At 38.1% G+C, this 72,089-nt stretch overlaps 1 non-coding gene across 1 annotated transcript; it reads left to right on the top strand.

Moving 5' to 3' along the window:
* The first annotated feature begins 61,798 nt into the window (after positions 1 to 61,798).
* Positions 61,799 to 61,904, top strand: LOC142547866 (small nucleolar RNA R71). Its single transcript, XR_012820757.1, has one exon. It is a non-coding gene; the product is annotated as a small nucleolar RNA R71 (small nucleolar RNA).
* The last annotated feature ends 10,185 nt before the right edge of the window (positions 61,905 to 72,089 follow it).

The raw sequence follows: 72,089 nt of genomic DNA, 5'->3' as shown, positions 1-72,089 counted from the left end.
GACGCTAGTTTCCGCATATATGTTATGATTTATGTTAAAAGATTTTATGACTTTTATCATGAGTATGAGTGATTTTTGAGAGGTTATAGTATGGGCTATACTTTTCAAATGTTATTTTTAGATTTAGAAAAATGTTAGTTGGTTGTTTATTTTAAAATGATGTTAAAAATATTTTATGAAATTTTATGGTTCGGCCGAATGCTATGTGAGGTTTTAAAAAAAAAACTACTAGTACTTTTAAAGCAATTAAAAGGGCAGACGTTTCAGTTGGTATCAGAGCAATGGTTCTGTAAAGGGTTGTGCCACCATCAGCGCCGGGAAGATCAGTCGTCAAGCCTCAAATCTGTAAGTTAAAACTGTAAGTTTACATGATTTATATGATTTTATGATGTTATCTGCATAAGTACATGAATTATATGTTCACGTCACATGTTTAATAGCTTCATGATAATGTATGACTTACATGCTTTAGAATTTTTATACGTGATACGATATGAAATAAGAAATTATTTGATTTTAACGCATGTTTGCTTTGTCGTGGAATTGGACTTTGTTGATTTTTGGGTTTTAGTATTGACGTTTTACTTTTTGGGCTATAAGTTAATCACGAATATTATGAATGTTTTGGGACACGTAGATTTGCTAAGAAAATATTTATGATTCATGGTTACTAGTCGAATTAGTTTTTGGGAATTAGACATAAGTAATAATTATTCAAGGACTGCGATTATCTTGGGAAGTACTAAAATGTATAAATTGGGATTTTAAGTTTGATGAAAGGTAAGATTGACTATAAGAATTGATTTTGGGTAAATAAGTTTAAAATTATCAAAATTTATGTTATGGGAAACCAATAGAAAGAAATTGAGAATGCCAAAAATTTATGGGTTAATTGTAGGAATTTTCGAAATTAAGGATCAATTAGGATAATTTTTGAGGAAATTAAGAATTTATTTTTGCAATTGCTAAGGAAATTTGGGGACTAGTCAGCAATAAGAACAAATTGAATGGGTTAAATAGTAAGAATTTTGAGGATTTAGACTTTTTAAGAATATATGAAACCTTGGGATATCATGATTATAGTGTTATAAGGAATGTTAATCAAGGATTTTTAAGATTGATCAAATATTAAGCTTGAAAATTTAACCGTTAGTAGATGCATTTGGGATTTTAAGATCGAAATTTGATAGGTTGATGAACATTTTGGGTATAAAATAAGGAAAGTAATACATGATAAGCATGATTATCCATCTTTTAATATTGGGAATTGTAAGCAAAAATTGAAATTCGAGGTATAATAGTAATAGCACTAAGTCATTTGGGTCTTTTAAGTTGCGAGTTGAAAATAAGGATTTAGAAGGAAAATTTAATTGGGATCAAGAAGACGCAAGGACATTCTAGAACTTAAGTTTGATCAGAGTAGCGCAGCGGAAGCGTGTATTTTTGGGATATTAGAATTAAGCCTAAACTTCGGGTTATCTAGGATAAGCGAATTTCGAGGACGAAATTCAATTTAAGGGGGAAAGATTGTAACGCCCCAAAATTTTTAAAGTCCACGCAAACCACGTGCATGCAATTATTAAATTCTTTTGTATTTTAATTGCATGAATTAATTATGTTTTGCATACTTGCATATTTAAAATATATTTTTCTACATGATTGCATAAAAATTGTATTTTTTAAGGAATATTCAAGTGACGATTGAGGAACGGGGACCGAGGGCTGAAGAATAGAAAATATTTTTATTAAATAATTATTTTTAATTATTTAAAATAAGGTTGATGGTTTTTAATATTTTTGAGAATAAGGGGTTTTGAGGTGATTTTATACGCCGAGACGTAAATTTTATCGGTGTTGGTTTTCCAACTAAAATAAGAGCTTTTTGGCAAACCCGGCTAGTAAATTCACAAATTTATTTAACAAAAAACTTTGTAAATATTTTATTTAAATCCTAATTAAACACTAATGGGCCTAATTATATGCTTAATGGGCCTAAGCCTAATTAGTGATTAATTAGCTATTATTTAAATTTAAACCCCCACCCCATAATCCCTAGAAACACACGCTCACCTCCCCCAATTATACAATCAAAACTCTCCCCTTCCCCACAAACCACACCACACGTTAATTTTCTAGGGAAGCCACTAAAATATTGAGGAAAATTCAGCAAGCCTCTCCGTCGTCGTCCCTCGAATCGTCGTCAACGTTTATTCGTGCGTTTAAAACGCAAAGGCACGCCATATTCTCCTTTTACTCATCCATCTCACCATAGTATTTGTTTAAATGTGTTTTGCAAGAAAAACAAGTGACATGTTATTTATTTTCGTTTTTTCATGATCATGGAATTTTTGAAGCTTGGGTTTGTTCCAAATTCATGTTTTTATTTTGTTTAAGGGGCTGCCATGGATAGGGTATTAATATAGAATGGTTTATAGCCAAAAAAAAAACATGATAAATAATAAGGAGATATCAAGCTGGAACCGAAGGGGAAAAGCTAGAGCAAGAGCCGTGAGTTTGTGGAGTCTTGTGTGCATGTGGTGCTTGAGGGGGCTTGATTGTTTGCATGGGGCTGCGGCTCGGTAGGGGCTGGGCTAGGTGGTCTGGACGGTGGCCAAGGATGGTCCAGTGAGGGTTAGGAAGGGCTGGGCTCAGTGGTTGCCTGGGTAGAAGCCTCCACGCGATGATTGACAGCAGCCGCATACGAGGAGGGGGCGCGCAGCTTGTTCCTGATTCAAGGAGTTCGCTGCTTGAGTTAAGGGGCTGGGCTAGGCTTGGGCTGGGTCTGGGCATGGTCCAGGGTCGGTGAGGGTCCAAGGTGATCACTGGTTCAGGGGCTAGAGGAGTCCTAAGGGGGCTGGGAGTCTTGTAGCGTGAGTGATAACATGAGTGCGTGTAGCTAGCTTCTGTGTACTTCAGGTGGGTTGTGCGTGAGTTCAAGTGGCAGGGCTGGTCTGGGCAAGGTCTGGGCTTGGTCCAGGGAAGGTTAGGGTCGTGTGGGCTCGGTGGTGGCTCGGCTGGGAGAGTCCTAGTTGGGTTAGGAGTCCTATTGCATCAAGGAACACACACACACAGCATGCAGAATTTTGGGTCTTGGTTCCAGGGAGTTTGAGCGAGCTAGGGGCTTGTTTTTTTGGGCTGGACTTGGTCAGTATGGTCCCTAGGTGAGTTGGCTAGGTTTTGGTTCAAGGCGGCTCGGGCGTGGCTCGAGAAAATTAGGAGATGGCTCGGGGTGTTCGATAAGGTGTCAAAAACAAAAATAATAAATCTAAAATTAAAACCAAGGGTCCACGGGGGTGGCTCACGACTTGGAAGGGTAGAATAAATCTTAAAAATGCTATGTTTAAAATTTGGGATCAAAATATTGAGTTTTGGATTTACTCGGAATTTAATCGTCGCACTAAACGCTAATTAACGGGTTAATTGAAACGCCTAGTTTAAATCTTAATAAAATTATGAAAAATTAGGTTTAAGCTTAAATAATTATTATAAGTCTAATTTTTTAATTTTGAAATTTTATATTAAGGTTTGGTTTAATTCAGGATTAAAACGCATTAATACGTCACATTTAAAGATTAATTGAAAAAGTCTAACATTTAAGCCAAATAAAATTATGACAAAATTCACGTAAGCTTAAATAATTATTTGGGACATGTTAGAGTCATGAAATCAAGAAAAAAGTCGAAAACGTAAAATGTCGAGTCCAGGGGTAAAACGATCTTTTTACACCGGGAAATTAGTAAAGGTCATGGCAGTGCCCTAAATGCTGTTTTTATGATATTATGATTATTTTTAAATGTTTATGAAATGTTTATGATTAAATTATGATTTTAAAATGTCTATTTGATTTTTATGATTTAAGGGAGACATTTAAAAGACATGTTGCATGCTTGGTTTCAAAAATGAAAAATGTAAATATTACTCATGATTTTTCTAAGTGATGTGAATGTAAAATGTTGAAGGAAGTGAAGTGGTTGTGATTAATTCGTTAATGATGGCGACGTCGTGAGGGTGATGGTCCCAGTGGGAGCCCGACGATCGTGTTTCCATTATTGCGAATATGAGGTTATGATGATATGAGGTTTGAGGTAAGAATGGGAATGTCGTGAGGAGAGAAGGCCCCAGAGGGAGCCCATTTATGGGAGAAGGCCCCAGAGGGACCCACGACGATCGTATTTCTATTCGATCATGATAGGCCAAGGCTCAGTTGATCGGTGAGAGTGTCGTTGATGTCCCCGCCGCCCAGTACTGTGGTTATATGTAGATGGATCCATCGATTTTCATGTCATGTTGAGGAAAGTCACAATTAACGATCTGAATTCAACAAAGGAAAAAAAGGAAATGTTCATGATTATGTTTAAGGTTTTATGTCATGTCATGTTGAGGAAAAGGAAATTCATGTTTGCATGTCATGAAAATGTTTATGTTTAAAGTTTTATGCATCATGAAAATGTTTACGAAAATGTTTATGTTTATGCATCTTCATGAAAACGATATTTTAAGTACAAATATTTTTCACTGTTATATGTTGACTGTATTACGTATTACTTGCTATAAAGATTATGGTGTTTTAAGTCTTTAGACTCACTAGGTGTGATGGATGCAGGTTATCATGATATGCTAATGGAGGTCTTGATGGTTGATCCGACTGGACTGAAGGTGCACATGACCCGAGGACCGACGCTAGTTTCCGCATATATGTTATGATTTATGTTAAAAGATTTTATGACTTTTATCATGAGTATGAGTGATTTTTGAGAGGTTATAGTATGGGCTATACTTTTCAAATGTTATTTTTAGATTTAGAAAAATGTTAGTTGGTTGTTTATTTTAAAATGATGTTAAAAATATTTTATGAAATTTTATGGTTCGGCCGAATGCTATGTGAGGTTTTAAAAAAAAAATTACCAGTACTTTTAAAGCAATTAAAAGGGCAGACGTTTCAGTTGGTATCATAGCAATGGTTCTGTAAAGGGTTGTGCCACCATCAGCGCCGGGAAGATCAGTCGTCAAGCCTCAAATCTGTAAGTTAAAACTGTAAGTTTACATGATTTATATGATTTTATGATGTTACCTGCATAAGTACATGAATTATATGTTCACGTCACATGTTTAATAGCTTCATGATAATGTATGACTTACATGCTTTAGAATTTTTATACGTGATACGATATGAAATAAGAAATTATTTGATTTTAACGCATGTTTGCTTTGTCGTGGAATTGGACTATGTTGATTTTTGGGTTTTAGTATTGACGTTTTACTTTTTGGGCTATAAGTTAATCACGAATATTATGAATGCTTTGGGACACGTAGATTTGCTAAGAAAATATTTATGATTCATGGTTACTAGTCGAATTACTTTTTGGGAATTAGACATAAGTAATAATTATTCAAGGACTGCGATTATCTTGGGAAGTACTAAAATGTATAAATTGAGATTTTAAGTTTGATGAAAGGTAAGATTGACTATAAGAATTGATTTTGGGTAAATAAGTTTAAAATTATCAAAATTTATGTTATGGGAAACCAATAGAAAGAAATTGAGAATGCCAAAAATTTATGGGTTAATTGTAGGAATTTTCGAAATTAAGGATCAATTAGGATAATTTTTGAGGAAATTAAGAATTTATTTTTGCAATTGCTAAGGAAATTTGGGGACTAGTTAGCAATAAGAACAAATTGAATGGGTTAAATAGTAAGAATTTTGAGGATTTAGACTTTTTAAGAATATATGAAACCTTGGGATACCATGATTATAGTGTTATAAGGAATGTTATTCAAGGATTTTTAAGATTGATCAAATATTAAGCTTGAAAATTTAACCGTTAGTAGATGCATTTGGGATTTTAAGATCGAAATTTGATAGGTTGATGAACATTTTGGGTATAAAATAAGGAAAGTAATACACGATAAGCATGATTATCCATCTTTTAATATTGGGAATTGTAAGCAAAAATTGAAATTCGAGGTATAATAGTAATAGCACTAAGTCATTTGGGTCTTTTAAGTTGCGAGTTGAAAATAAGGATTTAGAAGGAAAATTTAATTGGGATCAAGAAGACGCAAGGACATTCTAGAACTTAAGTTTGATCAGAGTAGCGCAGCGGAAGCGTGTATTTTTGGGATATTAGAATTAAGCCTAAACTTCGGGTTATCTAGGATAAGCGAATTTCGAGGACGAAATTCAATTTAAGGGGGAAAGATTGTAACGCCCCAAAATTTTTAAAGTCCACGCAAACCACGTGCATGCAATTATTAAATTCTTTTGTATTTTAATTAAATATTTTAATTGCATGAATTAATTATGTTTTGCATACTTGCATATTTAAAATATATTTTTCTACATGATTGCATAAAAATTGTATTTTTTAAGGAATATTCAAGTGACGATCGAGGAACGGGGACCGAGGGCTGAAGAATAGAAAATATTTTTATTAAATAATTATTTTTAATTATTTAAAATATGGTTGATGGTTTTTAATATTTTTGAAAATAAGGGGTTTTGAGGTGATTTTATACGCCGAGACGTAAATTTTATCGGTGTTGGTTTTCCAACTAAAATAAGAGCTTTTTGGCAAACCCGGCTAGTAAATTCACAAATTTATTTAACAAAAAACTTTGTAAATATTTTATTTAAATCCTAATTAAACACTAATGGGCCTAATTATATGCTTAATGGGCCTAAGCCTAATTAGTGATTAATTAGCTATTATTTAAATTTAAACCCCCACCCCATAATCCCTAGAAACACACGCTCACCTCCCCCAATTATACAATCAAAACTCTCCCCTTCCCCACAAACCACACCACACGTTAATTTTCTAGGGAAGCCACTAAAAATTGAGGAAAATTCAGCAAGCCTCTCCGTCGTCGTCCCTCGAATCGTCGTCATCGTTTATTCGTGCGTTTAAAACGCAAAGGCACGCCATATTCTCCTTTTACTCATCCATCTCACCATAGTATTTGTTTAAATGTGTTTTGCAAGAAAAACAAGTGACATGTTATTTATTTTCGTTTTTTCATGATCATGGAATTTTTGAAGCTTGGGTTTGTTCCAAATTCATGTTTTTATTTTGTTTAAGGGGCTGCCATGGATAGGGTATTAATATAGAATGGTTTATAGCCAAAAAAGAAACATGATAAATAATAAGGAGATATCAAGCTGGAACCGAAGGGGAAAAGCTAGAGCAAGAGCCGTGAGTTTGTGGAGTCTTGTGTGCATGTGGTGCTTGAGGGGGCTTGATTGTTTGCATGGGGCTGCGGCTCGGTAGGGGCTGGGCTAGGTGGTCTGGACGGTGGCCAAGGATGGTCCAGTGAGGGTTAGGAAGGGCTGGGCTCAGTGGTTGCCTGGGTAGAAGCCTCCACGCGATGATTGACAGCAGCCGCATACGAGGAGGGGGCGCGCAGCTTGTTCCTGATTCAAGGAGTTCGCTGCTTGAGTTAAGCGGCTGGGCTAGGCTTGGGCTGGGTCTGGGCATGGTCCAGGGTCGGTGAGGGTCCAAGGTGATCACTGGTTCAGGGGCTAGAGGAGTCCTAAGGGGGCTGGGAGTCTTGTAGCGTGAGTGATAACATGAGTGCGTGTAGCTAGCTTCTGTGTACTTCAGGTGGGTTGTGCGTGAGTTCAAGTGGCAGGGCTGGTCTGGGCAAGGTCTGGGCTTGGTCCAGGGAAGGTTAGGGTCGTGTGGGCTCGGTGGTGGCTCGGCTGGGAGAGTCCTAGTTGGGTTAGGAGTCCTATTGCATCAAGGAACACACACACACAGCATGCAGAATTTTGGGTCTTGGTTCCAGGGAGTTTGAGCGAGCTAGGGGCTTGTTTTTTTGGGCTGGACTTGGTCAGTATGGTCCCTAGGTGAGTTGGCTAGGTTTTGGTTCAAGGCGGCTCGGGCGTGGCTCGAGAAAATTAGGAGATGGCTCGGGGTGTTCGATAAGGTGTCAAAAACGAAAATAATAAATCTAAAATTAAAACCAAGGGTCCACGGGGGTGGCTCACGACTTGGAAGGGTAGAATAAATCTTAAAAATGCTATGTTTAAAATTTGGGATCAAAATATTGAGTTTTGGATTTACTCGGAATTTAATCGTCGCACTAAACGCTAATTAACGGGTTAATTGAAACGCCTAGTTTAAATCTTAATAAAATTATGAAAAATTAGGTTTAAGCTTAAATAATTATTATAAGTCTAATTTTTTAATTTTGAAATTTTATATTAAGGTTTGGTTTAATTCAGGATTAAAACGCATTAATACGTCACATTTAAAGATTAATTGAAAAAATCTAACATTTAAGCCAAATAAAATTATGACAAAATTCACGTAAGCTTAAATAATTATTTGGGACATGTTAGAGTCATGAAATCAAGAAAAAAGTCGAAAACGTAAAATGTCGAGTCCAGGGGTAAAACGATCTTTTTACACCGGGAAATTAGTAAAGGTCATGGCAGTGCCCTAAATGCTGTTTTTATGATATTATGATTATTTTTAAATGTTTATGAAATGTTTATGATTAAATTATGATTTTAAAATGTCTATTTGATTTTTATGATTTAAGGGAGACATTTAAAAGACATGTTGCATGCTTGGTTTCAAAAATGAAAAATGTAAATATTACTCATGATTTTTCTAAGTGATGTGAATGTAAAATGTTGAAGGAAGTGAAGTGGTTGTGATTAATTCGTTAATGATGGCGACGTCGTGAGGGTGATGGTCCCAGTGGGAGCCCGACGATCGTGTTTCCATTATTGCGAATATGAGGTTATGATGATATGAGGTTTGAGGTAAGAATGGGAATGTCGTGAGGAGAGAAGGCCCCAGAGGGAGCCCATTTATGGGAGAAGGCCCCAGAGGGACCCACGACGATCGTATTTCTATTCGATCATGATAGGCCAAGGCTCAGTTGATCGGTGAGAGTGTCGCTGATGTCCCCGCCGCCCAGTACTGTGGTTATATGTAGATGGATCCATCGATTTTCATGTCATGTTGAGGAAAGTCACAATTAACGATCTGAATTCAACAAAGGAAAAAAAGGAAATGTTCATGATTATGTTTAAGGTTTTATGTCATGTCATGTTGAGGAAAAGGAAATTCATGTTTGCATGTCATGAAAATGTTTATGTTTAAAGTTTTATGCATCATGAAAATGTTTACGAAAATGTTTATGTTTATGCATCTTCATGAAAACGATATTTTAAGTACAAATATTTTTCACTGTTATATGTTGACTGTATTACGTATTACTTGCTATAAAGATTATGGTGTTTTAAGTCTTTAGACTCACTAGGTGTGATGGATGCAGGTTATCATGATATGCTAATGGAGGTCTTGATGGTTGATCCGACTGGACTGAAGGTGCACATGACCCGAGGACCGACGCTAGTTTCCGCATATATGTTATGATTTATGTTAAAAGATTTTATGACTTTTATCATGAGTATGAGTGATTTTTGAGAGGTTATAGTATGGGCTATACTTTTCAAATGTTATTTTTAGATTTAGAAAAATGTTAGTTGGTTGTTTATTTTAAAATGATGTTAAAAATATTTTATGAAATTTTATGGTTCGGCCGAATGCTATGTGAGGTTTTAAAAAAAAAATTACCAGTACTTTTAAAGCAATTAAAAGGGCAGACGTTTCAGTTGGTATCATAGCAATGGTTCTGTAAAGGGTTGTGCCACCATCAGCGCCGGGAAGATCAGTCGTCAAGCCTCAAATCTGTAAGTTAAAACTGTAAGTTTACATGATTTATATGATTTTATGATGTTACCTGCATAAGTACATGAATTATATGTTCACGTCACATGTTTAATAGCTTCATGATAATGTATGACTTACATGCTTTAGAATTTTTATACGTGATACGATATGAAATAAGAAATTATTTGATTTTAACGCATGTTTGCTTTGTCGTGGAATTGGACTATGTTGATTTTTGGGTTTTAGTATTGACGTTTTACTTTTTGGGCTATAAGTTAATCACGAATATTATGAATGCTTTGGGACACGTAGATTTGCTAAGAAAATATTTATGATTCATGGTTACTAGTCGAATTACTTTTTGGGAATTAGACATAAGTAATAATTATTCAAGGACTGCGATTATCTTGGGAAGTACTAAAATGTATAAATTGGGATTTTAAGTTTGATGAAAGGTAAGATTGACTATAAGAATTGATTTTGGGTAAATAAGTTTAAAATTATCAAAATTTATGTTATGGGAAACCAATAGAAAGAAATTGAGAATGCCAAAAATTTATGGGTTAATTGTAGGAATTTTCGAAATTAAGGATCAATTAGGATAATTTTTGAGGAAATTAAGAATTTATTTTTGCAATTGCTAAGGAAATTTGGGGACTAGTTAGCAATAAGAACAAATTGAATGGGTTAAATAGTAAGAATTTTGAGGATTTAGACTTTTTAAGAATATATGAAACCTTGGGATACCATGATTATAGTGTTATAAGGAATGTTATTCAAGGATTTTTAAGATTGATCAAATATTAAGCTTGAAAATTTAACCGTTAGTAGATGCATTTGGGATTTTAAGATCGAAATTTGATAGGTTGATGAACATTTTGGGTATAAAATAAGGAAAGTAATACACGATAAGCATGATTATCCATCTTTTAATATTGGGAATTGTAAGCAAAAATTGAAATTCGAGGTATAATAGTAATAGCACTAAGTCATTTGGGTCTTTTAAGTTGCGAGTTGAAAATAAGGATTTAGAAGGAAAATTTAATTGGGATCAAGAAGACGCAAGGACATTCTAGAACTTAAGTTTGATCAGAGTAGCGCAGCGGAAGCGTGTATTTTTGGGATATTAGAATTAAGCCTAAACTTCGGGTTATCTAGGATAAGCGAATTTCGAGGACGAAATTCAATTTAAGGGGGAAAGATTGTAACGCCCCAAAATTTTTAAAGTCCACGCAAACCACGTGCATGCAATTATTAAATTCTTTTGTATTTTAATTAAATATTTTAATTGCATGAATTAATTATGTTTTGCATACTTGCATATTTAAAATATATTTTTCTACATGATTGCATAAAAATTGTATTTTTTAAGGAATATTCAAGTGACGATCGAGGAACGGGGACCGAGGGCTGAAGAATAGAAAATATTTTTATTAAATAATTATTTTTAATTATTTAAAATATGGTTGATGGTTTTTAATATTTTTGAAAATAAGGGGTTTTGAGGTGATTTTATACGCCGAGACGTAAATTTTATCGGTGTTGGTTTTCCAACTAAAATAAGAGCTTTTTGGCAAACCCGGCTAGTAAATTCAAAAATTTATTTAACAAAAAACTTTGTAAATATTTTATTTAAATCCTAATTAAACACTAATGGGCCTAATTATATGCTTAATGGGCCTAAGCCTAATTAGTGATTAATTAGCTATTATTTAAATTTAAACCCCCACCCCATAATCCCTAGAAACACACGCTCACCTCCCCCAATTATACAATCAAAACTCTCCCCTTCCCCACAAACCACACCACACGTTAATTTTCTAGGGAAGCCACTAAAAATTGAGGAAAATTCAGCAAGCCTCTCCGTCGTCGTCCCTCGAATCGTCGTCATCGTTTATTCGTGCGTTTAAAACGCAAAGGCACGCCATATTCTCCTTTTACTCATCCATCTCACCATAGTATTTGTTTAAATGTGTTTTGCAAGAAAAACAAGTGACATGTTATTTATTTTCGTTTTTTCATGATCATGGAATTTTTGAAGCTTGGGTTTGTTCCAAATTCATGTTTTTATTTTGTTTAAGGGGCTGCCATGGATAGGGTATTAATATAGAATGGTTTATAGCCAAAAAAGAAACATGATAAATAATAAGGAGATATCAAGCTGGAACCGAAGGGGAAAAGCTAGAGCAAGAGCCGTGAGTTTGTGGAGTCTTGTGTGCATGTGGTGCTTGAGGGGGCTTGATTGTTTGCATGGGGCTGCGGCTCGGTAGGGGCTGGGCTAGGTGGTCTGGACGGTGGCCAAGGATGGTCCAGTGAGGGTTAGGAAGGGCTGGGCTCAGTGGTTGCCTGGGTAGAAGCCTCCACGCGATGATTGACAGCAGCCGCATACGAGGAGGGGGCGCGCAGCTTGTTCCTGATTCAAGGAGTTCGCTGCTTGAGTTAAGCGGCTGGGCTAGGCTTGGGCTGGGTCTGGGCATGGTCCAGGGTCGGTGAGGGTCCAAGGTGATCACTGGTTCAGGGGCTAGAGGAGTCCTAAGGGGGCTGGGAGTCTTGTAGCGTGAGTGATAACATGAGTGCGTGTAGCTAGCTTCTGTGTACTTCAGGTGGGTTGTGCGTGAGTTCAAGTGGCAGGGCTGGTCTGGGCAAGGTCTGGGCTTGGTCCAGGGAAGGTTAGGGTCGTGTGGGCTCGGTGGTGGCTCGGCTGGGAGAGTCCTAGTTGGGTTAGGAGTCCTATTGCATCAAGGAACACACACACACAGCATGCAGAATTTTGGGTCTTGGTTCCAGGGAGTTTGAGCGAGCTAGGGGCTTGTTTTTTTGGGCTGGACTTGGTCAGTATGGTCCCTAGGTGAGTTGGCTAGGTTTTGGTTCAAGGCGGCTCGGGCGTGGCTCGAGAAAATTAGGAGATGGCTCGGGGTGTTCGATAAGGTGTCAAAAACGAAAATAATAAATCTAAAATTAAAACCAAGGGTCCACGGGGGTGGCTCACGACTTGGAAGGGTAGAATAAATCTTAAAAATGCTATGTTTAAAATTTGGGATCAAAATATTGAGTTTTGGATTTACTCGGAATTTAATCGTCGCACTAAACGCTAATTAACGGGTTAATTGAAACGCCTAGTTTAAATCTTAATAAAATTATGAAAAATTAGGTTTAAGCTTAAATAATTATTATAAGTCTAATTTTTTAATTTTGAAATTTTATATTAAGGTTTGGTTTAATTCAGGATTAAAACGCATTAATACGTCACATTTAAAGATTAATTGAAAAAATCTAACATTTAAGCCAAATAAAATTATGACAAAATTCACGTAAGCTTAAATAATTATTTGGGACATGTTAGAGTCATGAAATCAAGAAAAAAGTCGAAAACGTAAAATGTCGAGTCCAGGGGTAAAACGATCTTTTTACACCGGGAAATTAGTAAAGGTCATGGCAGTGCCCTAAATGCTGTTTTTATGATATTATGATTATTTTTAAATGTTTATGAAATGTTTATGATTAAATTATGATTTTAAAATGTCTATTTGATTTTTATGATTTAAGGGAGACATTTAAAAGACATGTTGCATGCTTGGTTTCAAAAATGAAAAATGTAAATATTACTCATGATTTTTCTAAGTGATGTGAATGTAAAATGTTGAAGGAAGTGAAGTGGTTGTGATTAATTCGTTAATGATGGCGACGTCGTGAGGGTGATGGTCCCAGTGGGAGCCCGACGATCGTGTTTCCATTATTGCGAATATGAGGTTATGATGATATGAGGTTTGAGGTAAGAATGGGAATGTCGTGAGGAGAGAAGGCCCCAGAGGGAGCCCATTTATGGGAGAAGGCCCCAGAGGGACCCACGACGATCGTATTTCTATTCGATCATGATAGGCCAAGGCTCAGTTGATCGGTGAGAGTGTCGCTGATGTCCCCGCCGCCCAGTACTGTGGTTATATGTAGATGGATCCATCGATTTTCATGTCATGTTGAGGAAAGTCACAATTAACGATCTGAATTCAACAAAGGAAAAAAAGGAAATGTTCATGATTATGTTTAAGGTTTTATGTCATGTCATGTTGAGGAAAAGGAAATTCATGTTTGCATGTCATGAAAATGTTTATGTTTAAAGTTTTATGCATCATGAAAATGTTTACGAAAATGTTTATGTTTATGCATCTTCATGAAAACGATATTTTAAGTACAAATATTTTTCACTGTTATATGTTGACTGTATTACGTATTACTTGCTATAAAGATTATGGTGTTTTAAGTCTTTAGACTCACTAGGTGTGATGGATGCAGGTTATCATGATATGCTAATGGAGGTCTTGATGGTTGATCCGACTGGACTGAAGGTGCACATGACCCGAGGACCGACGCTAGTTTCCGCATATATGTTATGATTTATGTTAAAAGATTTTATGACTTTTATCATGAGTATGAGTGATTTTTGAGAGGTTATAGTATGGGCTATACTTTTCAAATGTTATTTTTAGATTTAGAAAAATGTTAGTTGGTTGTTTATTTTAAAATGATGTTAAAAATATTTTATGAAATTTTATGGTTCGGCCGAATGCTATGTGAGGTTTTAAAAAAAAAATTACCAGTACTTTTAAAGCAATTAAAAGGGCAGACGTTTCAGTTGGTATCATAGCAATGGTTCTGTAAAGGGTTGTGCCACCATCAGCGCCGGGAAGATCAGTCGTCAAGCCTCAAATCTGTAAGTTAAAACTGTAAGTTTACATGATTTATATGATTTTATGATGTTACCTGCATAAGTACATGAATTATATGTTCACGTCACATGTTTAATAGCTTCATGATAATGTATGACTTACATGCTTTAGAATTTTTATACGTGATACGATATGAAATAAGAAATTATTTGATTTTAACGCATGTTTGCTTTGTCGTGGAATTGGACTATGTTGATTTTTGGGTTTTAGTATTGACGTTTTACTTTTTGGGCTATAAGTTAATCACGAATATTATGAATGCTTTGGGACACGTAGATTTGCTAAGAAAATATTTATGATTCATGGTTACTAGTCGAATTACTTTTTGGGAATTAGACATAAGTAATAATTATTCAAGGACTGCGATTATCTTGGGAAGTACTAAAATGTATAAATTGGGATTTTAAGTTTGATGAAAGGTAAGATTGACTATAAGAATTGATTTTGGGTAAATAAGTTTAAAATTATCAAAATTTATGTTATGGGAAACCAATAGAAAGAAATTGAGAATGCCAAAAATTTATGGGTTAATTGTAGGAATTTTCGAAATTAAGGATCAATTAGGATAATTTTTGAGGAAATTAAGAATTTATTTTTGCAATTGCTAAGGAAATTTGGGGACTAGTTAGCAATAAGAACAAATTGAATGGGTTAAATAGTAAGAATTTTGAGGATTTAGACTTTTTAAGAATATATGAAACCTTGGGATACCATGATTATAGTGTTATAAGGAATGTTATTCAAGGATTTTTAAGATTGATCAAATATTAAGCTTGAAAATTTAACCGTTAGTAGATGCATTTGGGATTTTAAGATCGAAATTTGATAGGTTGATGAACATTTTGGGTATAAAATAAGGAAAGTAATACACGATAAGCATGATTATCCATCTTTTAATATTGGGAATTGTAAGCAAAAATTGAAATTCGAGGTATAATAGTAATAGCACTAAGTCATTTGGGTCTTTTAAGTTGCGAGTTGAAAATAAGGATTTAGAAGGAAAATTTAATTGGGATCAAGAAGACGCAAGGACATTCTAGAACTTAAGTTTGATCAGAGTAGCGCAGCGGAAGCGTGTATTTTTGGGATATTAGAATTAAGCCTAAACTTCGGGTTATCTAGGATAAGCGAATTTCGAGGACGAAATTCAATTTAAGGGGGAAAGATTGTAACGCCCCAAAATTTTTAAAGTCCACGCAAACCACGTGCATGCAATTATTAAATTCTTTTGTATTTTAATTAAATATTTTAATTGCATGAATTAATTATGTTTTGCATACTTGCATATTTAAAATATATTTTTCTACATGATTGCATAAAAATTGTATTTTTTAAGGAATATTCAAGTGACGATCGAGGAACGGGGACCGAGGGCTGAAGAATAGAAAATATTTTTATTAAATAATTATTTTTAATTATTTAAAATATGGTTGATGGTTTTTAATATTTTTGAAAATAAGGGGTTTTGAGGTGATTTTATACGCCGAGACGTAAATTTTATCGGTGTTGGTTTTCCAACTAAAATAAGAGCTTTTTGGCAAACCCGGCTAGTAAATTCACAAATTTATTTAACAAAAAACTTTGTAAATATTTTATTTAAATCCTAATTAAACACTAATGGGCCTAATTATATGCTTAATGGGCCTAAGCCTAATTAGTGATTAATTAGCTATTATTTAAATTTAAACCCCCACCCCATAATCCCTAGAAACACACGCTCACCTCCCCCAATTATACAATCAAAACTCTCCCCTTCCCCACAAACCACACCACACGTTAATTTTCTAGGGAAGCCACTAAAAATTGAGGAAAATTCAGCAAGCCTCTCCGTCGTCGTCCCTCGAATCGTCGTCATCGTTTATTCGTGCGTTTAAAACGCAAAGGCACGCCATATTCTCCTTTTACTCATCCATCTCACCATAGTATTTGTTTAAATGTGTTTTGCAAGAAAAACAAGTGACATGTTATTTATTTTCGTTTTTTCATGATCATGGAATTTTTGAAGCTTGGGTTTGTTCCAAATTCATGTTTTTATTTTGTTTAAGGGGCTGCCATGGATAGGGTATTAATATAGAATGGTTTATAGCCAAAAAAGAAACATGATAAATAATAAGGAGATATCAAGCTGGAACCGAAGGGGAAAAGCTAGAGCAAGAGCCGTGAGTTTGTGGAGTCTTGTGTGCATGTGGTGCTTGAGGGGGCTTGATTGTTTGCATGGGGCTGCGGCTCGGTAGGGGCTGGGCTAGGTGGTCTGGACGGTGGCCAAGGATGGTCCAGTGAGGGTTAGGAAGGGCTGGGCTCAGTGGTTGCCTGGGTAGAAGCCTCCACGCGATGATTGACAGCAGCCGCATACGAGGAGGGGGCGCGCAGCTTGTTCCTGATTCAAGGAGTTCGCTGCTTGAGTTAAGCGGCTGGGCTAGGCTTGGGCTGGGTCTGGGCATGGTCCAGGGTCGGTGAGGGTCCAAGGTGATCACTGGTTCAGGGGCTAGAGGAGTCCTAAGGGGGCTGGGAGTCTTGTAGCGTGAGTGATAACATGAGTGCGTGTAGCTAGCTTCTGTGTACTTCAGGTGGGTTGTGCGTGAGTTCAAGTGGCAGGGCTGGTCTGGGCAAGGTCTGGGCTTGGTCCAGGGAAGGTTAGGGTCGTGTGGGCTCGGTGGTGGCTCGGCTGGGAGAGTCCTAGTTGGGTTAGGAGTCCTATTGCATCAAGGAACACACACACACAGCATGCAGAATTTTGGGTCTTGGTTCCAGGGAGTTTGAGCGAGCTAGGGGCTTGTTTTTTTGGGCTGGACTTGGTCAGTATGGTCCCTAGGTGAGTTGGCTAGGTTTTGGTTCAAGGCGGCTCGGGCGTGGCTCGAGAAAATTAGGAGATGGCTCGGGGTGTTCGATAAGGTGTCAAAAACGAAAATAATAAATCTAAAATTAAAACCAAGGGTCCACGGGGGTGGCTCACGACTTGGAAGGGTAGAATAAATCTTAAAAATGCTATGTTTAAAATTTGGGATCAAAATATTGAGTTTTGGATTTACTCGGAATTTAATCGTCGCACTAAACGCTAATTAACGGGTTAATTGAAACGCCTAGTTTAAATCTTAATAAAATTATGAAAAATTAGGTTTAAGCTTAAATAATTATTATAAGTCTAATTTTTTAATTTTGAAATTTTATATTAAGGTTTGGTTTAATTCAGGATTAAAACGCATTAATACGTCACATTTAAAGATTAATTGAAAAAGTCTAACATTTAAGCCAAATAAAATTATGACAAAATTCACGTAAGCTTAAATAATTATTTGGGACATGTTAGAGTCATGAAATCAAAAAAAAAGTCGAAAACGTAAAATGTCGAGTCCAGGGGTAAAACGATCTTTTTACACCGGGAAATTAGTAAAGGTCATGGCAGTGCCCTAAATTCTGTTTTTATGATATTATGATTATTTTTAAATGTTATGAAATGTTTATGATTAAATTATGATTTTAAAATGTCTATTTGATTTTTATGATTTAAGGGAGACATTTAAAAGACATGTTGCATGCTTGGTTTCAAAAATGAAAAATGTAAATATTACTCATGATTTTTCTAAGTGATGTGAATGTAAAATTTTGAAAAGTGGTTGTGATTAATTCGTTAATGATGGCGACGTCGTGAGGGTGATGGTCCCAGTGGGAGCCCGACGATCGTGTTTCCATTATTGCGAATATGAGGTTATGAGGATATGAGGTTTGAGGTAAGAATGGGAATGTCGTGAGGGGAGAACGCCCCAGAGGGAGCCCATTTATGGGAGAAGGCCCCAGAGGGAGCCACGACGATCGTATTTCTATTCGATCATGATAGGCCAAGGCTCAGTTGATCGGTGAGAGTGTCGCTGATGTCCCCGCCGCCCAGTACTGTGGTTATATGTAGATGGATCCATCGATTTTCATGTCATGTTGAGGAAAGTCACAATTAACGATCTGAATTCAACAAAGGAAAAAAAGGAAATGTTCATGATTATGTTTAAGGTTTTATGTCATGTCATGTTGAGGAAAAGGAAATTCATGTTTGTATGTCATGAAAATGTTTATGTTTAAAGTTTTATGCATCATGAAAATGTTTACGAAAATGTTTATGTTTATGCATCTTCATGAAAACGATATTTTAAGTACAAATATTTTTCACTGTTATATGTTGACTGTATTACGTATTACATGCTATAAAGATTATGGTGTGTTGAGTCTTTAGACTCACTAGGTGTGATGGATGCAGGTTATCATGATATGCTAATGGAGGTCTTGATGGTTGATCCGACTGGACTGAAGGTGCACATGACCCGAGGACCGACGCTAGTTTCCGCATATATGTTATGATTTATGTTAAAAGATTTTATGACTTTTATCATGAGTATGAGTGATTTTTGAGAGGTTATAGTATGGGCTATACTTTTCAAATGTTATTTTTAGATTTAGAAAAATGTTAGTTGGTTGTTTATTTTAAAATGATGTTAAAAATATTTTATGAAATTTTATGGTTCGGCCGAATGCTATGTGAGGTTTTAAAAAAAAATTACTAGTACTTTTAAAGCAATAAAAAGGGCAGACGTTTCACCTAGGGTTCTTAGAGGATAGAGTAGCCGCCCCCTTTCCCTACAATTCTCAGCAAATTTTCGTCACTTTCAGTCAAGGAAATCGCGTCACGTTCGTCTCGGATCTTCCCTCGCTTCTTCCCCGCGTCGGTGTCGTCGTTTCGGTAACGTTAAACATCATAAGGCACGTATATTCTTTTTTTCCTGCGTCGATCATGTCATAGTATGTGTTGCATTGTTTTAATGCGTAAAAATACATGTGTGATGTGTAAAGTTTGAGCGGAAATTGTTTAGATCGCTTTTTGAACGTTTCTGGATCTGAAAATCACATTTTTGTTGTTCTTTTAAAAACTGCGATTTTTCGGTCGTGATTTTGAGAAAATTTTCAACATGAAAATCGTAGAACTTTTTGATACCTTCGATTTGATATAAAATTGGAAATATTTGGATAAAAATGGAGTGAGTTATGACTTTTTTCGTGAGACTGCTCAAATTACGTTTTCTGAAAATATATGCTAGTGATGTGTTCTTGAAGTTTTATGGTTGCAGGCTTCGTTGGAGATTGACGGGTGATCGCTGCTGTGTTTAGGTATGTGGTTAATGATGTTGGGAAGGTCATTGACGTTTTGTTTTGCGTCGTTAGGCACTTGGGAGGACGAGTAGTCGTGAAAACTATTTTGGTGTTAAAATTTGAGTTTTTGGGTTTTATTGCGTTGCTTGTGGTGCGTCGTTTCTTTGGGAACATTTGGGACGTGTTATGGAGTCAAGTCAGTGTCATAGCGTCCTAGGATGAGTCTCGATGGATTGGTTCACGAATCGTATTTTTTGGTTAAGGGTATTAATAGGCAGATCACGGGTTAAATACACTCGGCTCCCGTGCGGTAATTTCTTACCGCCCGAGCGCCACTCATTCTGTCCGAGAGTAGAGCTTTAGAAAACTCGGCGCCCGAGAGGTAACATTTTACCTCCCGAGCGCAACCCTCAATGTCGAAGAAATTATTATTTTTTGCTCGGCGCCCGAGCGGTGATTTCTTACCGCCCGAGCGCCACTCCTACTGTCCGAATATTTGGTTTCCCCTTCTTTTCAAATTCAAATAGTGAGTTCATGTCTTTTATGGTTGGGAAATGTTCACATGTCATATTAGAGTAAGTTTCGGGATTTGATGTCATGGTTCGTACGATGATTTAACGAGGTCAAGTCCCGAGTGACCTAGAATGTCATAAGCTATCTATTTAATTCGGTGGTGAGCAAGAATACCTATGTCTAAGTTATGCAAGTTAAGTGTTGAAATTCATGTTAGTTTGTGCAGCAGCGGCCCCAAGCGAGATCCAACGAATCCCTCAACGCCAAGTAAGTATGTTTGACATGCAAAGAAAATATTTCAAGTTTTTGAGGTATGCTAAATGTCTTGTGACCAATTTATGTATGGAATTAGAAAGCGATAAAGCATGACCAGGGACCAATCCACCTCGTTAAAGCATGAACGGGTTTAGATCGGGATTGGAAAGCGTTAAAGCATGAACGGAGACCAATCCACCCATTAAAGCATGAACGGGGATCTCATGTATGTGGCAGTGGATGTTTCCCTCTCAGCCCAGTACTGTGGTTTAGTCTGATCAGGCGATTTATGTTATGGTTCACTTGCTTTGAAACATGCCTCTACGCAAAATGATGAAGTTATGTATGTACAATTATGCAAGCATGTTTATGAGAAGTTTTCATGCTATGGCACGTCTAAGTTATGTACGTATGTTCAAGTTTATTTGCAAGTTCAAGTTTCAGTATGTACGTTCTATTTTGAAGTTGCATGTGGTTTTATTACATATTACTCGTTACTTCCAGTTTATACGTGTTGAGTCTTTAGACTCACTAGATTTGATCGATGCAGGTGAGGATGCATGTGAGGAGACGAGGGGTGCGGACCAGTGAGCTGGCTTGGACTGAGCGGGAGGCTAAACCCGAGGACCGCCATGTTTTAAGTTTATATAAATGTCCAACATACTCTGATTTCATGTTACGGGTTATGAGATTTTAAACAAATATTTTTGGCAACTTTACTTTGTGAGCTTTTATGAAACTACGTTGGGATGAAAAGTTTGTTTCATCGAATTTTGAGAGTTTACTTCTTATTCAAGAAAATTTTAAATTTTTCCGCAAATTTTTAAGTAGTAAAAAGTACGGTACGTTACAGTTGATATCAGAGCGGTGTTCTTGTAAAGGGTTACGTCTACTGCCAGTTGCGAGAAGCTCACAAAGCCACACCTCAAGTCTGTAAGTTTTAAAGTTTTGAGTTATGTTGGTGCACTAAGCATTAAGTCATGATTTCAGCATGTCCATGTTTTAAGTTCAATTTACGTGCGTCTTATATTATTGATATCATGTTCTTGCATATGGACGTTTACGTGTTGGATAATTGTTGGAACAGTATGCCTCCTAGACGCATAATTAACCGGGAAGCAAGGGATGAGGATAGAGAGGCTCGAGAGGAGGGGAGAGACGCTCCTCCTCCTCCACTGCCAGATATGCAGGCACATATACTTGCAGGAATGACGCAGTTCTTCGCACAGTTTGCGGGGAACCACGCTGCGGAAAATACAGAAACGAGGCCCAGACCAGAAGCAGTATACAAGAGGTTCAGAATGATGAGCCCAAAGGAGTTCTCGGGGACCACTGACCCGATGTTAGCCGAGGGATGGATTAAATCCATCGAGGTGATTTTTGCCTTTATGGAGTTGCAAGATGCAGATAGGGTCAGGTGTGCCACATTTCTACTGACCGGGGACGCCAGACTGTGGTGGGAGAGCGCGTCAGTTGCAGCGAACTTGCAGACCCTTTATTGGGATGGCTTTAAGGAGATATTCTACTCCAAGTACTTCACTGAAGAAGTACGATCCAGACCGACCAGAGAATTTATTACCCTGCGACAGAGAGACGGTAGTGTTGCAGAGTTTGTCAGGAAGTTTGAGAGGGGGTGTCACTTTGTGCCCCTAATAGCTAATGATGCCCAAGAAAAGTTGAGGCATTTCATGGATGGGTTGCGGCCGATCTCGCGCCGAGATGTCCGAGTAGCTGGTCCTACTACTTACGCAGTTGCCGTGTCTAGAGCTTTGTCGGCAGAACAGGATCAAAGGGATATTGAGGCTGACAGGCAGGGCAAGAGGACCTATCAGGCTCCACAGCAGCAGCAGCAGCAGCAACAACAACCTCAGTTTAAGAGGCTGTTCCAGGGGCAGCCAGGGAAGAAGCCTTACTAAGGAACGCCAAAGGGCAAGGGTCCTATGCCACAGCAGAAGGCGCCACAGAGGCCGGGAGAGCACCCGGTGTGCCCGAAGCGCAACCGCCAGCATCCGGGACAGTGTTTGTATGGGTAAGGTAAATGTTTCAAGTGTGGAGCGAGTGACCACATGCTGAAGGAGTACCCACAGTGGAGGCAACCAACACAGGGTAGAGTGTTCGCCATGCATGCTCAGGAGGCGAACCCAGACACGACGTTATTGACTGGTAAACTATTTAATTAAGCATCGTATTACTTTGCCATGCCTGTGTTTGAATTTCATTTGGGTTTATTAGTGTGCTAGTAATATTTTTGGGTGTCACGCGATATAAATTTCTTCTATGCCTGAGATTTAGGTTAGAATTTTGAGGATATAAGTTTTGTGTTGTGCTAACGTCTCTCAGGAAATACATTCATAAAGAGAGTAGCCACGAAGGCCCTGATAGACTCAGGAGCCATCCACTCCTTCATTTTGAAGACGTTCGCTAGTCACCTGGATGTCAATTCTATTGGACTCGACGTGAGCTACTCAGTGACAGTCCCATCAGGGGAAGAATTGTCAGCTACTAGCGTGGTCAGAGACATCGATCTGGAACTGCAGTGCCACCTAGTGTACGTCGATTTGATTGTGTTGCCGATGCCAGAAATTGATATCATTCTGGGAATGGACTGGCTGACGAAGAACAGAGCTCTTATCGACTTCCAGAAAAGGTCAGTGTTAGTAAGACCTTTGGGTATGAAGCAGTTTCTCTTTGAACCAGCCAGATGGAGAAGTTTCCCTCGCATGATCTCTTGCATGCAGGCACGGAGACTTATTTCCAAGGGATGTCAGGCTTTCTTGGCCAGCATTATTTCAACACCTGACATACCCACTCCGTCATTATCAGATGTGCCAGTAGTCAGAGACTTCCCAGACGTCTTTCCTGACGACGTCACAGGTCTTCCACAAGAGAGAGAGGTGGAGTTTGCAATCGATCTTATGCCAGGCACTGTGCCAATCTCCAAGGCACCGTACCGTTTAGCTCCAGCTGAGATGCTAGAACTCAAACAGCAGATTCAGGAGCTCCTTGACAAGGAATTTATCCGCCCTATTTTCTCACTGTGGGGCGCACCAGTACTCTTCGTAAAGAAGAAAGACGGGAGCATGAGGATGTGTATCGATTACCGAGAAATGAACAAGGTAACGATCAAGAACAAATACCCACTTCAAAGGATCGAGGACTTGTTCGATCAGTTGCAGGAGCTACAATGTTCTCTAAGATTGATATTCGATCAGGATATCATCAGCTGAAAGTTAAAGATGAAGATGTGCACAAAACAGCCTTCAGGACCAGGTATGGGCATTACGAGTTCTTAGTGATGCCGTTTGGACTGACGAATGCTCCAGCAATTTTCATGGACCTCATGAACCGAGTATTTCAGCCTTACCTTGATCAATTTGTCATAGTATTCATTGACGATATTCTAATCTACTCGAAGAGCCATGAGGAGCAAAACCAGCATTTGAGGACAGTTTTGCAGGTTTTGCAGAGTCGCAAGTTGTTTGCGAAGTTCAGTAAGTGTGAATTCTGGTTGGAGAAGGTAGCGTTTTTGGGTCACATAGTGTCTAGCAGTGGAATTGAGGTGGACCCAGCTAAAGTGGCAGCTATTAAGGAATGAGTTGAGCCAAAGAATGCATCAGAGATCCGCAGATTTCTGGGCTTAGCAGGTTACGACCGTAAGTTTATTCAGGGGTTTTCGTCGATAGTAGTGCCACTCACTGACAAAGAAGAATGCTAAGTTCATGTGAAGTGGCGAGTGCCAGAAGAGCTTCGATACTTTGAAGCAAGCTCTTCAGCCCCAGTGTTAGCCATGCCATCCGGGCAAGGAGATTTTGTGTTATACACCGATGCATCTAAGCTCGGGTTAGGCGCAGTGTTGATGCAGCATGGTCGGGTGATAGCTTATGCTTCGAGGCAGTTGAAGGTGCATGAGAAGAACTACCTGACTCACGATCTTGAGTTAGCTGCCGTAGTCTTTGCGTTGAAGATATGGAGACACTACTTGTACGGCGAGAAATGCCAGATATTTACTAATAACAAGAGTCTCAAGTATTTCTTCACGCAGAAAGAGTTGAATATGAGACAGGGACGATGGTTGGAATTGGTAAAAAACTACGATTGTGAAATTAGCTACCATCCAGGGAAAGCTAATGTTGTGGCAGATGCCTTGAGCCGTAAAGTTGCAGTCGTAGCACAGTTGTCAATACATAGATCTCTTCAGTCATAGATTCAGAGATTTGAGTTAGAGGTTTATCCTAAGGGTAGGGCTCCTAAGATGTCTAATCTGACAGTCCATCTTCCTTACTAGACCGTATCCGTGCAGGTCAGTCTTCGGATGAGCAGTTACAGAAATGGAGACTGAAAGACGAAGCCAAGGGCAGGGTACTCTACACAGTGTCTGATGGTATTGTGAGATACAGAGGTAGAATGTGGGTGCCTAGTGTTGATTCGATCAGAGAGGATATTCTGACAGAGGCACACGCATCTCCGTATTCCATTCACCCAGGAGGTACCAAGATGTACAAGGATCTGCAGATGTTGTATTGGTGGCCAGGGATGAAGCGAGACATCCGCAGATTTGTGTCTGAATGCCTCACTTGTCAACAGGTGAAGGCAGAGCATCAGAGGACAGCAGGAATGCTTAAGCCACTCCCTATTCTTGAGTGGAAATGAGAGAATATTACCATGGACTTCGTTGTTGGTTTGCCGAAGTCAGTCAGAGGTTTTAGTGCCATTTGGGTCATAGTGGATCGACTCACTAAGTCAGCGCACTTTTTTCCAGTAAAGAAGAATTTCTCCATGACGCAGTATGCGGAGCTCTATATCAGGGAGATAGTTCGATTGCACGGGATCCCAGTTTCTATTGTGTCTGACAGGGACCCGAGGTTTACATCGTCCTTTTGGAAGAGTTTGGATGCAGCCATGGGGACGAAGTTGCTATTCAGTACAGCTTTTCACCCTCAGACAGATGGCCAGTCTGAGCGAGGGATTCATATTTTGGAGGATTTATTGCAAGCTTGTATGATCGATTTCCAAGGGACTTGGGAATCCAAGCTACCTCTAGTGGAGTTTACCTACAACAACAGTTTTCAAGCATCTATAGGTATGGCACCCTACGAGGCATTGTATGGGAGGAAGTGCAGATCAACAATTCATTGGGATGAGGTTGGTGAGAGAGCAGAACTTGGTCCAGAGATAGTTCGGCAGACTGCAGATGTGGTGGTCTAAATTAGAGACATAATGAAGACCGCCCAGAGTCGCCAAAAGAGTTATGCTGATAAGAGGAGGAGAGATCTCGAGTTTGCCGTAGGTGATCACGTTTTTGTGAAGATAGCACCTATGAAGGGTGTTATGAGATTTGGGAAAAGAGGCAAGCTGAGTCCGAGGTTTATTGGACCGTTCTAGATTCTTGACAGAGTTGGGACACTAGCTTATCGTGTTGCCCTTCCGCCGAATCTGGCCGTAGTACACAATGTATTCCACGTCTCAATGCTGAGGAAGTACCTAGCTAATCCTTCGCATGTTCTGACCTATGAGCCGTTGAAGCTTGCTCCAGATCTGTCATATGAGGAGAGACATGTCCAAATCATAGACAGACAGGAGCAGAGACTTTGAAACAAGGTGACCAAGTTGGTCAAGGTTCAATGGTTGAATCAATCAGTGGAGGAAGCCACTTGGGAAACTGAAGCAGATGTGAGGATTCGCTACCCGGAGTTGTTTTGTAAGATTTAATTTCGAGGACGAAATTTATATAAATGAGGGAGGAACTGTAGAGCCCAAAGTCAGTATATTTAAATCTCATGCATTTATTTAATTGTTAAAGCATTTATTTAATTTTAAAATGAGTCTTAGTGGTGCATAAATTATTTAAATGCATTATTTAAATTATTTATGTTTATGTGATGCACGTTAAAATGTGTTTCGAGTTTCATGTTTCAGGGGATTATTCGAGACGGGATCGAGGAATAGAGACTGACGACGATTTTGACAATTTTAAAACGTGGTATTTTATTTTAAGTGAGAATTGAGGCATTTTAAAAGATTTATTTAGTTTTACCATTTTAAAAGCCTAATTTAATTATTAGGTGATTTTATGATTTTAATGTTTTGAAGATTTGACACTAGAACATTTTATTTTAAAGTAAGAGATTTCATTTAAATTTAAAGAAAGGCTAGTGTTTGATCAACATCTTATTAATGGTTAATTATTAATTAAGCAATATTTACTCCCCTAATTTAACTAAACACATGCACACACACACTAATACATGCCTATACACACACCTATGCCATGAGTTTGTTTTATTTTGGAGAGGAGAATCCTAGGGTTCTTAGAGGATAGAGTAGCCGCCCCCTTTCCCTACAATTCTCAGCAAATTTTCGTCACTTTCATTCAAGGAAATCGCGCCACGTTCATCCCGGATCTTCCCTCGCTTCTTCCCCGCATCGGTGTCGTCGTTTCGGTAACGTTAAACATCATAAGACACGTATATTCTATTTTTTCTGCGTTGATCATGTCATAGTATGTGTTGCATTGTTTTTATGCGTAAAAATACATGTGTGATGTGTAAAGTTTGAGCAGAAATTGTTTAGATCGCATTTTGAATGTTTCTGGATCTGAAAATCTCATTTTTGCTTTTCTTTTTAAAACTGCGATTTTTCAGTCGCGATTTTTAGAAAACTTTCAACATGAAAATCGTAGAACTTTTTGATACCTTCGATTTGATATAAAATTTGAAATATTTGGATAAAAATGGAGTGAGTTATGACATTTTTCGTGGGACTGCTCAAATTGCGTTTTCTGAAAATATATGCTAGTGATGTGTTCTTGAAGTTTTATGATGGCAGGCTTCGTTGGAGATTGACTGGTGATCGCTGCTGTGTTTAGGTATGTGGTTAATGATGTTGGGAAGGTCATTGATGTTTTGTTTCGCGTCGTTAGGCACTTGGGAGGACGAGTGAAAACTATTTTGGTGTTAAAATTTGAGTTTATGAGTTTTATTGCGTTGCGTGTGGTGCGTCGTTTCTTTGGGAACGTTTGGGATGTGTTATGGAGTCGAGTCAGTGTCATAGTGTCCTAGGATGAGTCTCGATGGATTGGTTCACGAATCGTATTTTTTGGTTAATGGTATTAAGAGGCAGATCGCGGGTTCAGTACACTCGGCGCCCGTGCGGTAATTTCTTACCGCCCGAGCGCCACTCATTCTGTCCGAGAGTAGAGCTTCAGAAAACTCGGCGCCCGAGCGGTAACATTTTACCGCCCGAGCGCCACCCTCACTTTCGAAGAAATTATTATTTTTTGCTCAGCGCCTGAGCGGTAATTCTTACCACCCGAGCGCCACTCCTTCTGTCCGAATATTTGGTTTCCCCTTCTTTTCAAATTCGAATAGTGAGTTCATGTTTTTTATGGTTGGGAAATGTTCACATGTCGGCATAGAGTTTGTTTCGTGGTTTGATGTCATGGTTAGTACGATGATTTAACGAGGTCAAGTCCCGAGTGACCTAGAATGTCATAAGCTATCTATTTAATTCGGTGGTGAGCAAGAATACCTACGTCTAAGTTATGCAAGTTAAGTGTTGAAATTCATGTTAGTTTGTGCAGCAGCGGCCCCAAGCGAGATCCAACGAATCCCCCAACGCCAAGTAAGTATGTTTGACGTGCAAAGAAAATATTTCATGTTTTTGAGGTATGCTAAATGTCTTGTGACCAATTTATGTATGGGATTGGAAAGCGGTAAAGCATGATCTGGGACCAATCCACCCCGTTAAAGCATGAACGGGTTTAGATCGGAATTGGAAAGCGTTAAAGCATGAACGAGGACCAATCCACCCGTTAAAGCATGAACGGGGATCTCATGTATGTGGCAGTGGATGTTTCCCTGTCAGCCCAGTATTGTGGTTTAGTCTGATCAGGCGATTTATGTTATGGGTCACTTGCTTTGAAACATGCCTCTACGCAAAATGATGAAGTTATGTATGTACAAGTATGCAAGCATGTTTATGAGAAGTTTTCACGTTATGACACGTCTATGTTATGTACGTATGTTCAAGTTTATTTGCAAGTTCAAGTTTCAGTATGTACGTTCTATTTTGAAGTTGCATGTGGTTTTATTACGTATTACTCGTTACTTCCAGTTTATACGTGTTGAGTCTTTAGACTCACTAGACTTGATCGATGCAGGTGAGGATGCATGTGAGGAGACGAGGGGTGCGGACCCGTGAGCTGGCTTGGACTGAGCGGGAGGCTAAACCCGATGACCACCATGTTTTAAGTTTTTATGAATGTCCAACATACTCTGATTTCATGTTACAGGTTATGAGATTTTAAACAAATACTTTTGGCACCTTTACTTTGAGAGCTTTTATGCAACTACGTTGGGATGAAAAGTTTGTTTCGTCGAATTTTGAGAGTTTACTTCTTATTCAAGAAAATTTTAAATTTTTCCGCAAATTTTTAAGTAGTAAAAAGTACGGTACGTTACAGGAAAACTTTTACTTTCACCGGACATATGATGTGAATTCAGTGGAACTCTCATGACTTCGGCTTATATTATTGGGGGAACTCATGGCGACCGTCGATCACAATTCGATATTGATGGGTCGGTTTGACACGTGAAAATAAATGACATCATATTATTGGGTCCTTATTAAACCTAAGGCGAAACATGGAGAGGTTGCATAGGGATGCAATTGAATTCTACCTTTTAGAAAGTATAATTGGTTGACATTATTCGGGATCATAATTGCCTAATTGGACTCTACGTGCCCATTAAGAAAATACGATTTCTCTTTTTCATCAGGAGGTGGTGGAAATGTCAAAATACTGGGAGATAAATTTATAAAATAAAAATCCATATTTTATATCTTAAAATTATTTTAAAATAATCAATAACCATTATTCTGTTTACATTTCGGTATATTTACGATGAAAACTCATAACCCGCTTTCAATCATTCTCGATCAATCATTCTCGATCAAAACAAGTTGATTGGCCATAACTATAATGAATGGTTTCGAAATTTAAAAATTGTTTTGAATTCGGAAAAGATTGTGTATGTGCGATCATAAAGACACGCTACTGTTAAAGAACTCATGACTGCACGTTTGTGAGATAGGACTTCGGTCCATGAGCATGGTGTTAGGATGATTGGGTTCATTGAGAAATTGGTGGGACTCGACATGGTTATTACTAGTGAGCTCTCGAGTGATATTCTCCTGCTTTCACTGCCCCCATCGTTCAATGGATTTGTGGTTAATTTTAATATGAATAAGCTTGAGGCCACCCTTGAAGAGTTGGTCAAAATGCTTTCTACTTAAGAGGCCACAATCAAGAAAGAAAAGCATGTTCTTTTAATTGGCTCATCGTATGGTATGAAAAGGGAGCCCAAAATAAAGGTAAGAAGCGTTCTGCCCCTCTGAAGACGAACAAGCCCAACAAGAAGTCATACAAGAAACCCACTTCGGGGGCCTCAAATCCCGACAAGTCAGAACATTTCTGTTTCCACTTCAACAAGCCTATACATTGGAGACATAACTGAACAGAGTATATTGCCCAGAAGTGTCTAGTTATGGCTTGTTTTACATAGAAGTAAACCTCTCAATTAATTTCTCTTATTTGGTATTGGATACCGGATGTGGTTCTCATCTATGCAATGATTTGCAGGTAATGGAAAAAAGCAGGAGAATTAGTGATGGTGAGACATTTCTAAGATAGGGAAATGGAGCAAGAGTTGCTGCAACTGCTCTAGGAGACATAACTTTGATTTTGAACAATAATTTAAATTACTTTTGAGAGATATTTTATATGTTCTTGAATTTGTTAAAAAACATTATTTCTATTTCTATGCTTGAAAGAGATGATTATTCTTGTGTTTTTGCTAAATGTGTTTGCAATATTTACAAGAATGAGTGTTTGATAAAACCATAGAATTAATGAACGATCTCTATAACTTAAAATTGAAAGATATTCTGTTGAACAATATCCAAGAACAAAAGAAAAAAAATAGATGATCTAAATACTGCACAAATGTGGCACGCTAGACTAGGTCACATTTCCCAAAGAAGGATGCACAAACTAGTGGGAGAAGGCATGTTTGACTTGTCATATATAAATTCTCTACCTACATGTGAGTCCTGTTTAAAAGGAAAAATGACCAAGGCTCACTTTAAGGGAAACGTCGAATGTGCACACAGTCTATTGGATTTGATCCACACAGAAGTTTGTGGCCCGCTAAGTGTTATCACAAAATATGGTCAATCCTACTTCATTACCTTTACTTATGACTATTCGAGGTATGTGCATGTCTATTTGATGAGACACAAATCTGAAGCATTTGAAAAGTTCAAAGAACTCAGATCAGAAATGGAAAAAGCAATTAGAAAGAAGTATTAAGACATTTCGATCTGATCGAGGTGGAGAATACTTGAGTACTGAATTTTTGGATTATCTAAAAACGAATGAGATTATCTCAAAGTGGATTCCACCAGCAACACCACAATTGAATGGAGTTTCTGATCGTTGTAATCGAACTTTGATGGACATGGTTCGATCTATGATGAGATTCACTAAATTACCTACATCGTTTGGGGGTTTTGCGATTGAAACTGCGGTATTGTTGTTGAATAATGTCCATTCAAAAGTAGTAGATAAAACACCATATGAGATATGGATGAAAAAACTCCCAAATATTCTTACTTAAGAATATGGGGATGTCCTTCTTACGTAAAGAAAGCAGTAGGAGACAAATTGGATAGTCGATCCATTTTGTGCTACTTTGTGGGGTATACAAAGAATTTTGTTGGACACTATTTCTATCATACCAATGAAGCAAAAGTGTTTTGTCTCATGAAATGCCACCTTCCTAGAGAAGGAATTTCTATTAGATAGAAAAGGTGTGATGATAGATCTTGAAGAAATTCAAGATACTCCCTCAACAATAGAAGTTGAACATGATCCCCAACAGTCAGTAGTTGAAGTACACGCACCTAGGGGACTGATAGGATTATTAGACCACCTGCTAAATATACGCTTTTTCACGAACAATTCCACGATGAGCCTTGTGTTGGATGCAATCCAACAAACTTTAAAGAAGAAATATCTGATACTGATTCATCCAAATGACTTAAAGCCATGCAGTCTGAAATGGACTCTATGTATTCAAACCATGTCCGGACATTGGTGGATCCACATGAGGGAATCGTTCCCATAGGATGCAAATGGATTTATAAAGAAAGCTTGGGGCGGATGGGAATGTATTGAACTTCAAAGCAAGACTGATAGCAAAAGATTATACTCAAAGGCAAGGAACTGACTGTGTTGGAAACTAAATTTCGGTAGTTTGACATATAAAAGCTTAAATCGATTGTATTAACTGATCAAGATGTTTGAAAGTAACTGAACAAATACTCAAACTGACAGTTGCCTATAACTGAAGATTAATGCACAGATTAAAAAGGACAACTGAAACAACTGAACTGAACTTACACAGACAATTGACTGATCAGTTGGAAACTGATCAATTGATATATTCAGTTGTGAGTTTATCAGCTATTGCTTATCAGCTGATCCTTCAACTATACATATCATCAGTTAACAAAAGGACATTCATCCGACAACAGTACAAAGCAGACTGCAACTAACAGTGGGAACACCGCATATCAGAAAAGCTGCAATGTACGAATGTCAGAAAGATATTGACGTGGCAAACAACATATATAAAGATTCAAATTATATTGATTATTACCGTTGAAGAGAAGCCTATAAATAGTAGGAAAGAGCAGTTGAAAAACAACGATTCACTATTCTATCAATCTTGCTGTTACTCTGCTGAAATTCTCGCTCATATTCAAAAATTAGAAGCTCACACTTATCAGATTTATTCGTAGCATTCAAGGCTATTTTTCGAGCTTACTAGCACAAATAGTTTTGTTGTATATTTGATCTTTAAAGAGATCAGTTGTGCTAACTCCAGTTGAGTACTGTGAAACATATTGTAAACTAAGAGTTTCAGTTTTGGCATTGTTAAGTCCAAAGTGAAGTGGGTCTTTACAAGTGTTTGTATCGTCAAAGTCTTTTAGTTGATATCCTATCCTTGTGATAGAAGGGGTGACGTATGAGTGATTGAAATCTCCGAACATCTGTAAAATCTCGTGTGTTCTTATTTCAATTTTTGTTCTATCTTTCAGTCAGTTTATTTCAGCACTTTATTGTTAACTGATTGATATCGACTGACAAGATTTCGAGTTTTAGTTTGTCACTAAACTGACTCAACATTCGAAAAGATTGTGAAAATCGTGAGTGTTTATTCAACCCCCCATTCTAAACACTCTTCAGTTAATCGATCTTATCAAATGGTATCAGAGCAGTTGAATCTTGTCTCAGAATATTCTTATCCACAAAGCTGATCATTATGTTTTCATTCAATAAAATACCAATGTTTTCTAGAGAAGATTTCGATGACTGAAATATAAGAATACAGGCTCATTTAGCTGCACAATACGACGACATGTGGTATGTCATTAGTGAAGGTCCCATGAAAATCTTAAAAGCAAATACATCAGTTGCAATAATTGATAGGGCACCTCATCGCATTGAGAAGTCCAGAGAGGAATGGACAACTGATGATAAGAGGAAAGGCAACCTTGACAATGTGGCTAAGGACATCTTATATAAAACGCTGGATAAAGTCACTTTCAGCAAAATAAAAATATGCAAAATTGCTAAAGAGATATAGGAGAAACTGATTCTGTTTTGTGAAGAAAACGAACAAACCAAGGAAAACAAGCTATCATTTGTTGTTTAGAAATTAGACGATATCAAGATGAAGGTTGGAGAATCGATGCACGAATATGATGAAAGGGTAAGTGGTATTATAAACGAGCTGAATGCACTTGGAAAATTTATTCTAACAAAGAAATAGCACTGAAGGTGGTAAGAGGTCTTCTTAAAGAGTGGGAAGTCAAGACCATGGCTATGCGTGAATCAAAAGACCTTAACAAGGTTGAACTTCATGATTTGTTTGCAGATCTAAAGGCATACAAGTTTGAACTACAAACCAGAGAAGGGGAACCTTCTTGTTGGAAACTTAATTTTGGTCGTTTGACAAACTAAGTGATTAATTAATTGGACTAACTGATCAAGTTAATTGTAGTAACTGAACTATACAAATCAACTGACAGTTGCCTAACTGAAGATTAATGCATAGTTTATCGAAGGCAATTGAAACCAGCTGAACTGAACTATCGGAGACAACTGACTGATCAGTTGGAAACTGATCAATTGACATATTCAATTGTGAGCTTATCAGCTGATCATTCAGCTGTACACGTCATCAGTTGAAAAGGACATTCAACCGACAACAGTACAAACAGACTGCAACTTGGAACGCCGCATTTCAGAGCTTACAGTGTACGAATATCAGAAGAATATCGACATGGCAATCAATGGATATATTGATTCAAATTACATTTAAAGTTACCGTTGAATAGAAGCCTATAAATAGGTGAGAAGAGCAGTTGAGCAAGCAACCAATCTTTCTATCTATTCTTAAGCTTGCTGTTACCCTGCTAAATTCATAGCTCTTACTCAAAGATCAAAAGCTCACACTTATCTGATTTATTTGTAGCATTTGAGGCTACCTTTCGAGCTTACAAGCACAAATCATTGTATTGTTTATTTGATCTTAACTAGATCAGTTGTGCTAAGTTCAGTCGAAGAACTGTGAGATATTTAGTAAAACTAAGAGTTTCAGTTTTGGCAGTGTTAGGTCCAAACTGAAGTGGGTCTGTACAATCTTTGTATCGATCAAAGTCTTTTAGTGCATATCCTATCCTTGTGATAGAAGCATTCAATGATACAGCTGTGCATAATCAACTGGACTTGGATCTTCTCTCTTTACAAATGGAAATAAAAAACTGGAAAATGAGTCAAGAACTGATCATTCCATCGGCCTCCCAAGAATTATCATCAGACGAGCATGCTGAACAGTCAGTTCAAGAGCCATCCAAAGACTCAGCTGCTGAAACTACTCAACAGGCAACTGAACCTTCCACATCAGTTGCTCAACCTACACCATCTTCAACTGCTGAAACAACGCTTTATTCAGAAGCTGAATTATCATTGGCAAATCTTGATGAAGTCATCAAATCAGTAACTTATGATATTCAGCTAGAAACATCAAGTTCAGTTGAAGATGTTATCATGACTAAAGATCCAGAAGTTGTAACTGAACAGGGAGTTTTTCAACAATCTGAAGGGGTGCCAGCTGAATAGCCAGTTATTCAACCAGCTGAAGAACCTGTCACTTTCAGAACTGAAGAACCAGTTCAGTTGCCCTTCACAACTGAACAAGAGATTTTGACAACTGAAGAGCTAGTTCAGTCAGTTATCATGACTGAACAAGCAGTTTTGGAACAAAATGAAGAGGCTCAGCTGCACTCAGTTGTAACTGACAAAGTGGCAGCTGATCAGCCGTCTATCATTCAGTCAAATGAAGCATCAGATTGACATTCTATTCCAGAAATAACTGCAGTCTCAACTGATCAACTACTTAAAGCATCATCAGACCCTGCTACTGATCCAGCTTCTCCTCCTCAAGCTCAACAAGAAGTCTTACCAGAAGAGACTTCAGAAATGGTCAAAGTTACAATTGAACCAACTGAGGGGGCACTGATCATTTTCAATGAAGAAAACAGAGAGCACCCAGAAACTTCCGAAGCCATATCTCCAGGCATTTCAATAGAAACTGAGTCTCTGTTCGAGGAAATTACAAATATTCAGACCAACCTCGTCGGTATAATGACTTCCATTTCTGACATCAAATCAATGCAATTGTTGCACACAATGAGAATTGATTCTATTAATGATAATACCATGGGTAGACTGCAGCAAATCCAGAAGGATGTTTCTTCCTTATTCTTTCAGATGGAAGAGCTCCGTAAAGAAAGAGTTTCAACTGAAGCACACTTCTAGACGCAAGCTTTAGTGACAAGACGTCTAGACTATCTGGAAAGTACTGTCTCAAACGAATGGATCTACTGCAAGAAATCCTAATGAATGCAGTTTCTAATCTTTCTTCAGATGTACGGAATTTATCAAATAAAGTTGATGAGTTTGACAAAAAAAGGGAAACAGGAGAAATAAAATATCAGAAAGGGGAAGAAAAAGGAAATAAGAAGAAATAAAGATCAGTTGATGACCTTAGCAAGAATTCTTTATTCTTTTATTCTTTGTACGAATATGTACATAAGATAAAGATCAATTGAAGACCTTAGCAAGAATTCTTTATTCTTTTATTCTTTGTACGAATCTATACATAAGAAGAATTATTTTATCTACAATCAGTTCGAAAATATTTTTTGAGTTCAGTTGATCAGTTCATACTTTACAAGTTTTGTCAAACACCAAAAAGAAGGAAATTCTTGGAAACTTAATTTCGGTCGTTTGACAAACTAAGAGATTAATTAATTGGACTAACTGATCAAGTTAATTGTAGTAACTGAACTATACAGATCAACTGACAGTTGCCTAACTGAAGATTAATGCGCAGTTTATCGAAGCAACTGAAACCAGCTGAATTGAATTATCGGAGACAACTGACTGATCAGTTGGAAATTGATTAGTTGACATATTCAGTCGTGAGCTTAACAGCTGATCATTCAGCTGTACACGTCATCAGTTGAAAAGGACATTCAACTGGCAACAGTACAAAGCGGACTGCAACTCGTAGTGGAACGCCGCATTTCAGAGTTTACAGTGTACGAATGTCAGAAGAATATCGACGTGGCAATCAACGGATATATTGATTCAAATTACATTTAAACTTACCGTTGAAGAGAAGCCTATAAATAGGTGAGAAGAGCAGTTGAGCAAGCAACCAATCGATCTATCTATTCTTAAGGTTGTTGTTACCTTGCTGAATTCATAGCTCTTACTCAAAGATCAAAAGCTCACACTTATCTGATTTATTTGTAGCATTTGATGCTACCTTTCGAGCTTACAAGCACAAATCGTTGTATTTTTATCTGATTTTTAACTAGATCAGTGCTAAGTTCAGTCGAAGAACTGTGAGATATTTAGCAAAACTAAGAGTTTCAGTTTTGGCAGTGTTAAGGCCAAACTGAAGTGGGTCTGTACAATCTTTGTATCGATCAAAATCTTTTAGTGCATATCCTATCCTTGTGATAGTAGGGGTGACGTATGAGTTATTTCATTCTCCGAACATCCATAAATCTTCGTGTTATTTATTCAGTTATTTATTCTATCTTTCAGTCAGTTTATTTCTGCAATTGTTATCAGTTATATTGATTGTCATTGACTGACAAGATTCCTAGTTTCAGTTTGTCACAGAACTGACACTTCATTCGAAAAGATTAAAAAAATCGTGAGTGTTTATTCAACCCCCCCTTCTAAACACATTTTAACCTATCAACCGATCCTAACACTTCTACATAAAATTTCACAACTGCTTTAACTGCTGTCAAGCTGGAACCAACCGGCTCATTTGACAAATCTGCTGATCAGCTGAGCGATGAAGTAATGTCATTGTTTGTCAAGAAGTTTGGAAGGTTTATGAGGAGAAATCTAAAAAACTTCCAAAAATATTATCAGAAAAATCACTCCAAAGAAGAACCTTATGCTTTCTATAACTGTAGCAAGACTAGCCATTTCATTACTGACTGTACCAAGCCAAAGAAGGAGAGTCGAGGATCAACTGAAAAAGAAAAGAAGCTCTATGAGCACAGAAGAAGAACCAAGCATGACAAAAAATCTCTCAGAAAGAAACATGAGGTGCTTCTAGCTGAGGAGAGTAAGTCAAAGTGGGCAGAAACTGACAGTGATGAGTCAGAACCTAAAAGCCCAATGAGTTCAAGTGATGAAGAAGAAGAAGTCAGATGCTTAATGGCAAATGATGCTGAACTGAAGTCAACAAGTGAACATGTATTTGACTTCAGCTATACTGATTTCACTCGTGAGGAACTCTTTATCACTTTGCATAACATAGTAAATGAGTATCACAAACTTGCTCGATCATTTGAGAAGGTCAAAGCTGAGCAAAATGATCCCAATGATGACAAAACTGAAACTGATGAGTCAGTTGAAATGTTGAGTCTAAAAAGAGAGATTGCAGAGAAAAAAACTGAAATGATTGAGAACCAAGCTTTGATATATCAGTTAAAAACTAAAATTTCAAAAAATACTGAACTGATTCAAGCTTGGAACAAGTCTTCAGTTACATTGACTGAAATGCAGAATTCACAAAAATCAGTTGATGATAAAACTTATTTAGGCTTTAACAGTCATGTTGAAAATTCTCCAAGTGATACTCAGGTTGAATGAAAACAAAGGAAAGTACATTACCTTTGTAAAATCAATTATGGTAAATTAATTTTCCGAACCAAGTAAACCAATTGTTCAATCGACTGAAAGTAAGAACAGAACCAAACGGTATGGAATTGGATATAGCTCTAAGAGTTCAACTGATTCAAGAAACTGGTCACCTAAACGGTTCAGTAACAAAAATCAACACTTAAGGAATGTCTATTACTATTACTACAACTGTAAGTCAGTTTAGAAACGATATCAAAAGAACAGTCAGCTGAAAAAGGATACAAATCATATTGTTTCTTCCTCACACCACACACTTAATACCCAAAAGTCGAGAAAAACTATTTGGAACACAGCAACTGGAAAGTCAGTTAGACTGGTCCAAGTCTGGGTTCCTAAAAGACTAATCATTTTAGGACCCAAATGAATATGGGTACCAAGATCTATACTGTGTGTGATTGCAGGTGACAGGTACAAACAAGGAATCCACCTAGTATCTAGACGGTGGATGCTCACGATATATGACAGGGGATGCAAGTCTGCTATCTCAACTGATCAAATACACTGGACCAAACATCAGTTTTGGAGACAACTCCAAAGGTAAAACTGTGTGTAAGGGTAAGCTTATCCATGGTAACTTTACTGTCAAAGATGTTTTACAAGTTGAGAATTTGAAGTATAACCTGATTAGTATCAGTCAGTTATGCGATAATAATTTCTCAGTTCAGTTAGACAAACACACTTGTTCAGTTAGAAACTCAACTGATGAGGTCATCCTAACTGGAAATCGTTGTGGAAATACTTACAAAGTCAGTTTGACTGATCAACCTTATGCAACAGTTTGTTTAATTGCTTCCAAATCTTCTAAAAACTGGTTGTTGCATAAGAGATTGAACCACTTAAACTTTAAATCTATTGCCTGTCTGAGTAACCATGATCTTGTAACTGGTTTGCCAAAAATAGATTTCTCAAAAGATAAAATTTGTTCAGAATGTCAGTTTGGGAAGCAAGTAAGATCGTCATTCAAAAATAGAGATTGTAAATCATCCTCCCGATGCTTAGAAGTGTTACATATGAATCTTTTTGGTCCAATACCAGTCATGAGTTTAGGGGGAATGAAATACACTTTAGTAGTTGTGGATGATTTTTAAAGATTTACTTGGGTTATATTTCTCAAATCCAAAGACTGGACTGCTGCACAACTGATTAAGCTTTTAAAAAGATTATTAAATAGAAAATCAGTTGGGATTGATCGAATAAGGTCTGATAGAGGGACTGAATTCATCAATCAAAATCTTTCAATATTTTTAGAAAATACAGGGATCAAGCATGAGCTCTCAGCGGATAGAACTCCTCAGCAAAATGGTGTAGCTGAGAGAAAAAATCGGACCCTTGAAGAAGCTGCTAGAACAATGCTTGCTGATTCTAGTTTTTCTCAAAGGTTTTGGGCAGAAGTTACACTCAGAACAGATCAATGATTAATAACAATCATCTGAAAACACCATATGAGATCTGGCATGGACGAAAAAATATGGTTTCCTACTTCAAAATATTCGGCTGCAGATGTTTTATTCTTGATAATGGCAAAAATCATTTAAAAGCTTTTGATGATAAATCTGAAGAGGGAAAATTTCTTGGATATTCTTCAGTGAGTAAAGCTTATAGAGTATTTAATAAAATCTCTTTAAATGTTGAAGAATCAATACATGTTGTATTTGATGAATTTGTACTAACTGATAAGCCAACTGATCTAGTTGAGCTAGCTGATCGATTTACATATATCAGTTTGGAGGATGATAATGAAAAAGAGAATCATATCAATCGAAACATCCTTCAAACACCTGAACCAGAAGTACTGGATTAATCAATTGAACAAGAAGTTGTTCCTGATAATCAGTTGGTGGAGCATATTGATAATATTCACTAACCAACTGATACAGCTCCAACTGAAACTGAAGATTTAGTTGCCAACTGAAGCAGTTGCTGATATGGACGCAACAAATACTGAGCTCAGATGGAAGAAATCACATCCTCCACAATTAGTGATAGGTGATCCATCTGACCCGGTAAGAACTGGAAATCAAATGCTTAATCTATTTATTCATTCAGCCTTCGTTTCACAACTGGAACTGAAGAAAACTGATGAAGCTCTTGCTGATCCTAACTGGATAAATTCTATGCAAGAAGAGCTAAATCAGTTTACCCATAACAATGTCTGGAACATAGTTACAAGACCATTTTCTAAAATTGTTATAGGTACAACATGTGTATTCAGAAACAAACTGAACGAAGATGGTTCAGTTATACGCAACAAAACAAGACTTGTAGCTCAAGGATACAGGCAAGAAGAAGGAATTGACTACGATGAAACTTATGCACCAGTTGCAAGACTGGAAGAAATTAGAATGTTCCTTGCCTAGGCATCATTCAAGAACTTTAAAGTCTACCAGATGGATGTGAAGAGTGCCTTTCTGAATGGTCAGTTATAGGAAGAATTTTATGTTGAACAACCACTAGGTTTTATCAATCACTCTTTTCCTTATCATGTCTATCACATGAACAAAGCTTTATATGGTCTTAAACAAGCTCCAAGAGCTTGGTATGAAACACTTTCAAAATTTCTAACGGATCATGATTTTACTGTTGGATCAGTTGATAAGAATTTGTTCAAATTCTCTAAGAATGACCACATTTTACTTGTGCAAATTTATGTTGATGATATTATATTTGGGTCAACTAACCCCAAATTATGTGAGAAGTTTGCCAAGTTAATGCAGGACAAATTTGAGATGAGTATGATGGATGAACTGACATTTTTCCTCGATATGCAAGTGAAGCAACTGGAAACTGATATTTTTATCAGTCAGACCAAATATACGAAGGAACTGCTCAAGAAATTTGGCATGTAAACATGTTCAGCTGCAAGTACTCCCATTAGTTCATTAGTCAAGCTGTAATGTACCGTATTTTGAACTACTTAAATTTGCAAAAAAATAAAAATTTTCTTAAATAAGAAAATCATCTTTCAAAATGCATCACAAATAAAATGTTTGACAAAATTTTTGGAATGTAAACGAGCTTGCAAAAGTATTTGTTTTTAACAACATAAAATGTTTTTTTTCCAAAACAACAGAGTAAATGAGTTTAAAATTCATAAAGAAATTCTGGAAACATAGGCGGTCCTCGGGTTTAGCCTCTACGTAGTCCGAGCTGGCTCACTGGTCCCCACCTCTCGTCTCCTCAACCTCGTCCTCACCTGCACCGATCAATTCTAGTGAGTCTAAATACTCAACATGTATAAACTGAGAATAAAAAGTAATACATAATAAAATCACATGCATTTTAAAGTAGGACATACATACTTGAACATTAGCGTACTTACATAAACGTAGACGTGCCATCATATCGTAAAACCTTTCATTAACATACTTGCATCATACATACTTGAACATGCATAATATCATTTTGCGTACATATATGTTTCAAAGCAAGTGACCCATACATAAATGCGCCTTATCAGACTAAACCACAGTACTGGGCTGGCAGGGATGTCCACTACCACATACATAAGATCCCCGGTCATACTTTACCGGGTGGATTGGTCCCTGGTCATACTTTACCACTTTCCAATTCTGATCAACCCGGTCATACTTTACCGGGGTCGAGAGGTCCTTGGCCACGTTCACCGACTTCCAAACCCGTTCATATTTGGTCACAAGTCATTTAGCATAACTCAAAAATAAAACATTTTTTTTTGCACGTTGAACATACTTAAAAATATCGAGGGCTTCGTTGGAATGCTCTGGACATGCTGCCCTAACCAAATCAGCAAAGATTCAGAAGATCCCAATGAAGCCTGCAACCAAAACTTGAGAAAACAAGAAGAACATGCACAAATTTTTGCAGCTTGAGCGATGTCACGGTAAAAATCATATCTCCATCATTTCTTATCAGAAAAATACGAATTTACTGTCAAATCGAATATAACATGATTTAATACAAATCATAAGTTGAAAAAATTTCCAGAAAACCACCCTATAAGTCACAGAATTCGAAATAACATAGGGTGACAGATTTTATGACACGAAAATTTCATAGCTTGTGCAGTCCTACGAAAATGATCATAACTCACTCGTTTCTTATCCAAAAATTACGAGTTTATTGTCAAATCAAAGGTATAAAAAATTCATATGTTTTATTTGTTGAAAGGCTTTTCAGAAAATCGACCAAAAATTCCCAGTATTTGAAAATACAGAAGGCTCGGTTTTTGATATCCAAAATTTTGATCCAAAGTTGTTTCAAACATTTTTGCTCAAACTTTTGCATAACATATACATGTTTTCATACAATATACATCAAAATAATTACTATGACAAGATCGATGCAAAAACGAAAGAATATACATGTCTTTGATCTTTAAAACTCACGATACGGCGAATAACGAAACGACGCAGTGCGGGAAGCAATCCGAGCGACTTGAGGTACGATTTTTCTACTAAAATCAACGTGTGGTTGCTGAAATTTTGAAGGAGAAAGGTGGAGATGGGTCTGCTGAAGAAAGAGCCTAAGAACCCTCCAAATTCTATCCAAACAAAAAAAAATGAAAGGGTGCGAGAGATGTGTGTATCATAGGACAAGTGTGTGTGTATATATAGTGCATGTGTGTGTGTAACGTGTGTGTGTGTTAATGGTTGGTGGGTTAGTGGATTAGTGGGGTATTAAGGGTTTAATAACTAATTAACTTGTTAATTAAGAATACAAACCCACTATTAATTTTTACTAAAAATCCCATAATTTTGAATAAAATACTCAAGTGATAACTTTGAAACTTTAAAATCTTAAAAATCACCTAATAATTAAATTAGGCTTTAAAATAATTAAAACTTCATAAATCATTTAAAATGACACTTTCTTGACTTGAAATAAAATTCCACATTTTAAAAATCGTCTCCAGTCTCCTTTCCTCGATCCCGCATCGAATATTTGCCTGAAACATGAAACTCAAAAAATATTTCAATGCGCATCACATAAACTTGTAATAATTCAAAATAATGCAATTTCATAAATCATGCGTCGCTAAAATCATTTTAAAATTAATTAAATAAGTAACAATTTAAATAAATGCATGTGTTTTACGGCTCTACAATTCCTCCCCCACTTAAATAAATTTATTCCTCGAAATTAAATCTTACCAAACAACTCCGGGTAGCGGCTTCTAATGTCTGCTTTGGCCTCCCAAGTGGCCTCCTCCACTGATTGATTCAGCCACCGGCTTTTGACCAACTTGGTCACCTTGTTCCGAAGCCTCCGATCTTGTCTGTCTAGAATTTGGATAGGTCTTTCCTCATACGACAGATCTGGAGCCAACTGCAATGGCTCAATACTCAAGACATGCGAAGGATTTGCTATATACTTTCTCTGCATTGAAACGTGGAATACGTTGTGTACACCGGCCAGATTCGGCGGTAGGGCTACACGATAGGCTAGTGTCCCAACTTTGTCAAGAATTTCAAATGGCCCAATAAATCTTGGACTCAGCTTGCCTCTCTTCCCAAATCTCATAAAACCCTTCATAGGTGCTATCTTAATGAATATGTGATCTCCTACGGCAAACTCAATATCCCTTATTCTCTTGTCAGCATAACTCTTTTGACGACTCTGAGCGATCTTCATCCTGTCTCGGATCTTGACCACCACATCTGCAGTCTGCTGAACAATCTCTGGACCTAGTTCCAATCTCTCACCGACTTTATCCCAATGAATCGGCGATCTGCACTTCCTCCCATACGGAGCCTCGTAGGGAGAAATAAATATAGATGATTGGAAACTGTTGTTGTAGGTAAACTCCACTAGAGGTAGCTTGGATTCCCAATTCCCATGAAAATCGATCACACAAGCTCGTAACAGATCTTCCAATATCTGAATCACTCGCTCAGACTGACCATCTGTCTGAGGGTGGAATGCAGTACTGAATAGCAACTTCATCCCCATGGCTGCATGTAAACTCTTCCAGAAGGACGATGTGAATCTCGGGTCCCTGTTGGACACAATAGAAACTGGGATCCCGTGCAATCGAAATATATCCCTGATATAGAGCTCTGCATACTGAGTCATGGAGAAAGTTGTACTCACCAGTAGAAAATGTGCTGACTTAGTTAGTCGACCCACTATAACCCAAATTGCATTGGATCCTCTTACTGGCCTCGGTAAACCAACAACGAAATCCATGGTAATATTCTCCCATTTACACTCGGGGATAGGGAGCGGCTTAAGCATTCCTGGTGGCCTCTGATGCTCTGCTTTTACTTGCTGACAAGTGAGACATTCAGATACAAATCGGCGGATGTCTCGCTTCATACGTGGGCACCAATACAGCATCTGCAAATCCTTGTACATCTTGGTAACCCCTGGATGAATGGAATACGGAGATGCATGTGCCTCTGTCAGAATATCCTCTCTGATTGAATCAACACTAGGCACCCACATCCTTCCTCTGTACTTCACAATACCATCAAACACTGTGTAGAGTACACTGCCCTTGGCCTCATCCTTCAGTCTCCATTTCTGTAACTTCTCATCCGAAGGCTGACCTTTACGTATTCGGTCTAGCAAAGAGGACTGGACTTTTAGATTAGACAGTTTAGGAGCTTTGCTCTTAGGATAAATTTCCAGTCCAAAATTATGAATCTCTGACTGAAAAGATCTCTGCACTGATAGCTGTGCTACGACTGCAACTTTTCTACTCAAAGCATCTGCCACAACATTAGCTTTCCCCGGATGGTAGCTAATTTTGCAATCGTAGTCTTTCACTAATTCCAACCATCGTCTTTGTCTCATATTCAGTTCTTTCTGCGTAAAGAAATACTTGAGACTCTTGTGATCAGTGAATATCTAGCATTTCTCATCGTACAAATAATGTCTCCAAATTTTCAACCCAAAGACAACGGCAGCTAATTAAAGATCATGAGTCGGGTAGTTATTCTCATGCACATTCTGTAGAGCCCGAAAATCAGTACACGTAAAACCCATGCATGTATTTAAATTGTTAAATTAATTACTTAAATTTAAAATGATTTTAGAGATGTATGATTTATGAAATTGCATTATTTTATTATTTATGTTTTTAAGATGCACGTTAAAATATTTTCTTGAGTTTTATGTTTCAGGCGAATATTCGATGCGGGATCGGGAAAAGAGGCCGATGACGATTTAAGCGATAAAAAAATGTGGTATTTTATTTAAAGTCAAGAATTTTATATTTAAATGATTTATGAAGTTTTTAGCATTTTAAAATTTAATTTAATTTTTTTTAGATGATTTTAAGTTTTAAACTTTTAAAGTTTATCAATTGTGTATTTTATTTTAATTTTGGGATTTTTGTAAAGTAATAATGAGTTAGTTAATTAATTAGATTGCTAATTAGTCAATTAAGCAAAATTTTTCCTAACTACAACACACCCACACGTTTTACTCACCTTGTGGCTTAATACACACCACACACACATTCAAGTATGCACACACACACCCCTTCACTATAAACAACACACACACGTTTCTTTTGTTGGAGAAGCCAAGGGTTCTTGAGGCGATTTCTTTTCAGCAGCCACCATCCCCTTTCCCTACGAATTCTAAGCAGATTTTCGGTCATTTTTCTTCAAGAAATCGCGCAGCAGACGTCAACCGATCGTTTTCCCCCCGTATTCCACCGCACCGGTATTCGTCATCTTCAATCGTTTCAAGACCAAAGACATGTATAATCTTTCGTTTTATGCATCGATCTCGTCATAGTAGATATTTTGATGTATGTTATGCATAAAAGTTTGATTATTATGAGCAAAGTTTGAGCGATTATGCATTGAATCGATTTCTGAAATATTTTAGATCTCAAAAAGACGTTTTGCTGTCATTTCGGTTCCTTTGAAATTTTGGTTCGTTTTCTGAAAAATTGTCAACATATAAAACGTAGTACTCTTCGATACCTTCGATTTGATATTTAATTCAAAATTTTTGGTCAAGAAACAAGTGAGTTATGGTTATTTTTGTGTGACTGCTCAAACCTTTTATCTTATGAAAATGATGTCATCATGTTTTGAAGTTTTTGAGTTGTAGATTTCGTTGGGTATCACCGGGCTTGTGCTACTACATTTAGATATGTTATGAGATGTGTTTAGATGTTATTTGGTGGTTCGTTTGTGTCGGAATTGGCTTGGGATGTAATAGAAGTTGTAGGAAGCGAAACGATGTTGATGTTTGGGGACGTTTGAGGGTTTGTACGGGTTTGAATCAACGAAATAACATCCTAGGATGAGTTTCGAGGTGTTGGTTCATGTTCCTTAGGCTTGGGTTGGAAGAATGAATCATTAAGTTAGTGAATTTTCGTGAATTTCCATGTACAGAGGCTACCCGGACCCTTTCCCGGACCTCGACACGGAGTCCGTGTCCTTTTTCCTTCAAAAATACGAAATTTTCGTGCCTACCCGGACCCCTACACGGGGTCCGTGTACCCCCCTCTAAAAATAAAAAAAAAATTTAGAATTTGCTTCGGGGTTCTATATCATGGTTTAGTACGATGGTTAAAATTTTTTTGTGTAAAAATATAGGATTTGTTTTGGGGTTCTATATAATGGTTTAGTACGATTATTAAACGAGGTCAAGTTCCGAGAGATTTAGAATGTCATAAGCCATTTATTTACTTCGGTGGTGAGAACGAGTACTTACGTCTAAGCTATGAAAGATAAGTGTTTGAACTCATGTTAGTGCGTGCAACAATGGCCCAAGCGAGATCCAACGAATCTCTCAACACCAAGTAAGCATGTTCGACGTGCAAAATAAAATATTTTAAGTTTTTGAGGTATGCTAAATGTCTTGTGACCAAATTATGAATGGGTTTGGAAGTCGGTGAACGTGGCCGAGGACCTCTCCACCCCGTTAAAGCATGAACGGGTTTAGATCAGGATTGAGAAGCGTTAAAGCATGAACGGGGACCAATCCACCCGTTAAAGCATGAACGAGGATCTCATGTATGTGGCAGTGGATCTTCCCTGTCAGCCCAATACTGTGGTTTAGTCTGATCAGGCGTATTTATGTATGGGTCACTTGCTTTGAAACATGCCTCTACTCAAAATGATGAAGTTTATGTATGTTCAAGTATGTACAAGTATGTAAGCATGTTTAAGAAAAGTCTTATGATGATGGCACGTCTATGTTTATATACGTATGTACAAGTTTCAAGGATGTTACTTTTAGGCTTTAAGTATGCAAGTTCAAGTTTCAAGTAAGTACGCTCTATTTTAAAGATGCATGTGATTTTATTACTTATTACTTGTTATTTTTAGTTTATTCATGTTGAGTCTTTAGACTCACTAGACTTGATCGTTGCAGGTAAGGATGACTTTGAGGAGACGAGGGGTGGGGACCAATGAGCTGGCTTGGACTGAGCAGGAGGCTAAACCCGAGGACCGCCCATGTTTTTATGAATACTTTTATGCATGTTGTTTCAAATACTATGATTTTTATGAAGTGTTTATGATGTTTAAACGATTATTACTTTTGGAAAATTTGGTTGTGGTTGTTTTTATTGCAAATGTTTTAGACGAGAAATTTATTTTAATGCAAATTTGAAAGTTTATTTTGTATTTAAGAAAATTTTTATTTTTCCGCAAATTTCAAGTAGTTAAATAGAACGGTACGCTACAGTTGGTATCAAAGCGATGTTTTTTGTAAAGGGTTATGCTTACTGCCAGTTACGAGAAGCTCACGAAACCAAACCTCAAGTCTGTAAGTTTTAAAGTTTTGAATTATGTTATGTATTAAGCATTAAGTCATGATTTCAGCATGTCCATGTTTTATGTTCGATTCACGTGCATCTTATGATATTAGTAGTATGTTCATGCATGTTGGGTTTATGTGTTGGGAAAATTTTGGGACAGTATGCCTCCTAGACGCATGATTAACCGGGAATCAACGGATGGGGACAGAGAGACTCGAGAGGATGGGAGAGACACTCCTCCTCCTCCACCCCCAGATTTTCAGTCTCGGATGCTTGCAGGCCTGACCCAGTTCTTGGCACAGTTTTCGGGGAACCAAACTGCAGTAGACACAGGGGCGAGGCCCAGACCGAAGACAATTTACGAGAGGTTTAAGAGGATGGATCCAAAGGAGTTCTCGGGGACTACTGACCCGATGATGGCTGAAGGATGGATTAAGTCCATCGAAGTAATCTTCGCGTTTATGCAGCTGCATGATGCAGACAGAGTTAGATGTGCCACCTTCTTGTTGACTGGAGACGCAAGCTTTGGAGGGAAGGCGCGTAAGTGTCAGTGAACTTACAAATACTGACGTGGAATGGCTTCAAGGAGGTTTTCTACTCCAAGTACTTCACTGAAGAAGTACGCTCCCACCTGACCAGGGAGTTCATGTCGCTGCAACAGGGAGACAGCAGCGTGGCAGAATTCGTCAGGAAGTTCGAAAGGGGGTGTCACTTTGTACCCCTAATTGCTAACGAAGTCTGGGAGAATCTGAGGCATTGTATGGATTGTTTGCGGTCGATCTTGTGCCTTGGTGTCAGGGTTGCTGGTCCTACGACTTATACAGTTGCCGTGTCGAGAGCTTTGGCGGCAGGGCAGGACCAGATGGACATTGAGGTCGATAGGCGTGGCATGAGGCCCTATCAGGCACGTTGTTTTGAGAAATCCTTGTAAGTCATTAAGAAACTTAGGATTAAGTGGTTATGTGAGGCCCGGGGGCGAAGAGGGCGGGGGGTGATCGCCGGTGCCATCAGTTGCACGAACAATGAGTGGCTCCTGGCAAGCTTCTATGTGGAGGGAATTCACACGGGAATGAGAGGGATCCCGAGACTGTTCAATGTAATGGACTGTACAGTTGAAGAGGGCTTAAAAGATTTGATTGGCACTACTCATATCATGAAAGTGCATCTTCTTTTCTGTAGCTCAGCACATAAGAACTCCAAAGTTAAGCATGTTTGACTTGGGGAAATTTTGAAATGGGTGACCTCCTGGGAAGTTTCCTAGGGTGCGTGTGAGTGAGGACATAAGCACGCTGGAAAGACCCGTCTTGATACAGTGAGGAAAGTCGTCGAATCTGGGGCGTTATAGTTGGTATCAGAGCCGACCTCTCTTAGTACGGTGTGGTTCGGGGACGAACCAAGTGGAAGCTGGTGGGCATGTGAGGCCCGGGGCCGAAGAGGGCGGGGGGTGATCGCCGGTGCCATCAGTTGCACGGACAATGAGCGGCTCCTGGCAGGCTTCTATGTGGAGGGAACATGAATGAACCGACCCACACGGGAATGAGAGGGATCCCGAGACTGTTCAATGTAATGGACTGTACAGTTGAAGAGGGCTTAAAAGATTTGATTGGTACTACTCATATCACGAAGGTGCATCTTCTTTTCAGTAGCTCATCAAATAAGAACTCCAAAGTTAAGCGTGCTTGACTTGGGGAAATTTTGGGATGGTTGACCTCCTGGGAAGTTTCCTAGGATGCGTGTGAGTGAGAACATAAGCACGCTGGAAAGACCCGTCTTGATACAGTGAGGACAGTCGTCGAATCTGGAGGCATAAGCTATAACTCAACCGTGCTGCATCAATACTGCGCCTAAACCGAGCTTAGAAGCATCGATGTATAGCTCAAAATTGCCTTGCCCTGCTGGCATGGCTAACACTGACGCTGTGATAAGAGCTTGCTTCAAAGTATCAAAGGTCTTCTGACACCCTCCACTCCATACGAATTTAGCATTTTTCTTAGTCAATGAAGTGAGTGGCAATTCAATCGAGGAGAACCCCTGAATAAATTTCCTGTAATAGCCTTCCAGGCCTAGGAAACTGCAAATCTCTGACGCATTCTTAGGCTCAACTCATTCCTTAACTGCTACCACCTTTGCTGGATCCACCTCAATACAACTGCTAGATATTATATGACCAAAAATGCTACTTTCTCCAACCATAACTCACACTTAATAAATTTTGCAAACAACTTGCGACTCTGCAAGACCTGCAAAACTGTACCCAAATGCTGACCGTGCTCCTCTTGGCTCTTCGAGTAGATAAGAATGTCGTCAATGAACACTATGACGAACTGATCTAGGTAGGGCTGAAATACTCGATTCATCAAGTCCATAAAAATTGCAGGAGCATTCGTCAATCCGAATGGCATCACTAAGAATTTGTAATGCCCATATCATGTTCTGAAGGCTGTCTTATAAACATTTGCATCTTTTACCTTCATCTGATGATACCCAGATCGCAGATCTATCTTAGAAAACACTGTGGCTCCCTGCAACTGATCGAACAAGTCCTCAATCCTTGGAAGTGGGTATTTGTTTTTGATCGTTTCCTTGTTCAGTTCTCAGTAATAGATACACAACCTCATGCTCCCATCCTTCTTCTTTACGAAAAGCACTGGTGCGGCCCATGGTGAGAAACTAGGGCGGATAAATTCTTTATCTAGTAGCTCCTGAATCCGTTGTTTAAGCTTTAACATCTCAACTGGAGCTAAACGGTATGGTGCCTTAGAGATTGGCACAGTGTCTGGCATAAGGTCAATGGAAAACTCCACCTCTCTCTCTGGTGGAAGTCTTGTGATGTCATCAGGAAACACGTCAGGAAAATCTCTGACTATTGGTATATCAGATATCGACGGAGTGGGTGCGTCAGGTGCTGAAACAATGCTGATCAAGAAAGCCTGACAACCCTTATGAATAAGTCTCCGTGCCTGCATGCAAGAGATCATGCGAGGAAAACTCCTCCATCTATCCGGCTCAAAGAGAAACTGCTCCATGCCCAACGGTCTTACTAGCACAGACCTTTTCTGAAAGTCAATAAGAACTCTGTTCTTTGTTAGCCAGTCCATTCCCAAGATAATGTCAAACTCAGGCATCGGAAACACAATCAGATCGGCATACACTAGGTGACTTTGCAGTTCGAGATCGATGTCTCTGACCATGCTAGTAGCTGATAACTCTTCCCCTGATGGGACTGTCACTGAATAGTTCACGTCGAGTCCAATGGACTTCACGTCCAAATGATTAGCGAACGTCTCAGATGTAAAAGAATGAATGGCCCCGAAATCTATCAAGGCCTTCGTGGCTACTCTCTTTTTGAAAATATTTCCTGAGAGACGTAGCACCACACACCAAACTTATATCTCAAAATACTAATCTTACCCTCAAGCATAATAGAAAATCTCTACACGAGTCACCAAAAATACTAACCACACTAATAATCCCAACTCAAATTTTAAACATGCATAGCAAAAATAATACGGTGCTGAATTATATAGGTTACCCGTCAGAAGATTCGTATCTGGGTTCGCCTCCTCAGCCTGCATGGCGAACACTCTCCCCTAGGTAGGCTGCTTCCATTGCGGGCAGTCCTTCAGCATATGATCATTGGCTCCGCACTTGAAGCATTTTCCAGAACCCATAAAAATTGGCCCATGTGTTGACGGTTGCACTTCGGACACACTGGGTACTCCGGCCTCTGAGGAGACTTCAGTTGTGGAATAGGAACCTTGCCCTTCGGCGGTCCCTGAAATGGCCTCTTCCCTTGTTGTCCTTGGAAATGCCTCTTAAACTGGGGTCGCTGCTGCTGCTGCTGCTGCTGAGGTGCTTGATAGGGCCTCTTGCCCTGCCTATCGTTCTCAATCTCCCTCTGGTCCTGCTCCGCCGCCAGGGCTCTCGACACGACAATGGCATAGGTGGTAGGACCAGCAACTCTCACATCACGGCGCAAGATCGGCCATAACCCATCAATGAAGTGCCTCAACTTCTCTCGGGCGTCATTAGCATTAGGGGCACAAAGTGACACCCCCTCTCAAACTTCTTGACAAACTCTGCGACGCTGCTGTCTCCCTATCGCAAAGTCATAAAATCCCTAGTCAGGCGGGAGCGTACTTCTTCAGTGAAGTACTTGGAGTTGAAGACCTCCTTGAAACTATTCCAAGTCAGTATTTGCAAATTCACCGACACAGATGCGTTCTCCCACCATATTCTGGCATCTCCTGTCAACAGGAAAGTGGCACATCTAACTCTGTCTGTATCCTGCAGCTCCATGAATGCAAAAATCACCTCGATGGACTTAATCCATCCCTCAGCTACCATCGGGACAGTAGTCCCCGGGAACTCTTTTGGGTCCATCCTCCTGAACTTCTCATAAACATCCTCTGGTCTGGGCCTCACACCTGTATCTACGGCCGTATTGTTCCCCGCAAACTGTACGAAGAATTGAGTCATCCCTGCAAACATCTGAGCTTGCATGTCTGGCAGTGGACGAGGAGGAGTGGCCCTATCCCCATCCTGAGCTTCCCCTTTCTCATCCCTTGCTCCACGGGCAACCATACATCTAGAAGGCATATTGTTCCATTATTTACCCAACACGTAAACCCAACGTGCATAAACATAATATCTATATCATAAGATGCACGTAATTCGAGTCTAAAACATGTACATGCTGAAATCATGACTTGAAGCTTACTACATGAAAGAATTTAAAACGTTAAAACTTACGGATTTGAGGTGTGACTTCGTGAGCTTCTCGCAACTGTCAGTAGGCATAACCGTTCACAAGAACACCGCTCTGATACCAACTGTAACGTACCATATTTTGAACTACTTAAATTTGCGGAAAAATAAAAATTTTCTTAAATAAGAAAATCATCTTTCAAAATGCATCACAAATAAAATGTTTGACAAAATTTTTTGAATGTAAACGAGCTTGCAAAAGTACTCTTTTTTAACAACATAAAATGTTTTTTACAAAACATCAGAGTAAATGAGTTTAAATGCATAAAGAAATTCTGGAAACATAGGCAGCTGTGGGGACCTGGACGCTAACTCATTTTCTTCAATCATTCTTGGGATTAAATGGATCATTTAAATAAACTAGGTCGAATTTTTTTTTTAAAGTTGAGCATCTCATAAGCAAGTGTACAAAATACTACAACAAGTTATGCTCCTTCTTATTTAATTACAAGATCAAGTGCAATAACTACAACATGATCAAAAGTACAAGTCTTGTACAAAATAAAGTCATAACAAACTAGTGTTATTAACCACAAGTCAAGTGTATAACAACCAGTTCTACATCTAAGCCCGGATCATCACTCTAATCTCGATCTTTCATGCTCTTCTCGACTTTGATCCTGTCCCACCTGTTGTCATGCATACATACAAACACAACAACAGTCGGATAACTCCGGTGAGAAACATATTTCCCAGTATAAACAATGTATACATGCATTTCATACAAACATATACAGAAGCATATAACGTTTGTAAAACAATATGTATTAGACTCTATGAAACATAAATCGATACAATGCTGTAAATCAAACTCTTAAACTCTTAATCTTGACTCGACTCTTATCTAGGGATTCCGGTTTGAATAAGAACATAACAAGTCTCCCACCTACTCTCCCCTGCTAGGTGGTGGTACGTTCTTATTCCTAGACTTTGGCCCACTATATCGAATCTCTACAATAGGAGTCGGTCTTCTCCTAAGCACATTGATATAAACCAAACGTCCAGTGACTTGGCACCTTTACCAAAGACTCAAATGCATGCTTTGCTATAAATCAATAGACTAAGCATATTAATCTCAAGAATTGCAGACACAACAAAACAATAACAATATAGTATGTGGTTTTGGGAAACTCAAGCTATCTCTTACTCGAGTTATCTCTCCAGGTTTAACATTGATTTATACCTTTCTTTTCGTAGTTCTTGGTTGACGAAATCAAATATCAATCTGGCTTTGTTCGGTCTTCGAAGCCTTCAATACCAAATCTTGAATGACATAATCGAGAAGTACAATATCACATACAACTCAAGGCAAGACTTGATTTGATCAACACTCAATCTAGTTAACTTTCGACGGCATAACGACGCAAACTCAAGATACCCCGGCAACTCAATATGAATAGATACCAATTACAACTCATAATCAATAACAAATACAAGCTAGAGTTCTCAAAATCTGCATAGTCTCAATCACATGTAAGCTGGAAAATGATAACAATTGCGTACGGTGTCCGTTCTTCGATCCGATTTCGATTATACGATTACTATAATCTCAAGAACACATAATATCAATCATATTATGAATCTTCCAACACCAAACTTTCAAACCATGTAGGAAAGTAATAAAACTTACATCCTTTCGAAGCTCTTGACAAGAGAAGCACGAAACTAAACTCGGATTGAAAATCGGACGGCCGGATTTCGCACAATCAAAATTCCAAAGGATTTAGAGAAAAACCTTGAGGATTCTTCATGGAGGGCCTCGATTCCTGCTATTCACCTCTGAATGGACTGAAGATGGAGAGTTATACATGTTCAAATGCATGGCAAGACAAGTGTAACGTTCCCATAGAGCACTGCTCGCGCATATGCGCGCTCGGTCCTCGCGCATATGCGTTAGAATTTCTGTCTCTGCGCTTGGACAATCCGCCTGCTCGTGCATGTCTCGGCAATTATGAAAGTCACAAGCTCGCGCATATGCGCGCCCCATCTCGCGCATATGCGCGAGACTTACTGTCTCGGCATGTGCTTCTCGCGCAGATGCGCGTCTCATCTCCGCGCGAGGTCTGCTGGACTTCACACACACAATACTCATGCTTTTCCAAATTCTTTCTCGGAGTTGTCCTTTCATAATCACATCAATTCATAAATCAATAATATCGGATTTACAGGATAAAATCTCGGGCATTACAGCGGTCCTCGGGTTTAGCCTCTGCGTAGTCCGAACCGGCTCACTGGTCCCCACCTCTCGTCTCCTCAACCTCGTCCTCACCTGCACCGATCAAGTCTAGTGAGTCTAAAGACTCAACATGTATAAACTGAGAATAACAAATAATACATAATAAAACCACATGCAGTTTAAAGTAGGACATACATACTTGAACATTAACGTACTTACATAAACGCAGACGTGCCATCATATCGTAAAACTTTACATTAAAATACTTGCATCATACATACTTGAACATGCATAACATCATTTTCCGTACAGATATGTTTCAAATCAAGTGACCCATACATAAATGCGCCTGATCAGACTAAACCACAGTACTGGGCTGGCAGGGATTTCCACTACCACAAACATAAGATCCCCGGTCATACTTTACCGGGTGGAATAGTCCCTGGTCATACTTTACCGCTTTTCAATCCTGATCAAACCCAGTCATACGTTATCGGGGTGGAGAGGTCTTCGGCTATGTTCACCGACTTCCAAACCCGTTCATATTTGGTCCCAAATCATTTAACATACCTCAGAAATAAAACATTTTCTTTCGCACATCGAACATACTTAAAAACGTCAAGGGCTTCGTTGGAATGCTCTGGACATGCTGCCCTAACCAAAGCAGCAAAGATTCAGAAGATCCCAATGAAGCCTGCAATCAAAACCTGAGAAAATGAGAAGAACATGCACAAATTTTTGCAGCTTGAGCGATGTCACGGTAAAAATTATATCTCCCTCATTTCTTATCAAAAAAATACGAATTTGCTATCAAATCAAAGATAACATGATGTACTAAAAATCATAAGTTGAAAACATTTCCCGAAAACCACCCTATAAGTCGCAGAATTCAAAATAACATAGGGTTACGGATTTTATGACACAGAAATTTCACAGCTTGTACAGTCCCACGAAAATGATCATAAATCACTCGTTTCTTATCTAAAAATTACGAGTTTACTGTCAAATTGAAGGTATCAAAAATTCCTATGTTTTATATGTTGAAAGGCTTTTCAGAAAATCGACCAAAAATTCCCAGTATTTGAAAATACAGAAGACTCGGTTTTTGAGATCCAAAATTTTGATCCAAAATCGTTTCAAACATTTTTGCTCAAACTTTTGCATAACATATACATGTTTTTCATAAAATATACATCAAAATAATTACTATGACAAGATCGATTCAAAAACGAAAGAATATACATGCATTTGATCTTTAAAACTCACGATACAACGAATAACGAAACGACGCGGTGCGGGAAGCGATCCAGGCAACTTGAGGCACGATTTTTCTACTAAAATCAACGTGTGGTTGCTGAAATTTTGAAGGAGAAAGGTGGAGATGGGGCTGCTGAATAAAGAGCCTAAGAACCATCCAAATTCTCGCCAAACAAAAAAAATGAAAGGATGCAAGAGATGTGTGTATCATAGGACAAGTGTGTGTGTATATATACTGCATGTGTGTGTGTAACGTGTGTTTGTGTTAATGGTTGGTGGGTTAGTGGATTAGTGGGGTATTAAGGGTTTAATAACTAATTAACTTGTTAATTAAGAATACTAAATCACTATTAATTTTTACTAAAAATCCAATAATTTAGAATAAAATACTCAAGTGATAACTTTGAAACTTTAAAATCTTAAAAATCATCTAATAATTAAATTAAGCTTTAAAATAATTAAAACATCATAAATCATTTAAAATGACACTTTCTTGACTTGAAATAAAATACCACATTTTACAAATCGTCTAAATCGTCGCCGGTCTCCTTTCCTCGATCCCGCATCGAATATTCGCTTGAAACATGAAACTCAAAAAATATTTTAACGCGCATCACATTAACTTGTAATAATTCAAAATAATGCAATTTCATAAATCATGCGTCGCTAAAAATCATTTTAAAATTAATTAAATAAGTAACAATTTAAATAAATGCATGTGTTTTACGTGTACTGATTTTGGGCTCTACACAAACTAGACAATGATCAAGGGGGAATATCAGTTGAGACGACACTCTGCAGAGGTTTAATAGGTTCTTTATTGTACCTAACTGCTAGTCGTCCTGATATTGTATTTGTTGTTTGTATGTGTGCTAGATTTCAGGCAAATCCTAAGAAATCGCAGTTTTCAGCTGCCAAACGTATTTTAAAATATCTTAAAGGCTTACAAAATGTGGGATTATGGTATGCTAAAGAATCTTCTTTCAATTTAGTTGGATATTCAGATGCAGATTATGCAGGATGTAAGCTAGATCGTAAAAGCACCAGTGGATCTTGTTAGAAACCGATCTCATGGTCCAGTGAGAAACAAACATCCATAGCTACTTCCGCAACTGAAGCAGAATATCTTGCTGCTGGAAGCTGCTGTGCCCAACTTCTCTAGATTCAGCAACAACTGAAATATTATGGAGTCGATGCAAAAGAATCACCAATATTCTGTGAAAATACAAGCACAATTGCAATCACATACAATCCAGTTCTTCACTCAAGGACCAAGCACATTGATGTCAGGCATCATTTAATCACAGATCATACTCTGAAGAAAGAAATCTAACTAGAATATGTGCCAACTGAACAACAAGCTGCTGATATCTTCACCAAACCTTTACCAGAGACTAAGTTTTTCTCACTTTTGCAATATTCTTTGTTTAATTTACTTGTCTTATTTATATCAGTTTATTGTTGTTCTGTCAGTTGTTGTTCATTCAGTTAATCACTTATCAGTTACCTTATTCAGTTAGTTAATTGTTTTGTCAACTTATGTCAGTTAGTTTTGTAGATAAGAAAAGGAAAGAACAATGAATCATAATAGGATTTTATTGCGAATGAAATCTAAACCAAACTACACGATTCATTTCTCTCCCAACAGCATCTTGCCAAACAGTCAACTAGTTAGTCAAATCATGACTATTGATACTCCTGAAGGCTTCTGTAGTAGAAATACTTTCAAGCAAGTGCCACTCCTTCCACAGCATCACATGCAATAGAACTTGATCAGTGACAAGCTCTGAAATGTGGTCGACATCAAAATGGATTTTGTATTTCCTTTCAATTGATCTCTGCTTAGCAGTAGCAGGAAATTCACCACTGTGAATTGATTGGAGATCATGAACCGTGGTCCATTCGGATATAACATTTGAAAAGACGTACTTCTCAAGAGCCTTCTTGAATCTTTCAAAATGATTAGGTGTCCATAAAGGATGAGGAACGTTGGAACTGCTTGAGCAATCCATTAGTGTTTAGATGTTGTTATCGAATAACAAAGGTCTTATTTATAGACAGCCCTTAAAGAGACAGAGGAAGACGAAGAGTCATTGATCGAGCAAAACTTGTACTGTGGAATCCTCAATAAAAATATGGTTTTGTTATGCTCAAAATTAATCGCAAGTGCACGATGTCAAGTAATAGTATAATGTACGTGAGTGCGAGTATCGTTTCACTGAAGACTGTATTTGACAATTATTATTTTAAGTTATTAAATCTTTAGCAACGAAATTTGGTTGATTGATTTTTACTACTATACTCAAATAAACATGAAAATAAAAAAGATTCAAGACTTGAATAATGAAATATAAAATTTAAAATGGTTGGTTAAAATTCAAGGAGAAATGAATTTGTTGGGAATTTCAGTTCACCTACCCCTCGTCAATTTATTAATTCTTTCGACAATGGTTTACGCTTCCGACATAATTTCCTATTCAATTTAACACTCTCTCTCGAGCTATGCCAAACTAATTCTACTCAGTGAAGTAATTAAATGTCTTTAATTATTTATCAAGAGCCAATTGCATGTCGATCTATGAAATCCCCTAGTTTTCGACCCTTAGGACTATAACTATCGGCGCGTATCCAATTTCATATATCAATGTAAATTGTAGATCCACGGATTATGTTACTCGTTCCTATCATAAGCTATTCTAGCGAACTCACTCGCAATATAAAACGTTGTTAAAGTTATCTATGCTCTAAAACACAATGAAAAACAGTAACACAATCAAGAATAAACCAACAACTGCAATATGAATTAACTAAATCAGAGTTCAAGGTAGGATCCCCTTAAATCCCAACAAATATTTTAGGTTATCTACTAGAATTCATAATAAAAATAAACACAACAGTGTTTAAAGGATAAAAACTAAATTAGAAATACTAGACTAGACGAGATCTGCGAAGAACTGTGCTAGGAAATCTTCGAATCTTCAACTCCAAGCACTTTCTCCAAGCTTTTCTCCCCTCCTTAGACTTTTTGGCTGATGAATAATCATGCAATTTTCGTGCAATACTAACCTTTTGCTCGCCCTCGAGCAAAACAGGTGACAAGAAAAAATGGAACATGACACAAAGTAGCTCGACAGTGAATTCATATTCATCAACTAGCCTCAGCGAAACTCAACATATTCCCTTGTCGATCAATGCAAAAGCACAATTCTTCGCACTTTCTTTTGGTCTAGACATTGTTTCAAATAAAACCTGAACATGTATGTGTGTGTCGTTAGTCCTAGCAACATAAATGACAGAGGGATTCATTCTCAACCATGGTCAGAGATTTAAATCAGTATATTAGTGTAAATCTTACTCTCCTTTATTCCTCTGCACTCAGTAATCACCAGCAGCAGTTTTTATTATTATTATTTTGACTGAATTGGAATACAGTAATAAAAGGACTAAATTAGAGTCTTTCATCTCAGATTCAAATCCATGTGTTTTACATTTTTAGTCAGGAATAGGATTTCATTCCTTTATTTGGCTCCCCAGCACCTTACATCTCCAACTTTAGCCAATAATAGGATTTCATTCCTTTATTCGGCTCCCCCACACCTTACATCTCCATCGTTCTCTTTTTTAACGCTGCTGATAGATACCTCGATTCTAGAGAATATCATCAAGTTCAATTTACACCTTCAAACATCTTCGTTCCCCACTTTAGTTTTAAATTTTCACCATCTTATCATGCATGCTTCTAGTTCTAACATTTGTGCAAAGAGAGTTCAACGTTTTAAATAAAACTTCATGTCTTTACCACAGTAGGTGCTAAAGAAGTGCAAGTACACGACAGATAGGGCATGTCTCATCACCTCTTAATCATCCTTGGCTAACTAGTACTACTTCGAACACTGTCGGCTGACACACTCCAATTTAAAAAAACGACTAAAACTAAATGCCCACAAATAAAACCAACAAAGAAAAAAAATGAACACATAAAACAACATCCATCCACCCCCAAATACTAAAGTCGGGCAGTGTCCCCAATGCAACAGACGATAGAAAATCAGGCAGATAGTGTATAACAAAATAGATGCAATATGACCTAAACATTCAACAGAAACAGAAATAAACAAAATGATCTAAACAAAATGCAGGAAATAAAAAGAAGGGACAGAAGTGACTCCCTTCTCAAAGATCGTCCTCCTCGTGCGCCTCTGGGGAATGACACCAGCATCCGGCTCTGGGGCATCGGCATAGTGGAACTGAAATGGTGGCGGCAAAGCTGGCATAGGTGGTGGCATAAGGGCTGGGTCAATACCACTGTGGCTCAGGGATAGACGCAGCATGGCATAAGTAGCAGTCTGATACGTCTGACTCACAGCCTGCCACTGTAACTGATGGTCCGCGAAGGCAGCAAATTCATCCATCCGGTCCTGAAGAAGGCGACGTCGAGGTCGCGGGGCCGGTGGTGGGGGCTGCTGTGGCACGGGATCGAAAGTCAAACCGTCCCATATAGGGCCAAACTGGGGAAAAGCCTTCCGCCGTACTGCCATTTTCTGTATCCAGCTAGCGTCATCAAGGGCCTTGGTCGGTGGCAACCACTCATCGTCATCTTGAAAAATGACCCCACCGCCTGCACATAGCTAGACACAAGTGAATCCATAGCATCAATTCTAAAACAGTTATCAGTGTGCAGTGTATGCTTAAGAGCATTAAAGACGTCAAAAGTAATTTCTTCCTCGCCCACTCGCAATCTCAACTTCCCTTCTTGAACATCAATAAGGGCCTTGCCAGTCGCAAGGAATGGTCTTCCTAGAATCAAGGGCATCTTCACGTCTTCCTCCATGTCAAGTACCACAAAATCTGCAGGAAATATGAATTTGCCCACCTTTACCAAGACGTCCTCTATGACTCCTCGCGGGTATTTGACAGATCTGTCAGCTAGTTGCAAGGACATCCTTGTTGGCTTAGGCTCTCCTAATCTGAGTTTCCTGAATATAGATAAAGGCATAAGATTAATACTTGCTCCAAAATCACACAAAGCTTTATGGAAAACAACATCACCAATCATGCAAGGAATAGAAAAACTCCCTGGGTCTTTTAGTTTCGGTGGGATTTTGTTTTGCACCAAAGCAGAGCAATTTTCAGTTAAGTTCACCGTCATGTGATCCTCCAATTTCCTCTTATTAGCTAATATGTCTTTCAAAAATTTAGCATAACTAGGCATTTGCATCAAAGCATCAGCAAAAGGAATATTGATATGCAATTTTTTAAATACCTCAAGAAACTTACCGAATTGTGCGTCAAGTGTTGCTTTTTTCAGTGCTGCAGGGAAAGGAGGAGGTATAACAATTTTAGATTGTGCAGTGGGTGCTGGTGTAGAGTTAGAAAACTTACCTTTAGATGTCTCAATCTGTTCATCCGGCACTTGATTTTTTTTCTTTTTCTCTCGACTCTAAAATTTTTCCACTCTTCAACTCAATGGCCTTCACTTGCTCTTTTGGATTGGTCTCGGTGTTACTTGGCATGGTGCCCGGCTCTCTACTTGCTACCATCTTTGCTAACTGTCCAATCTGATTCTCTAGCCCTTTTATCGATGCATCTTGGTTTTGGAGTCTAGTTTTAGTAGATGAGATGAACCTAGACATCATCTGCTCCAAATTGGACTTTTCTTCTCTAGGAGGGTCAGATATGTACATTGGTTGTTTCTCATATTGTTGTCCTCCCTGTGGTCGATTCTGACTATTTTGACCACCCCATGAGAAGTTGGGATGTTGCCTCCATCCAGGATTATATGTGTTTGAGTACGGATCATTCCTTGGACGGTTTTGGACTCCCACTTGATTCACAAGTGCCCCTTCTGGCACATAAAAAGGACCATTGTCTTGACAGTCCTTAACATAGTGTTCTCCTCCGCATTTTTCACAAAATATCTCTTGAAGACGCATAGTCATGCCACTCATATTCAACCCATCCAACTTCCTGTTCAAAACATCAAGATGTGCTGTGATAGCAGAAAGGTCAGTTACCTGGTGAACTCCCGCACTTCTTCGCTGGTTGTTCCTTTCAGATTGAGGATGATAGCTGCTAGCAGCCATCTCCTCCAACAGCTCATATCCTTCCTCAGCAGTTTTTCTCAGCAGGTTTTCACAAGCAGCAGCATCTATCATAGTACGATTAGGAGTAAGCAAGCCATAGTAAAAGGTTTGAACAACTAACCCAAGTGGTAGTTCGTGATGAGGACATCTTCGTAATAGATCTTTGAAGCGCTCCCATGCTTCATATAAAGACTCCTGATCGAATTGAGCAAATGTGGTTATGTCCGCCCGCAGCTTCATGGTCTTAGATGGAGGGAAGTATTTAATGAGAAACGCTTTCGCCATGTCCTCCCATGTGGTGATCGAACCTACAGACAAAAAATTTAACCATGCTTTAGCTTTATCACGTAAGGAGAAAGGAAATAAACGCAATCTAACATCATCATAAGAAACTCCATTAAATTTAAAAGTATCGCAAATTTCAAGAAAATCGGCGATGTGCGTGTTTGGGTCATCTACTGCAGATCCTCCAAACTGGACTGTATTCTGAATCATCTGAATTATCGCTGGCTTGATTTCAAAGTGGTTTTCCCGCACAATAGGTCTCACAATACTGGGGCGTGCTCCATCCAAAGAAGGCTGGGCATACTCTAGCATCGGTATGCGGCGTGGCATCTCAACATGTCTATGTTCATGATGTTCCTCCTCATGCTCGTGCTCGTGTCTCTCCATCAGTTCCTTCAGTCTCTGCTGCTGTATTCTCATGTGGAAAGTTCTTTCAATTTCAGGGTCAAACTGCTCAAACTCCACGTTAAGTGACTTTGGCATGCACTGGAAGAGATATCTATAATAGAATATGGAGTGTTGACTTAATAAAATGAAACAATGCGAAAGAAAATAACTAAAATAAAATTGTGAATTAACAGTCCCCGGCAGCGGTGCCAAAAACTTGATCGAGCAAAACTTGCACTGTAGAATCCTCAATAAAAATATGGTTTTGTATGCTCAAAATTAATCGCAATTGCACGATGTCAAGTAATAGTATAATGTACGTGAGTATGAGTATCATTCCACTGAAGAATGTATTTGACAATTAATATTTTCATTTATTAAATATTTAGCAACGAAATTTGGTTGATATATTTTACTACTATACTCAAATAAACATGAAAATAAAAAAGATTCAAGACTTGAATAATGAAATATAAAATCTAAAATGGTTGGTTAAAATTCAATGAGAAATGAATTTGTTGGGAATTTCAGTTCACTTACCCCTCGTTAATTTATTAATTCTTTCGAAAGTGATTTACGCTTCCGACAGGATTTCCTATTCAATTGAACACACTTTCTCGAGCTATGCTAAACTAATTCTACTCAGTGAAGTAATTAAATGTCTTTAATTATTTATCAAGAGCCAATTGCATGTCGATCTATGAAATCCCCTAGTTTTCGACCCTTAGGACTATAACTATCGGCGCGTATCCAATTTCATATATCTATGTAAATTGTAGATCCACGGATTATGTTACTCGTTCCTATCACAAGCTATTCTCTCGAACTCACTCGCAATATAAAACGTTGTTAAAATTAGCTACGCTCTAACAACAAAAGGAAAAACAGTAACACAATCAAGAATAAACCAACAACTAAAATATGAATTAACTAAATCAGAGTTCGGGGTAGGATCCACTTAAATCCCAAAAAATATTTTAGGTCAGCTACTAGAATTCAAAGTAAAAATAACACAACAATGTTTAAAGGATAAAAACTAAATTAGAAATACTAGACTAGACGAGATCTGCGAAGAACTGTGCTCAGAAATCTTCGAATCTTCAACTCCAAGCACTTTCTCCAAGCTTTTCTCCCCTCCTTAGACTTTTTGGCTGATGAATAATCATGCAATTTTCGTGAAATCTCCCTTCCATAACCTCCCCATTCAGATTTAAGGGACAAAATTGTCCAAAATCTTTCCAAAAAGACAAGCGCGCCCGGGCTGACATAAGTTTCCGCCCGGGCGGATGACCTTCGTAAATCTTGTAATTTCATTTTTCTTTGATGCGCCCTGGTGGACCTAAGTTTCAGCCCGGGCGGATGACCTTCGAAAAAAAAATCCTTCACTCACGCCCTGGAAACGCCCGGGCGGATGGCTTTCGAGTTTTTTCTTTAATTTTCAGTTTATGCACGACTCACCTTCATTTTCACCAACTAAACGCATGAGCAACAATAAAACATAAATTATGCCAAAATAATACAAAATGCATGCAATCTAAATGATAAATGCAACACAATGCAACATAACATGATATGAAAAACAAGTAAAATCCCCCTATATCAGTCATCAATTACAAAATAGACTTAACTGACCCAGACTAAGTTTCTCTTACCCTTCTTTTAATTTTTATGCATTTGTTGAGGGGAAATGTCGAATATAATTGGTTAACTGAGAAGACAATAGTTAGGAGGCCCTTAACTGAATTGGTTCAGCTCATAACTGATCATTCAGTTGCTGACCTAACTGATATTCTCCAATAAATTAACTGATAAATCGAATAATATTCCATATTAAGTAATGTGACTGATTGATTACGCATTTAATTGCTGTCATTCAATGAATAGCATTTGAAACATGGACCCACATGATCCATTTATATTCTACACATGTTTTCATCACACGTACACACGCTTTTATTCAAATTCTCTTGGACTGACACGTGTCCAAAATTTGAATCGTCACATACATTTGTTCTATACCCCGCTCCTATTCAGTTTTTCTTTAAGCTTATTCAGATTTACAGAGCAAATCCAACTCAAAGCACTCTTTCTCGCAGAAAATCATTTCATCAAATGGAAACTCAAGTTCCAGCTCACTTTCTGAATGCTATGACAATAAATTTTGCCTCAGTTATGGCTGTTCCTGATGAAGCTATGAAGAAAATCTTTAGCAAACTGGAAGCAGCTAGACTCAAATCATTTTTGGGATTATCTTCCCAGGAAATTTACCCTAAAGAGATTCAAGAGCTTTACGCAAATGGCTACGTCACTACTACTGGCAACATCACATCTACTGTCAATGGTCAGTTGCTGATCATTGATTAGGACTCCTTAAACAATCTATTTCAGCTGCCTACTGATGGGCTAGCTAACATTTATGAGATCAAAACTGCTGATGTTGATGAGATGCAAACTGCACTCTCCGCTGATGGACGCAAAATCAAAGTTTCCGATCCAAAGAAGGAACTAAAGCCAGAAGTTCAGTTGCTGGCTGATATTGTAGCCAAGGGACTATTAGCGAAGGCATGATCCTTTGCTGCTCTCATGCTGGAATAATTTCAAGCTATGACTGCTATCATGGCTGACAGGAGACTGAACTGGAAGAATATCATATTCAACATTTTAAAGAACATGTTTCAGTCGTCCAAGCAATCAAAGGGATATGTAGTGCAGCTCAGCTATTTGCTGAAAGTCAAGGGGTTGGTGGGTGATGATTCTGAAAGATCATCCAAGCTCAAAATCTTCAATGCCAAGAATGTCTAGCCGCCAAAGCCCAAACTGGATATGTCTTCTGAGCAATTCTTGAAGGTGAAGAAGGAAATCGGGATGCAGGAGGCTCCAAAATCTACTCAGAAGACCAAGAAGACAGTTCACAGGAAGACAATCAAGCGAAACTGATCATCAGTGAGTCTGATTTTGAGATGACTCCTTCACCCAAAATCACCAAGAGACCAAGGACTCAGAAGACAAAACCTGGTGCTGCAGTTGGAACCATCCCAACTAAAATGTTGATTCATTCAGGAGCTCAACAGCCTATCCAGGCTACACCTCTGAGAGCTGTACCATCTGAACCATCAACTGAGGTTCAGTTACCTCTTTCTGATGACTAGTCAAAGAAGAAGATCACCAAATCTGGTGATAAGAAGAAATAAACTGTAGTCAAGGCTCCGTTAATCACTATTTCTGGTTTCTCAACTCTAACTTTTTCCAGACCCAAAGGGAAATGATTGGAGAGAGAATTGATGCAACAACATCAGGACTGAGTCTCCCTCATGTCCCGACTGATCCTAAAGGCAATGGAAAGTTGCAAGAAAAGCCCCGACCAACCGACACAATCCAAACTCACATTGATCTTATTTGGAAAGAGATCAATGAATTTTCCACGGACAAGCTCACAGTCTACAAGGAATGAGTCAAATTCAGAACTGAAGTTTTTGCAAAGCAACTTCAGAAGAAATCAGTTCTGAAGAAATTTGTTAATCTGGAAAGAGCTGTTCTGAGGGTGGTCAAAGATGCTTCAGTTGAACAGGCCTTGCAGCGTGAGAAGTATTTATTCGATCAGATACAAGCCAAGCAGTTATCAAAAATGGTTGCTCATTTGCGCTTGAATTATGATCCTACCAGTCCAACTGCCTACAATGACAGAGATGTCTATAACCAACTGGAAATGGATCTTATCACGCTACAGACGGAGATTAAACACTGGAACTGGACCAAGAACTGATTCTTCCAGCAGAATCCCAAGATGCTTCATCAGAAGAGCAAGCTGAACAATCAGTTTAAAATCCAACCAAGGACCCAGTTGTTGAATCTTATCAGCAAGAAACTGATCCTTCTACAACTAATGCACAACCATCTTCGCCTACACCTACATCCTCAACTGCTGAACTTAAACTTTATTCTAATGTTGAGCTATCATTGGAGAATCTTGATGAGGTTATCAATTCAGTAACCACTGATATTCAGCTGGATACAACTATAGCAGTTGAAGAAATTTTTTCAAGTGAAGAACCAGCCGAACAGGCTATTTTTGAAGAAACTGAAGAGCCTGTTCAATCAGCTGTCATGACTGAACATACAATTTTTGAAGAGACTCTAGAGCCAGTTCAGTCAGCTGCCATGACTGAACAGACAGTTCTTGAAGAAACTGAAGAGGCTCAGCTGCACTCAGTTGAAACTGAAGAAGTGCCAGCTGAAGAGGCTCAGCTGCATTCAGTTGACCTTGTCTCAAATTCTCAAACTCTGCTTTCTTGTCCTCTCGGTACGAAGTTGAGAAAAATCTTCGATAAAATTCAGTTCTGAATATTTCCCACGAAATCACTGTACCTCTCTGGGGTAACTCAAACAGTATTTCTATGTCATCAAACCAGTTCTCACGATCTTCAGACGTCTCGACACCACTCAGAATCGGCGGCTGAAATAACTGAAATTCTTCCAACTGTATTTCCATCTGAGTTTCTGATACATCTATCTGTTCAGTCGAAGTACTACCCCTTTCTGGAATTTTCCGTGGAGGTATATCTGCTTATCAAACCATTAGTACTCAAATACTACAAATCTGTTCCAATCTTTCTCTGATCATCTTACTGCTGATCATGAATCAGATCTGATTCATACTCAGTGATACATAATACCAACTCAAATCAGATAATCAGGTAAACATGTATTTCAAAGCAGTAAAGCATAATGTCATGCTAGCACACACAATGTAAGTCAACATTAAAATAAATCTCATGCTAGCAATCACATGCAAGGAAGGAAAACTCAATCTACCCCGCTCATTCTCTTCTATCTCAGTCTAAAGGATCTATCGCTCTGATACCACCTGTTGTGGGGACCCGGACGCTAATCATCAACTTAATCATCTTTAGGATTTAATTATCAATTAAGATAAACAGGGTCTAAAAATTTTTCTTTAAAATGCGGAAGGTAATGGAATCAATCGATTATACAAACCAGTATAATAATACAAATCTTGTACAACATGCTTCTAGTTCAAACTAGTCTAAGGTTTAACTACTAAATTTCAAGTATCAAACCAAGTCTACATCCAAGTCCGGAATCACCACTCTAACTCATCTTCTCTCATCATCTTCTTGACCCCGATCCTGTCCCACCTGTTGTCATGCACACATACAAAACAAGACAACAGCCGGATACTCCGGTGAGAATAAATCCCAGTATAAAACATGTATACATGCATATACACAATATAAATCATAAAGCATATTATCATGCATAAAATTCATAACAATAGGTTTCATAGTCTAGGAAATCAAATCAAAATAAGCATGCCGTAACAATGGGTTCCATAATCTCTGAAACCAAAATAAAATAAGCATGCAACTCAATTCAATTCATATCTTGACTCGACTCGACTCTAACTCTAGGGATCCCGGTGTGAATAAGACGTCACTGTCTGTCACCTACCCTCCCAATCGGGGTAACTGTACGTCTTATTCCTAGACTTTGGTCCTGTCTGTATCGAATGTCTACAATCGGATTGAATCTGATCCGAAGCGTCGATACCACCGAACATCTAGTTTGGCAAGTCTGCCAATGACTCTCCTATGTCAAATGCTTGAATATAAATCTATAAACAAGACATCGTCATATCAAGATATTTGAATATAATTCCATAAACAAATCAATTATATCAAAAGGTAAACAACAACCCTAGTATGTGATTTTGTTGGGCAACTCAAATTGAATCTCATTTGAGTTGTGTCTTCCCCAAAACAAAACATGAATTATACATTTGTCTTCCCGGTCTGACGAAGACGAAGTCTTGTATTCCAATCTGTCCATAACCAGTCTGGCAATGACAATCGTATAAATACAATATCAGTATATAATTCGATTCAAAACCTGTTCTGATCAATACTCAAATCAGTATATAATCTGATCCATATCTGAACAAGGTACAATCTAATTCATATCAACGATATCATCGAAATCATTACGGAATCTGATCAATATCAATCTACTGATGTTTCGACGGCATAGCAATACCGTAACGATAACCCCGTCTATCTCAACATCACAGATATAATACCAGAATTCAGTACAACTCACAATCTGAATAATAACACAACTCTGATATAGAATCTCAACTAAATCAACTCTGAAATTCATAACAATTTCATAAACAGTCTATTCTTTAATCTGGCTTAAGTTATACAATGTCTACTGTAGCAGAAACATCATATCTGATTCATATTCAATTCTGACAATATCATAACTTCAAATCGTGTCTAAACGTAACAAAACTTACGTCCAGTTATAGCCTGCGTTGATAGGAACTCGGTGCTGAAGTCGGATTGAAAATCTAACGGGCTGATCTTTCACAATCACAAATCTACAAAGGCGTAAGGATTTTCTCTCAAAAGCTTTATCCCTTTTCTGAATTTTGATAAGGAGAAGCGTGCAATTCTTATATATATACTGCATGCAACACCAGGAAACGTGGCTTATTTTTCATGTTGCACGTCACACCGCGGGTGCGCTCAGTGTAATGATATACATCAACTTTTCCGAAAGCTTCGACCGCGGGTGCGCTCAGTCCTGTAACGCGGGTGCGCTGACCTCACTGGTACAACACCGCGGGTGCGGTCTGTCTAGCACCGCGGGTGCGGTGTCACTTCCGTATTTAATCTCCAACTCTCTGTCCATCAACCGCGGGTGCGGTCTTGTTCGTAGCACGGGTGCGCTCATGCTACTGTAATTCTTCCACAATTCATGAGCTCAACCGCGGGTGCGGTCTATATTTCATGCACCACTTCATAATCTCATTTAGTGCTTCTCATTACATGTCATGCATACTCATATCTTCCGAATATCAAATCAATGAAGACTAATAAATCTCGAGCCTTACATTTCTCCCCCTCTAAGAAATGATTTCGTCCTCGAAATCACAAGTAATCAATTCAGATATATCAGAAGAAATGTATACAGAGTTTAAATCAAAATTCATCTCAATGAATCCATTCTGAAATCTTAATCTCATGACAAGTTCTGTCTTTCAGATAGTCTCTTTGAGGCCCTGTCACTTACTGTATTTTCAATAATAGAATAGTCTTCATTCTGAAATATCTTTCTTGTACGGATCTGTGATTCTAAATTGGAATAATAATTCAAGAGTATAATATCATAATACCCTTCGAAATACTCTGACAGAATCAATTTCACAATATTGGCTATACAACATCTGTATATACCAATTCAACAGCTCATACCAAATCAATATCATCAGCTGTTATCAAATCTGTTTATCCCAGTCAAGGATATATTAAATCTTCGGCCCCAAATACCAATCGTCACTATCCGACGTTGGCGTATTAAGTCTGTCTGGTCTGAGCTATCTTCATTCTCTTCTGAATTAGCTACATTTTCTTTGTCATATCTCTGACCGTATCAACTCCTATCTCAGGTATCTTCGAGATATTATTTTTATACCAACGAAATCTGCAGTACTCACTGTACAATATATCGTCTGTAACTATCTCATTACTCTTCTGATGGCTATTATCATACTATAATTCATAGGATGACAATATGTCATATTAACTGGTGCTAGCATCCAGCACTGCCAGTCCCTGGATATCTCTCAATATCCAAATAGTACGCTCTGGCTATCTGTCAGTCTTTGGATAATATATGAATGAGTTCATGGTACGTTCTGCCACAGTTAAAAAACTCAATCAAAATCACCATCTGATATAGTCTAGTTCTACATTATGATCAATCTGACCATTTCTTTGACATCGATCTTTGTCATCTGGTCATGTTTGTACATCATCTTATACAAACTAATAGATACAGATTGAACAATCTGTCAATCACAATCTGGAAAGTATTATAGTGATCTCATTACGAAATTCATCGAATTATACTCCCCATGTCTAGTCAGAATATACAAATTCTGTAATAATTCTTCTGATCTCTATCTTTCTATCTTCATTTATTGGCGGTTAAGACATTTCAGTACAATTCTGCCAACATTTCAGCATAATTTCTGCCATAACTGATTTAATCGGTCTATATCAAAACTATCTGTTCGAATTATCATATACTTTTTGTTACCTGAATGACTACTGAATCCATTTCTGTGCGCTTCTGACCCTATCTGTCATTTCCAATTCGAACTATTTGGTATAAACAATCAGTTAATAATATAAATTAAAGAAAAATACATACCTGGTATTCGGTTCTGATTGTCGATATCAAATTCTGTTGTACAATTCTGAAACATTTGACATCACAAGATAATCATTCTCATACCGTAAAATCACTTATCTGTCATTCTGATCGATGCTCTGTTCTGATTATTGAAATTAAGCTCTGAACATTCTGATTATATTTCTGATCTACTGAAATTCTCGAATTCAACTCTGATTCGGATTGAATAATCTATATCAAACACTGACTCAGAATAACAGTACTATCAAATCAGATTCATAACATCAATAATCTATACTGATCTAGTGAGTTTAGTAAACTCATAAAACGGCAATTCCTGGCAATATTGTCAATTCTGACTAATCAATCACGTCTTCATGTCGTTTTGATCGACTGCTATATATCATCTGCAAATATAATACGTCCTCAAACAATATAAGCTGTCTCAAATATTGTGTTAGAACAATAACAATACTCAGGCAGACACAAAACAACAATCGTATACGAAAATCTGTCAATTCAGACCAAAATAAATTTTTGACATTTCTGACATTTCTGCTCTGTCTGATATCGATATTATTCTTATATATTGATCATGATCGTAACTGTGTCAAAATCAATAGGTATACTAACTTCAGATATCGCATATTCTGAATACAATCTGTTTCAAGCAGGATTCATATCTGAATAATATCTGTATACAATAATCACAGTTCTCAGAGTATTCAATACAATCTTCAGATATTCGATTCAGTCAATCAGATGCTGTAAGTATATCAAAACATCATAGATACAACGAGCATGAAGTCATCATAATATCTCTGAACATACTGAAACATGCCAAAGAGAAGCATTAAATCAGATGTAACTCCTGGTCGGTACTCTTCTACTGATCTTTCAATTCTTTCAGTGTCATTCTGTACATTCAATATCATCCTGTACTGAATTCTAAAACGACACCCAATACCTGGTATCGATTCAATTCCGAAATCTATCTTTCTGATATAAAGCAAATCTGAAATCTTATCCGGCAATTATCAGCCAACTCGTACATCACTGGCAATCTGCCAATGCTAGGCTCGATTTCAGTATGTCTACTGAATACATAAGGATGCCATCTGCTCCTTTCTGTAATAATCGAGTCATAAACAATACAGATATCAAAGGAATTCTAAATCTAGAATCCTTACCGTGAAATCTTTGCTCATCAGCCATATCTGGTTTGAATTCTATACTCTCCTGACAAGAATCTATAATAGTTCTGTACTTGTCCAGCATATTAATATCAATAATGCGGTCAACTCAGAAATACAAGTACATCATAATCTAACTCGACCTCATTCTCATCTTACTGTAGTACACAATATTTCACAGAAGTCTATGATATCAATCTTTCTTTTCCAACAAGTAAGGGAATCAATACTACCGTACAATCAGACTCAACAGATACAGCATATCTCAATGCAACTCAGTCAAAAGTAATCGTAGGGAATGCATTAGTATATATCAATACATATGCAATATAATCATAA

Source organism: Primulina tabacum, chromosome 5 (assembly GCF_025594145.1).
Source record: "Primulina tabacum isolate GXHZ01 chromosome 5, ASM2559414v2, whole genome shotgun sequence".
NCBI lineage: Eukaryota > Viridiplantae > Streptophyta > Magnoliopsida > Lamiales > Gesneriaceae > Primulina > Primulina tabacum.
The sequence above is the reverse complement of the archived record's forward strand: the minus strand, read 5'-3'. Positions and strand labels throughout refer to the sequence as shown.